Genomic DNA, 72,089 nt, shown 5'->3' with positions numbered 1-72,089 from the left:
TTCGAAGACAACATTGATTGTCCATTTCAAGTGCCTTCAGATGTCATCGGTATGCTGTCCAAGTTTCTGATGCATACAGGAGCGTTGGGATTACCACTGCTTTGTACACTAACATGTTGGTGTCTGTTCGGATGTCACGATCGTGAAAGACTCTTGTTCGGAGACGTCCAGAAGCTGTTCCAGCGCACTTAAGCCGATGATGATTCTCGTCATTGAGGTCGACATTGGAGGAGAGGTGACTTCAAAGATACGGAAGGTGGTCCACGTTTTCCAGGGTGGTTTCGCCAAATTGAATGGATGGTTCTATCAGATTTATCTCAATTGGTGACGGTTGATAGATGGTCTGAGTCTTCAAGAATTGATGGTAAATCCAAGTTTCGTGTATGCACGTTTGAAGGTAGTCAGAATCTGTTGTAGGTAGTTTTCCGAAAGAGCTGCAACACTGTTGTCATGTGCGTATTGGAACTCGATGAGGAAACCCATGAATGCCTTCGTTTTGGACTTGAGAGGGGCAAGATTGAAAAGTCTGCCATCTGTTCTGTAGACAATTTCGATTACTGGGGGTAGGTCTTCCTTGATAATGAGGATGATTGTCGTAATGAAGATGGTGAACAAAGTTGAAACAATCACGCATCCCTGTTTTACTCCTGATTTAACTTGAAAAGTCTCACAGTTACTGTTGCTGACCATGACTGTGGTAGGCATGCTATCGTGGAGGAGTCTCTGGATTCGAATGTACTTTTCAGGGCACTGATAGATGGATAGGACATCCCATAGGAGGTCCCTTGATAAAGAGTCAAATGCTTTCGTGAGGTCGATGAATGCCATGTACAAAGGTTGAAATTGTTCACGACATTTTTCTTGTAGTTATCGCACTGTGAAGATCATGGCGATTGCTCCACGTGATGGTCTAAAACCGGCTTGTGTCTCCGGAACGATCTTCTCAGCTAGAAGTTTGAGCCGATTAGAAACCATAGAAACTACAGCACAGAAACAGCCCTTTTGGCCCTTTTTGGCTGTGCCGAACCATTCTCTGCCTCGTCCCACTGACCTGCACACGGACAATATCCCTCCGTACACCTCCGATCCATATATCTGTCCAATTTATTCTTAAATGTTAAAAAAAGAACCCGCATTTACCACCTCGTCTGGCAGCTCATTCCATATTCCCACCACTCTCTGTGTGAAAAAGCCGCCCCTAATGTTCCCTTTAAACTTCCCCCCCTCACCCTAAACCCATGTCCTCTGTTTTTTTTTTTTTCTCCCCTTGCCTCAGTGGAAAAAGGCTGCTTGCATTCACTCTATCTATACCCACCATAATTTTATATACCTCTATAATCTCCCCTCATTCTTCTACGCTCCAGGGAATAAAGACCCAACCTATTCAACCTTTCTCTGTAACTGAGTTTCTCAAGTCCCGGCAACATCTTGTAAACCTTCTCTGCACTCTTTCAACCTTATTTATATCCTTCCTGTAATTTGGTGACTAAAACTGAACACAATACTCCAGATTCGGCCTCACCAATGCCTTATACAACCTCATCATAACATTCCAGCTCTTATACTCAATACTTTGATTAATAAAGGCAAATGCACCAAAAGCCCTCTTTACGACCCTATCGACCTGTGACTCCACTTTTAGGGAATTTTGTATCTGTATTTCCAGATCTCTCTGTTCCACTGCACTCTTCAGTGCCTTACCATTAACCCTGTATGTTCTACGTTGGTTTGTCCTTCCAACGTGCAATACCTCACACTTGTCAGTATTAAACTCCATCTGCCATTTTTTACCCCATTTTTCCAGCTCGTCCAAGTCCCTCTGCAGGCTCTGAAAACCTTCTTCACTGTCTACTACACCTCCAATCTTTGCATCATCAGCAAACTTGCTGATCCAATTTACCACATTATCATCCAGATCATTGATATAGATGACAAATAACAACGGACCCAACACTGATCCCTGTGGCACACCACTAGTCACAGGCTTCCACTCAGAGAATCAATTCTCTATCATCACTCTCTGGCTTCTTCCATCGAGCCAATGTCTAATCCAATTTACCACCTCTCCATGTATACCTAGCGACTGAGTTTTCCTAACTAACCTCCCATGCGGGACCTTGTCAAAGGCCTTACTGAAGTCCACGTAGACAATATCCACTGTCTTCGCTTCATCCACTTTCCTGGTAACCTCCTCGAAAAACTCTAATACATTGGTCAAACATGACCTACCATGCACAAAGCCATGTTGACTATCCCTAATAAGTCCCGGACTATCGAAATGCTTGCAGATTCTGCCTCTTTGTACTCCCTCCAATAACTTACCTACTACCGACATTAAACTTACTGCCCTACAATTTCCCGGATTACTTTTCGATCCTATTTTAAACAACGAAACAACATGAGCTACTCTGCAATCCTCCGGCACCTCACCTGTAGACAGCGACATTTTAAATATTTCAGCCAGGGCCCCTGCAATTTCAACACTAGTCTCCTTCAAGGTCCGAGGGAACACCCTGTCAGGTCCCGGGGATTTATCCACTTTAATTTTCCTCAAGACAGCAACGACCTCCTCCTTTTCAATCTGTACAGTTTCCATGATCTCACTACTTGTTTCCCTTAATTCCATAGACTTCATGCCAGTTTCCTTAGTAAAAACAGATGCAAAAAAAAAACTATTTAAGATCTCCCCCATTTCCTTTGGTTCCGCACATAGCCGACCACTCTGATCTTCAAGAGGACCAATTTTATCACTTACAATCCTTTTGCTCTTAATATAACTATAAAAGCTCTGTGGATTATCCTTCGTTTTGACTGCCAAGGCAACCTCGTGTCTTCTTATAGCCCTCCTGATTTCTTTCTTAAGTATTTTCTTGCACTTCTTATACTCCTCAAGCACCTTATTTACTCCCTGCTTCCTATACACGTCATACAACTCCCTCTTCTTCTTTATCAGAGTTGCAATATCCCTTGAAAAATAAGGTTCCTTATTCCCATTGGCCTTGCCTTTAATCCTGACAGGAACATACAAATTCTGCACTCTCAAAATTTCTGCTTTGAAGGCTTCCCACCTACCGATCACATCCATGCCAGAGAACAATCTGTCCCCATCCACGCTTTTTCGATCCTTTCTCATTTCTTCAAATTTGGCCTTCTTCCAGTTAAGAACCTCAACCCTAGGACCAGACCGGTGTTCATGATACGGGTGAGGATATTTCCTGCTGTGACTAACGGGGAAATTCCACAATAGTTTCTGTATTCGGATCGATCGTCTTTCCTTTTGTAGATGGTAACGATTGCTGAGTCTCTAAAGTCTGCTGGTACTTCTTCATTTATCCATATCTTGATGAGAAGTTGATGGAGTTGATAATGATGCGGGTTACCTCCAATTTTAGCAGACCTCGGCTGGTATTCCATCGAGTCCAGTTGCCTTGATGTTTTTCGAGGTTTTGATGGCTTTATTGACTTCTTCAAATGTTGGTACTTTGCTTCGGGATTTGTCAACGGGCTGTCTTGGAATGGTGTTAATCACATTCCTGCTAAATGAGACTGTTTGATTTAGAAGATCTTCAAAGTGATCCCTCCATCTCGAATTAATGTCAGCATGGCTCTTCAGGATGATTGAACCATCTTTGCTTTTGAGAGGGGCTTTACCACGAGCGGAATGGCCAAAAATAGCTGTAGTTGCGTTGAAAAAGCCTTGAGTGTGTTTGGATTCCGTTGGTTGTTGGATTACCAGAGATTTATTCCTCCACCATTGTTTTTTTTTTTCAGGTTCGGCTGCTCTTCTGGACTGCAGCCTTACATTCCTGATAGTGTTTCCTTTTGGTAGCTGATTGTTGGTCATTTTGCAAGGTATTGAAACTTCTTCTCTTATCGTCGATGAGTTGTTGGAGTAATTGTCGTTATAATCGAACCAATCATGTTGTTTTTTCGTCTTGAACCCAACTGTTTATTTGCAGGAGCTGATGATTGTATTCTTCAAATGATTCCAGTCTTCTTCTACATATGGTGGGGTTTGTTGAGGTAGTTGTTCTTGACGATTGTTCTGAAACTTCTATACATGGCTGATGCCTTGAATGAAGTCAGCATTAAATATCTTAATAGTGTTCTGATTTGGCGGTTTCCTTTAGGGCCGAATTTTCATTCTCATGGTGGACGAGATGAGTCGATGGTCTGTCAGCTCAACTCGTCAGCTCAACTAACAGCTCTCGCTATCAGTACATCTTGTTGGCCCCGAGATCATACGATGATGTAGTTGATGGAGTGCCAGTAATTGGAGTGTGGATGCTGCCAAGCGACTTTGTGCCTGTTTTTTCTGGCGAAATAGGGTCTTTGTAATCACCAGTTTGTGTTCAGCACATTTAGTGAGGAGGAGTGTTCCATTGGCGTAATCTTGCAAACTCCTTCCTTGCTAATTAAGCCGGAGAGAGGCTATGAATTTTCCGGACTCTGGCAATGAAGTCTCCCAAAAGAATCATCTTGTCGTTGTTGGGAACGGAAGAAAGGACCTGGTAAAGTTGATCTTCACTTCACCTTCAGCATCCAGAGTTGGAGCATAGGTGCTGATGATGCTGGCGTGTAGGTTCTTGAAAAGCTGGATTCGCAGAACCATGAGACGCTCGTTGATTCCCAGTGGTTGCTCTGTCAGCTTCTGAAGTAGGCTCTTTCGGATGGCAAAACCTACTCTATGGATCTTTGATTGTTCAGGATCAAGTCCTTCCAGAAAAAAAAAAGGTTGCGTTGACCTTGCTCTTCCTTTAGTTGCCCTTCTCCAGCTCTGCGGGTCTGACTCAGAGCAACTATGTCAAAGTTGATTTTTTTTTTTGGTGTTCCCGGGCAACAAAGGTAGTTCTCCTCTCTGGTCGGTCTGAGTTCGGGTTATCCATCAGAGTTCGTATATTCCAGGTTCCAAATTTCATAGTTTCACTTCTCGATGATTATTGACCGCATGAAGGTGATCCCTCTGGACACGGCTTTCCATACAGGATGAGGTGAAACAGAATATTTTAGGGCATCTTTTATAGCCCCTTCATAGCTCAGGGTGAGCAGAGTGGATCCAAATAAAGGGCTGCTCAAATGTGAAAACGGCTGCCGAACAACTTTCCTGCTTTTGTCCAAAAGCTGAGCTATTGAAACAAGTATTCACCGCTTCCGTGCTGGTTCTTGACGAGGAGCTTCCGGACATCATATTGCCTGCTCCCGTCGCCGTTCCCCGATCGTTGAAAGACTTGAAGTGGATCACAGAGCGAAGACGCCTGTGTGTTTGTTTCTTTAGCGTGTACTTGATGTTGCACTTCAAGAAACACACGTTTCTTCACAAATCAACCAATTGATTCTAATGGTATGAAACCACCACGATTGGAGCTGATAGATTTGTTGCAGCCTTCATTCGCTTTCTCAGTTGTTGAGTTTGAGGTAACATCGTCCGCCTGTTCCACCGTTGAGGTCTTGGTTGGAATGTTCTTTGTCAGGGACCTCACCCTCGAACATACCACCATGGGTGACCCTACCAGTTGCGTAGCTCTAGACGGCATCGTTCTCGGGATCTCAGGACATCACAAGCCTCTCCACCGCGACAAGGTGACAATCCACGGAGAAGGGCAAAAGTGATATAGAGTTCGAAAAAGCGGAGGATCATGGGACAGGCGGCCTATGAGAAGGAAGGGGCAGGAGAGCCCAGAGGAAAATGGAAAGCAATCACGGAGTGATTGTGAGAGGGACGAAAGCAGGCAAGGAGTAATTGTGAGTGGCCTCCTCTAGACTCAAGATTAAATCCACCCCTCTTTCTGATTTCCGCAGGAATCGCGTCGTCTGCGACTCCCTTGTCCATTCGTTATCCCCATCCTGTCCAACCGATCTCTCTCCCGGCACTTATACTTGTAAGCAGAACAGGTGATACACCTATCCTTACATTTCCTCCTTAGCTACCATTCAGGGCCCTAGACAGTCCATCCAGGTGAGCCCACACTTCACCTATGAGCCGGCTGGTGTGATACCCTGCGTCCGGTCCTCCCGCTGTTGCCTCCTATGTATTGGTGAGACACTACGCAGACTGGGAGACGGTTTCGCTGAACACCTACGTTCTGTCCTCCAGAGAAAGCAAAATTTCCCACTGGCCACCCATTTTAATTGCAAGTCCCATTCCCATTTTGCTCTGTCAAGGAGAAGCCACAAACAGGTTGGAGAAAAAAAACACCTTATATTCCATCTGGGTAGATTCCAAACTGGTGATATGAACATTGATTTCTCGAACTTCCCTTTATGTCCTTCCTCCCCTTCTTACCCAATCCCTTATTTATTTATATCACCCTCTTCTTTTTCTTCTCTTGCTGTACCTCTCACATTCACTCCTTGCCTGCTCTCCATCTTCCTCTTGGCTCGCCTTCCCCTTCCTGTCTCCCTAAGCCTCCTGTCCCATTATCCTCCCCCTTTTCCAACTCTCTATCCGTTTTGCCAATCAACTTTCCAGCTCTTAGCCTCTGTCCTCCCCTCTCCTGTCCTCTCGTATCATTTCGGATCGCCCGCTCCCCCTTCTACTTTCAAATTTCGCACTATCTCTTCTTTCAGTTAGTCCTGACATGGGTCTCGGCCCGAAGCGTCGACTATACTGTTTTCCTCTAGATGCTATCTAGCCTGCTGCGTTCCAGCAGCATTGTATGTGTGTTGCAGTTTAACTCAATCCGTTTACTTACACAGTGACAGACGAGCGGCCAGCGTCATTCAACAAAATCTTGTTTTGAAATACGTACGCATAAAAAAAAACATACCTTGCTGTAAACACAAGCGTGAACCAGTATTAGAGAGTTAGAGTCCTGAACGTGATATAACAATCGATCGATTATAATAGACATCTAGATATAATACTGAATGTCGAAATGGTTGTATGAACAGTGTTGCTGCCATGAGTGCTTGCGCAGGAAAGCAACATCCATCATCAAGCGACCCCATTATTCAGGGCACGCTTCTTGACGCTCCAGCGATCAGGAAGGAGGCACAAGAGACTTCAAACTCACGTTAAGTAGCAGTGTTTACTCACGACTATAAGACCCTTGTTTCAAATGGGATGATTACAATGAACTTCATTAAACCCAAACCTAAATTGGATCAAATATCAAGGATTCCCCTTCTCTTTGTCTCAATGTGCATTGAATATTTTCACTGTGTAAATTCTGATTGTGTCTTTCTGTTTGTAATTACCATGTATGCCCGCAAGGAATGTTTCTTAGTATTGTAAATGGTGAAATATGCACATTTTGATTATAGAATGTACGTTAACTTTGTTCTTTGTGTACATTTGCATCATAGCGCACCATGAAATTGAAGAAGGCAGTAAAGTTAAAGAGAACTCACCATGCTCATATCACGGAATAACAGATTATATTCTATAGTTGATCACATGAATACTGTTGCTGTTCTATCAGACACTGTCTCTTTTTCACATTGTACTCAGCTAAATATAAGTGAACCTTCACTGGTTTTGCATTAGAAATGACAATTTCATACAGTCGCATGACAGCAGCATCAGTGATTCCGTAGCTGGAGATGTTGCCCCACACCTGCTATCGCCTTACAATTCTCCAAACATTTGAGCTGTTAAGGACCGCAAAGGAAGTCATTAGTATTACTTTAATTATTTTACGACGGCATGAATGTCACTATAAAGCCAATTACATTTGGTTGAAGAGGCTGCGAATGGTACAGATGACAGCATGATCGTAGAAATATTCCGGATGTATTTCCAGAAGACATTCCTGAAAATTCTACCTGAAAATATAGTCTGGAAAATTAGATTGGATGTGGCTCATATGGAGTTGGTTAACTGTAAAGTCTACAGACTGATGGCAGAAAAAAAGGAGATGATAAATAATTGGGCACTTTCAGTCTAGTGCCGTGAAACTAAAAGTATGCCCCGAATATTGGTCTATTTACTTGCGGTTTGTAGGCTCAAGATTGGAGACTTTGCAGACAATATTAAAATGTGATATCGTGATTAGAGATGTTGCAAAAGGCGTACTGTCCAGATCGATAATTTGCATTTAGTGCATTTAAATCATGTGGGTCTTCTACAGTGAGCATTGGGGTCTATTTGAATGGTTAACTGAATACATTGATTGCAAGTACTCCGTTCGCTGAAAAAGTGTCATAGGTTGACAGTTTGAACAAGAATGCTCCTGGCACCCTGAGCATTATAACTCAGAGGACTGATTACAAGAGTTAGCACAATTTGTTGTAGTTGCTCTAGACGCTATGGGGTGCATTCTTTCAACGCTTAGTTAGCCTGTTATCAAAAAGACGTCGATCTCAAAATGGTGCCAAGAAGGATCTCTATCGCGTAATTGTCCGAAGGCTCGTCGGCCGAAGAGGTAGAAACGTGTTCGAGATAGAGAAGCATATTGTTGGAGCCTATGAAATAGAGTGTCCACATAAACAGGTGTATAAAACAGTAAGTGATTTAGATAGATTAATGAGCACTTAAACTCTTTCAGGTCAAGAGAATGAAAAAAAACAACAACAAAATAAGTACACCGGTTAAATAAGAGGGGTTAGTCTAGAAATTGAGTGGAAGGGGGAAATATTTCAACGGTAATATGGTTTGCATATGGCATGTAATGCAACAGGATGTGGGCGATGCAAACGCAGCAACAAACATTTGACAGGCACATAGATAGAAAATAAGCTGAAGACAGATCGCTAAAGATAAGCAAATGTGACAAATTGATGGGGCATTTCAGTGGACAAAGAGGCGTTTGACGGAAACGTCTGCATTCATATTGCATTATCGTAGAACTCTGATTTCGCAATGAGATTACTCTTATCACTGCTCGACGCAGTTTGTGTTATTGTCAAAATGTGTACTAAAATATCCTGTTCTATTAATCACCATCCTCTTCGTTATTATTATGTAAATCTACTTGAATGCACTTAATTGCAAACACGCGTTAAGAACATTCACGGTAGGCCCTTTTTTTTTATTTTGTCGACTTTGTTTTCATTTAATGGATCATACAATTTTGAAATGACAGACTAACGACACAGCAAGAGCAACTTCATGGTTTAGCTCTTATTTCAACAGAGAGCCTAAACACACTTTCTTCCTCGATAACTAGCTAACTTTCCTGTACCAACTGCATTATAAAGTTTGTAACGCTACTAGGCATTTTATCACTGTTAATTCGGAAGTGATTTGGGTGCTCTGTTCAGTAAATACATCTCTGTTGTTGTTCAATGTTTTCTATTGTTATAAATGTGGACGGTCCAATTGTGCCTAAACATGGTTAATTCCTTGCATACTGTCACCACTACATTTTCACCTGTTCCTGTACGTGGAAATACCTGTCTAATCAAATTTCAACAATATGTTACGCTCGCCAACGATCTCTCTCTCTCTCTCTCTCTCTCTCTCTCTCACACAACACATATAAAGAGGCAGTCTGACACACATGCACACTCGCTGTCGCTCCACGCATACACACAAACACGCACACACATACAAACGCACGAGCGCATACATTCAGAATTGAAAAATAGTCAATCATAGCCATGTGGTGTAAAGATAGAGAACAAGCTTGATAAATCGTCTGCTGATGAAGAACGCCAGACTATTACAAAACCAATTGCCCAGGTACTACACTTTGTATTGTTTTATTTTTCGTGCAGGATGTGGAAAAGCTGTGTGTGCACGTCGATATGTATTATTCCACGACATCTTTGTTAAGTAAACAAGTAAATACCAGTCAATGCAGCAGAAATTGTACTATTACAAAATCCCCTGATTATATGTATAAACAACAAGATAGAGTAGTGTGGCTTCCGGAGTAATTCCAGAGTATTATAGAAATGATAGAAGAGGTTTCGCAATTCATGCACGTTTGGAATTATTACATTGCAGCGATTATTGTTTAGTGAGACATGATTGCAGGAGGGACTGGGCTGGTAGCTCAATATTCCGAGCTTTTTAAGGCTCTACAGATGAATGGTCGAGAGCATTAGAGCTAGCTATATCATCCTGGTAAGGGGGCAGGGGCTACTGCACAAGATAGAAGTTATATGCAGAGTGTTGTAATCCTGATCAACACAATCACCAGAACAATCCTTCGTCGTATCCACGGCATTTTCAAAGAGTGACAGCTTTAAAAGGCGGCGTTCACCATTATGGACCCCGTCACCCAGCTCATGCCTTGCCCTCATTGCTACCATCGGGAACGAGGTACAGATAAGTGAAGGCGCACATTTCCCAATGAACCAGGTGAATATTCTGACGCTGTCCCGCTGAATATGTGAACTCTCCAAATGCATCACACGTTATCGGATGCCTATGACGACAGCAGAATTCTCGGCGATTTTATGCAAGATGATGTTTCACCGGGTTTCTGGATTGTATACGTGTTACGGTGTCTTGCGCAAACTCCTGTATGCAAAGTAATTCTGTTCGTGGTAACGCGACAATCAACTTTTTTGTCTGTTTGGTTTACGATTGTTTTCACGTTTCGGCCATTTGTGGCGATTTCCAGTCAAAAATCTGACATTCAAATGCTGCACCGAGACACCAGCAATGGCAGTTCAGGTGACACTGAGCGCGATCTCCTGCTTTACGAACTTTGCTTAGTCTTTTTTGTAAGGTGCACACTTTTTCGCTATTAAAATATATTCAGTGACTTTTCGTATGCTGATTACATCGTATTATTATTCCACATGGATTGTACTTTATCAGATAAAGCAACTGTTGTCTCCAGCATTTCAACTCTTTGATTGTGCTGCTGAATGCCCCTACAACAGGCAGGTTTAGGCGGCTTTTCGGTTTGACAGAGACTTGCGGGACTATAGGAGAGTGGACCTCGAGATAGTGAACAGTAGGACGACTATTATTTTACTACTCGCATAATCCAGCTAGTTTTGATTTCTGTCGATGTAAGAAATTAATTTGTCCCAGAGGTTTAACGAACCAGTTTGTAGCATTGGAACAATCTGAGTATAGTGTTTCAGGTGCTGAACTGCTGATAAATACGATAATTTGGACGGCGACATAGAGAAAGGTCAAAATTGAGTGAATCCACTAGCTTCAATGTGCCTTCACTGTTATCAGGTTATTAATGAAAAAAAAGTATTTTCAGTTTTTAAAATTACAATTTATATATATATATTTTTTTTCAAACGTGTATAGACTTACACAACTTATTAAGCTACCGCTGCAATACTCAATACGCATCATAACACCTTCAGTTTAAGGTTTAAACAGTGTGATTTGTTTCCAGTATCTGTCCATATTCTTTCAGGATTTTTTGGTGTCCCACTTCCTGTGATGTTCTTCATAATGTCCTTCCTTATCTCCTCCATTATTCATGAATGTGACCATAAAACCAGTGTATTTGCTAATTGAATAATTTGAAGCATGTCGAACAATCCATGGCACATTATACAGAAGTGGTGTATTAATTCAGTATCAGCTGTGCTAGATAAATTAACAAATATTGTCCTGAAACGTAGCATTATTTGTCTTAAATGCCTGAAGCTTTGTTGCTTTAAAGCAAGATAACTGTGCAATCAGGTAAATTGCTCTGCATTATAAATTAAATATAAATTGTCAGAATAGTATAACGTTTAAGTGTCCATGGTTTTAGGGTCCGTTCAGAAAGCTGATAGAGAGGATACTGTACCTATTCCTAAATCGCTCAGTTCGGTATGCTGGTTACCACACCCCTTCTCGATGCAGGAATGGTACGAGTACATGCCGGATATTAATTGTCTTTTTGCGTTGAATGCCGCCTACTGAAGAATCCGAACAGCTGTAGATGCCCTCAATGACGGACAGTTTTGACCTCGTGCGCAACAAAGCTGAACTTACAATAATCTTGTCACAAAGGGGGCGTTGATGGCGGACCCAAATTCAAGACACAGACACTGAAGTACAAGGAACAGGAATTGACTAGAGTAGGGACGTGACAGCATACAGGCATGCAGCAGGGACCAGAACGCAGACTTGTACTAGGGAAAGCGGGACCAAGACTAGATACCAAGGATTATGAAACAAGGCTTCGACTCTGAGCCCGACACTGGACAAGGACTCAGAACCTGGGTCTTGCGTCGGGCTCGGACCCCAGAACCAGGCAAAGACATGGCATGGCTTCTGGACAGGACGTGGCTGGGGTCTAGAGTCCAGAGCTTGGAGACAGGCAGGGGTTTTGGTTCTTGAGCTTGGCTGCAGACTGGGGTCTTGGGCCTTGCGATTGGCTGCAGGCTGCGGCCTTGGATCTTGAGCTTGGCTGCAGTTTGGGATCTTGGTTCTTGATCTTGTCTGCAGGCTGAGGTCTTATGTCTTGAGCTTCGCTGCAGGCTGGGGCCTTGGGTCTTGGAATGCAGAGGCTGATAAATCGGAGGCTGGAGCACGGAGACAGACTGGGAACTATGCATCAACATAGAGCCGGGACTTATCCGACGAAAAGCCGGGACTCATCTTTAACACAACACCAAAATGAGACAGGACAGTCTATAGATATGGAGCCGGGACTTATACAAGCCGGGACTCAATTTCTTCTCCACACCAAGGTGGAACAGGACAATCCGTCTTGTAACGGCAGAACGGCCGGACATACCGAACAGAGGTAAAGACAAGACAATACAGATGCTCCCGCAGGGCAACGGAAAAGCGACCTGACTTACCCCATGGAGGCGAGGAAAAAGGAATGCAAACACCAAAGAACGACAGGCAGTTCCATCTCTGTTCCGGGTAGCTCCGAGTCTCAGTTCGGAAACCTCAGCTGTCTACAGAAACAGCCGGATCCCTACCTAGATAGGAGTGGCTGGCAGTCACTCAGCTGGCCCTGGAAACAGCCGAATCCATACAGCAAAGACAGCTCCGACAACTGACAGCAAGGCTCCATGAGGGGATAGTTCACCAACGCGGCCTAGAAATGGCAAATGACCTCTCTAGCCTTCCATCAGCAGGTTGCACCCAGGGGATCTTGACAAGACAAACCAGCAGCCTACAATCAACTCCAAGGCTACTTATATTCCCATCTCCAAGATATGAATCAGGTGCCTATGAGTAACTCAACCATAGCAAGGGACAGCTGGAAGACCCGGAGTCCTTAGTCCATGGACCGGATCGTGAACCGGAATGCGGCTTCAAGGACCGGACCATGGCAGATCTGTACCGTCTGGCGATCCGTGACATTGGATCTTCCATACCTAACCGCGATGCGACCTGCCACGATGCTCGGTTTAACTTTTACAAATATATTTCTCTAAAAATACAGTCTGTCTAAGTTTGGGATTTCGTATTTCCATTGATGATCAATGCCTTTGTTGAAATTCCTTTCTCTGGACACATAAATCTGTCAGTCCCTCAGCACTAATACTTTCGATCCAATTTTCTAAATTTACAACATAGATTCAGCCTGCTTGCAGCACCATATCTGCCACTGAGTGTATTGAACCACATACCAAATCAATACTCAGAATTTAAAATCATGAAACAAAACTATACTAGTTCGTCATCCTGAAATGAATTTCGTGAAGATGCATATGCCATCGTAAAGGAGTTAGTGTATACAGGGTGCAGTCGTCCCTCCTATTAGTAGCCCATATTGGTTTTCATTCTTAATGTTCCACTTTGAAATTTCAGCAAAGAAAAAAAAAAACTGCACAACTCAGGAAACCTATCTTAATTGGTCTTCACTTCAATGAAACCACCAGCGCTAATGTCACAGTTTGTTTACTTACTCCATTTGTTTCAGCAAAGTGGATCTCTAAATATTCATGACAAGATTCTCCAAATTGCGCATTTTGCGTATTTAGTATGAATTTTGTAAAGAAAATTCACGGGAGGATCCAACGCCTTTGGGAGTCCACCGAATAGCAGTTTAACTTTCAGAAATATTTTTATCTAAAATACAGACTATCTCAGTTTTGGACTTTGTATTTTCGTTGATGATCAATAACTTTGTTGAAATTCCCATTTCTGGACACGTAAATCTGTCAGTCCCTCATCACTAATACGTTCGACCCAATTTCCTAAATTTACAACATGGATTCTGCCTGTTTGCATCACCTTATCTGCCACAGAGTGTCTTTAAGCACATACAAATTCTAGTTTGAGTCGGTAGTGAAGAAGGTGAATGCAATGTTGGATTTTATTTCTAGAGGAATAGAGTATAGAAGTAGGGATGAGATGCTTAGACTCTATAAGGTACTGGTAAGACTTCACTTGGAATACTGTGGGCAGTTATGCGCTCCTTACTTAAAAAAAAATATATATATGTATGCTGACGTTAGAGAGGGTTCAGAGAAGATTCACTAGAATAATTCCTGGAATGAGAGGTTTAACATATGAGGAACGTTTGTCCGCTCTTGGACTGTATTCCTTGGCGTTTAGAAGAATGAGGGGAGACCTCATAGAAACATTTCGAATGTTGAAAGGCATGGACAGAATGGACATGACAACATAATTTCCCATGGTGGGGGAGTCTAGTAGGAGAGGGCATGACTTAAGGATTGAAGGGCGCCCTTTCAGAACAGAGATCCGAAGATTTTTTTTTTTTTTTTTTTATAGCCAGAGGGTGGTGAATCTATGGAATTTGTTGCCACGGGCGGCAGTGGAGTCCAAATTATTGGGTGCATTTAAGGCAGAGATTGTAGGTATCTAAGAAGCCAGGGCTTCAAAGGTTATGGTGAGAAGGCGGGAGAGTGGCACTAAATGGGAGAATGGAGAAGCTCAGGATACAATTGCGGAGCAGACTCGGCGGGCCGAATGGCCGATTTCTGCGCCTTTCTCTTAGGGTCTTGTCTTATGGATTTATAAAGATTTGGAAGTTAAATTTGGAGACTGCTCAGTTATTGCGCTTTATACACACTCGTGATCCCGTTGGAACTACATGCACAGTGATTTTCAGTTTGCCTTGGTATGACCATGTCCTTTATCGTTCAGCTGCACTGCGAAAACAAATGCCTCTCCTTAACACGCCTCAGATATCTGCTGCATATATTTATCATGTAGCTGACCCATACATTCCTGAGAATTGTTTGAGGGAAACTTCAAAACAATTGACACCGATTAGTGTTTATGTCTAGAAATATTCATTTTCGGACTTGTTCCTCTCAACGAAGTAAACACCGTGTTTTTAAAGCATGGTGAGCATTTACAATGCAGCCATTTCTCAATGAAATTTCGTTGCAAGTATGATTTTTAAGTCATAGACGATTATAGCAGAGAAACTGGCCCAAAGGTCCATCGATTCATTGCTGAGAATTTTAACCTGCTTTGTTCCACCGATCTATATTCAGACAATAGCATCCACAATCCTGCCATCCATGGACCTATCCAAAGTTCTCTTTAACGTTAAAATTGGAGCCCTCTCGAACACTTACACTTGCCGTTCCCGCTATACTTCCAGCAGTCTCTTAAGTGACGAAGTTTTAACTATCCATCGGTTTCCCTATCGATATATCTAAGATCAAAAGGATGACAGGAGTGAAGGTAGGACCGATTAGAGATAAAGGTTGGACAATCTGCAAAGAGGCTATGGACGTGAGCGAGGTCCTCAATGAATACTTCTCTTCGGTATTCACCAATGAGAGGAAACTTCATGATGGTGAGGACAATATGAGTGAGGTTGATATTCAGGGGCATGTTGATATTAAGTGAAATGAGGTGTTGGAGTTGTTAAAGTACATTAGGATGGATAAATCCCCGGGACCTGACGGAATGTTCCCCAGGCTGCTCCATGAGGTGATGGAAGAGATTGCTGAGCCTCTGACTAGGATCATTACATCCTCGTTGTTCATTGGAATGGTACCGGATGATTGAAGGGAGGCGAATGTTGTCCCCTTGTTCAAAAAATGTAGTAGGCATAGTCCGGGTAATTATAGACCAGTGAGCCTTACGTCTGTGTTGGAAAGGCTATTGGAAAATATTCTTAGAGATAGGATCTATGGACATGTAGAGAATCATGATCTGATAAGGGACAGTCAGCATGGCTTTGTGAAGGGCAGATCGTGTCTAAGAAGCTTGATAGAGCTCTTTGAGGAGGTGACCAGGCATAGAGATGAGGGTAGTGCAGTGGATGTGATCTAAATGGATTTTACTAAGGCATTTGACAAGATTCCACGCGGTAGGCTTATTCAGAAAGTCAGAAGACAAGGATCCAGAGCTGTTTAGCCAGGTGTATTCAGATTTGAATTGCCTTTCGAAGGCAGAGGGTCGTGGTGGAGGGGCTACATTCGGATTGGGGGATTGCGACTAATGGTGTCCCATAAGCATCTGTTCTGGGACCTCTACTTTTCGTGATTTTCATTAACTACCTGGATGTGGGGGTAGAAGGGTGGGTTGGCAAATTTGCAGAAGACACAAATGTTGGTGGTGTTTTAGATAGTGTTGATGACTGTCGAAGATTGAAAAGAGACATTGATAGGATGCAGAAGTGGGCTGAGAAGTGGCAGATGGAGTTCAACCAGGAGAAGTATGAGGTTGTACTCTTTGGAAGGACAAACTCCAAGGCAGAGTACAAATTACATGGCTGGATACTTGGTAATGTGAAGAAGCAGAGGAATCTGGAGGTACATGTCCACATCCCACAAATTTCCAGCAAAAAAGAAGCAATGACACAACTCAGCTAACCTATATTAATTCGCCCTTGCTCCAATGAAACTACCACTGATAAATTCATATTTCAAGTACCTACTCCAATTGTTTCAGCAACATGGATAGATAAATATTCATGACAAGATTATTTAAAAATCGTGTGAACGAATATAGCCATTCCTGCGTATTTTGCATGAGTTTTGGAAATGGAATACACCTGAGGATGGAATAACTATAAGAGTCCACCGATTACAGAGGGTAAGAAGATACATTTCCAGAGTACTCATTCATCTTCCTTTATGCTTGCTCTTGAGACCGTTAGAAATGCATGTTCTGTGATTTTAGTTCGTCTTTGAAAGCCGGTGTGCCTAATCTTTCTTCTGCTCTGAGAAACCGTGTGCCTGACACTAATACGCTTCAAATTTCATCCGCTTATCTTTATCAATCAGCTGCTGCACTCATTCTCGAGGATTGTTTGACAGACAATTCAGAACAAAACATATTTCTCATCTAATAGAGTTTATTCTCATCAAATATTCACTTTCAGATTGGTTCATGTGAACGAAGTAAACCGCGTATTTTTAAAGAATGGCGAGTGTTAACAAAGGAAGTAACTCAGGTTGTATTTGAGATTTCCTTGCATATGTGACTTTTGAGTTACAGACCACTACCGCAGAGAATTAGGCCCAGTGGCCTATCTAATATCTGTCGAAAATTTTGAACTACCAGTCCCACCGATCTGCATTCGGACAATAGCATCTATACTCCTATCGACCATCTATGTATCGGAAGTTCGTTTAACCTTTACTTACTGTTCATATTCTATACCTTCACAGTATGGTCCGGATCAATTTTGACCCGGCCCCAGAATTCCCTCATAACATGTGTCTATACGGAATTTTGCACCACAGATCTATTCAGAATGTATAAATAGCCTATCTGACATTAATAAATGGGTGATTAATCCGCAATTAAAGTTTCAGAGATCTAAAATCTATTTCAGTAGATACGGGTCAAATTTGACATGAGCAGGATATAAGGGTTAAATTTTGAAATTGAAATCCAATCTACAATTAAACTGCAATCTCGTCCCCACACTCTTACAAGCCTTTGAGGGACGAAGTTCTACACACATTTACTTTTGTATCTGTCTATCTTTCTATAAATAGATCTTGCTATTCATCCATCTTACAAACGACTATATATATATATATATATGTGTGTGTGTTTATTTATTGATTGAGTTATTGAGTTGCAGTACGTAAAATCGTTCTTCGGCCTTTCGAGAGGTACCGCAAAGCAAACTGCATGTTAACATAAACTGAACACTGGACTATTTCCTTTGACCAATTAACTTCCTAAGCGTTATCCTTCCACAGTAGGAGGGTAATTTATAATGGCAGGAATTGTAACACGCTCGTTGTACTGATAACCACTACTCCACCGTGCTACTGCTTGTTTCCCCTCTTGTACCTCTTAAGACTTCTATCTTTCACCATTAACCAAAGACCTTCAGCTGAAGTTTTATCCAAACCCACTGAAAACTATCTGCTTGCATTTACTCCATCTGTAGCCCTAATAAATGTGCATATGTTTCCGAAATCTCAACCAAGTACTCTGTGCTCGGTAATACATACCTATTCAAAAAACGCTCCTAAGTTTTGAGGTCTTCTAGTCCAGCCAACATGTCTTTAACTTTCTCTATTGTCTTTCAATTCTATCTGCGTCTTTCCCCTTGGTAAGTGAAGAACAAAGCGCACTACACTCTAAATTAGGCCTCACCAACATCTTATACCATTTCAGAGTAACATCAAAACACCTCCACTAAAGACTTTGATCTATGAAGACAGATGTGTAAAAGCAATTCTTTACGATCCAAGCTACCCGTGACACCACTTTCACTAGATTATCGATCTGTATTCCAATATCCCATTGCTTTACCGCACTCAGCAATGCCATGCCGTTTGCTGTGTACGATCTCCCCGATTCAATCTCCTAAAGTGTAGAACCTGGCACCTGTCAGCATGAAGTTCTAGCTGGTTGAGATTGCGCTAGAAGCTTTAGGTTACTTCCTCGCTGGCCACCACACACCAATATTGGTGTTAACCAGAGTTGTCATCCCTGTTGTTCTTATAGATGACGAACGTCAACGGTCTCAGTATTGACCGATATGATACTGCATTAATTACTGGTTACAATCATAGAGACAACCAACTGGTCTAAGAAAATTCGCCTCAAAGGAATTAATAATTTTTAGGTACAGGAAAAAAAGCGCTTGAGGGATCTTAGACACGTGTTTCTTATCGGAAGTGAAAGTAGAGCGTGATGGGGTGGGTACCAAAGTGTTCCTAGCTAAGAGACAGATAGATACATTATGGAGCCTATCGTACCAACCCGTGATAATAACCTTTTGCGAATGCTGCCTGCATACCCTTTGCATAATTTAACTTATTAACATCGAGCACGGAGTTGCTTCTTTCAGCCACTCAAGCCGTGCCGCCCAGCAATCGTGCCGCTTAATCCTAGACTAATCATGGGACAATTTACATTTGCCAATAAACCGACCAACGGATACGTCTTTGGCATATGGGAGGAATCTGTGTCACGCAGTGGAAACCCACGCGTCCGCGGGCAGAGTGCAAAAATCTCCTTTCCAAAAGCAGCGGAAATTGAACCGCGTCGCTGGTAGCTAATCGCTACGGTACCGTGTCGCCTCACAGCATCACCGTGGGTTCGTGTAAGCGCTGCAGTTAAACCTCTGTACCCAATCTTTTGAATGGAATGTAAAATTCCGAGCAGATTGGAGCACATTAGAAGGTTGTGGGGGGCGCAGTAAAGTTCCACACCGGTAGGTTCTTTCACAGAATTGTACCATAAATGTAGTATCATTCTGGACTCGTTAAAGAGGCAGATTTTCCAACATAAGTTGTAGTGTCGTTGTAAATAGCGTTGTATGTTGGTCTCAGCAAAGGCAAAGTAATTCTACAATTAAAAAGTTTAAGTATGAAGAAGTGTGTATATGTACCCAAAGACGAACAATGAGTAAGCAATAGGGAAGGGGGTTGCGGGGAGAAGGACCCCACATGCCCCGTAAAGAAATTGTTATAGTTTTGTTCAAAGCCTGGGACCTGGGGGAGCATGTAAACCGAGGATCCTTTACCGAACGTGAATGCAATGTGAAGAATGTATTGTCCGTGGAATGAAGGGACGGAGACTTCTGAGGTGAAAAAAATATCCTTCAATCCTCTGCAAAGAAGAGCTCCTTTTTTACTCTGCTAGATTCCTCACATTGCATTCATGATTGATTTTACAACCCTCTATAAAAATTTAAAATGGCGGCGTCTGACCGTCGCCATCAGTGGCAATCAAGGGGCAGTTAGAACCTTATTGTTTTATCAAAGATATCATCCGCCCTGCATTCCCGCCCTCCCCCCCCCCCCGGTTAAATAAAGTGCCAAGATTTTCAATGCACTGAAACGTGATGTGTCGCCGCAGGCTTCAGTCTTTGTGTGTGTGTGCTTCTGTGTGTGTCTGTGTGCAACTCTGTTACTGTGTTGTGCCCCGGCCAGTTACTTTTTTCATTCCCTGTTGTTTTGATAAGTGTGATGTTTCTCTGTAGGAAGATAGCTGGATGTTGTAATTTTTAAGAAGGAGTACAGCCTCGGCTTTGTTTTTGTGTTTAATCTGTCCGTTGTTTCACTGTTTCCTTTGTCTGTTACATTGCTGTTTGTTTTTGTAATTGTCTCTTTTTTCTGTTATCCTGTCTGTGCATATTGTGTCTTAATATGTTATGTTTCTGTTCCTCGTTTCCCAGTGTGATTGTATTTTTTTTTGTTGTTGTCGTTCTTGCTGTTGCTGTTCTATTTTCTCTCTATTTTGAGCGGGACTCGCTTTGTATGCTGGTGAAATGAAAATTTAGATTGTAGAGTAGAAATGTGGGCAACAACATTATGGATATGAGAAGCCCACATTTAATTTGAGACTGAAAACCTCGGGAGCAATTCTACTGGATCTGTTGCCATTTTGAATCTTCTAATTAGGAGATAATGCATTTTGCTCCCCTTGCAATACAAAACGACAAATTGTTGGGTGCTGATTTGTGCTGGGAGATGCAACAATACATCCTCGGGGATGATATTTGAATCTACACACTGGAACAACGTGTTAGATTGCTTAATTTGTATAAAGATTGGTTCTTACATCGCGGAGGAAATGCCACTGATATTGATAGCTTTGACAAGGAAAAATAATTTCATGGTAAATATACAACTTCTCGTAAAATTAAAGGGTCGTAAATTTGGTGGATACCATACTGCGTACAAGCCTACAAAGTGCTCAGGACATCGTCAAAGAAAGGTGCCTCAGAAAAGCAGTGTTCATAATTATGTACCTCAGCACATAAGGCATGCCCTTTTTTCATTGCTGCCATCAGAGAGGAGGTACGGAACTCTGAAGGCACACACTCAGTGGGACGCAGATATAGGTTATTCCCCCTCTGCAGACAGTTTCGTAAATGGACATTGAACCCATGGTCACTACTTCATTTTTCAAAGATATATACATACACACACACATACACACACACACACACACACACACACGCACACACACACACACACACACACACACACACACACACACACACACACACACAAACACTGGGATCTACTTATGTATTTATTTATTTATTTGTTTATTTACTGATTGCTCTATTTATATATTCTTCTATATTAGGTATTACATTGAATTGTTACTGCGAATTTAGCAAGTTTCAATCGTCATGTCAGTAATAAATCTGATTCTGAATCTTATTGAAGTTTTAGGTTCTTTTTGGGGGGAGTGGGGAATGGGAAATCTTTTCCGGCCAACCTCATCCCAGAGGATCGACACACGCTTAAGTAAACTCACATAATGTCGCTGTTGGAGTATATGTATTTTAGGGCTAACGATTGTCTGCGTTCCATTTGTTGAATTGGAATGTTCTGGCTCTTAGTTTTCCCGCCAGGCAGAGTGTTGGTCAACGTGGTAGGTTGAATGCAGGTGCAAGGTACAAGGTGGATCGTACTTGTGGGCTGCAACAGTTACCTGCAACTCCCGAGACTGTGCTAAATCGTGGTGTGAAGGCGGGTCATTGTTAAACGCCAAATTTCACTTGCTAGTTATACAGCTCCTAAGCACCCCCGTGTTTTTCACACCGCTGTGCTGTTGATATGTGGTTCCGTACTCACACGACCGGGCTCTGGATCAGCACATTCCACATGCTGGCCGGTAAGCTCGATACTGCAAGGAAAGAAAGCGTTGAATACTATCCTTTGATGAATCGCAGGGTTAGAATCACACGATTACCGATTTCAAATGCTTTAGATTGCCAGCTCATCAAATAATTTGCGACTTGTACAGGTCGAGAAACGTCGCCTAACAGGTTGATCATTGGATTCAGTATATAAGATCAAGTGGAGGGCTCATATAATTTGCTATTATACTCCTGTATGGTGCTGGTGGCTTTTTGGGTATTGGGTGAGGCATTGGTAGACTACGGTAGTGTACTGGGATGTGACTATTGGGTGTACTGTCGTGGCCAATGTGTTCTTGTGTTTTAAAACTAACTCAAGGAGCTTGTGAGAACCACTAGTCTGAGTTTTGAATCATAACATTCGCATATCTGGAGTGGTGGTGTGTCTCTTTGGGAGTGTTCCTCAGTGTCCTTTTAGAAATTCCATCATTATAGTTCAGTATAGAAACTGCCGCATTTCCCATTGGTTTTGCAGCGCTGTGTCCAGTTTCACATATCCTGGTTATATAGAGAGCTCGTTCGTATGTACGTGTGTGTGTGGGGGGGGGGGGGGGGGGGGGAGGGAAGTGGGAGGTTAGAGACGTGGGACAACGTTCTCATTCTATTTCCTTCTCTAAGGCAAGCAGTGGGCATAGTCATTGGGAAGGTGTCCTCTATGCGAGCTGTCAACTCAGTATGTTGATTGATTGCATGCAATAGAAGATTCAACAATGTGCTGTCATGAGACTATAAGACAAAGGAGCAGAGTTAGACCATCTGGCCCACTGAGTCTGCTCCGCCATTCAATAATGGCAGATCCTTTTTTCTATCTATGTCCTCCGCATCCCCAGTTCCCAGACTCCTCCTCGTAACATTTGATGTAATGTGCAATCAAGAACCTATCAATCTTGGCCTTAAATGCGACCTACGACCTGGCCTCTACAGCTGCATGTGGCAATAAATTCCACAAATTGGCCAGCCTTTGGTTAAAGAAATTTCTTGACATCTCTGTTTTTAAAGGGCGCCCTCTATCCTGAGGCTATGCCCTCTTGTCGTAGATTCTCCCACCATGGGAATCATCCTTTCCGGATTATCTCTGTCTAGGCCTTTCAACATTCGAAAAAAATCAATAAGATCATCCCTCATTCTCTGAATTCCAGCGACTACAGACCCAGAGCCGTCAAACGTTCCTTGTATGATAACACTTTCATTCCTAGAATCATCCTTGTAAACCTCCTCTGAACCCTCTGCCAGGACACCATTTCTAGGATGAGTGGCTCAGAGCCGTTCACAGTACCCGAGGTGAGGCCTCACCAGCGCCTTATAAAACCTCAGCACCACATCCCTGCTCTTATGTTCTGGACCTCTTGAAAAGTATACTAACATGGCATTTGTCTTCCTCATCACCGACTCAACCTGCAAGTTAGCATTCAGGCTGTTAGGCACAAGGACGCCCAAATCAATCGGCATCTCATATTCCTGGATTTAACTTTGGCAAAGTGAATGTTTGGTCGACGTTTTACTGATTGTAAATAAATGATTGAATTACTTATTAACAATCAGTGTTTTCTCTTTCACTTTCTAGACCTGCGAACTAATGTTCTTTGCCACTTTCTGTGGATAGAAAAGGCTGCCAATAGGCAGTTAGGCCAGCGGTGATAATATTGAGCAAACTCTTGGAATGAGGGAGACATTCAACTTCTCGACTAGTTCACATGGGTACGTGGAAACCCCAAAACAGGAAATCTAGCGTCTGCACTGTGTTAAAAACGTAGTTATCTACGTGGACGCGCAGTGCTGTGGACACTGTCCTTTTGTTCTACATACATCCTTAATTCAGCCCGTACTCAGTTAACTGGCAGCCTCCAATCCAAGGGCAGACCACGTGAATCCTACCCTAGAGACACACCCCAGGTACAGCTCGATCAAAAAAGGCTATGGTGATGAATATGCTGCCGTTTGCTGCGTTGGCTTGATTCGCTCGTAAGGTATCAATACAGATTGTAGAGCAAGGTGAGCGAACGAAATCCGTCAGTGTGATAGTTTGCAAATTATACGGTAACATCCAGCGGAGGGAGCTGCAGGAAAACTCATTTCAGAATGTATTGTGTGTGTGTGTGTGTGTGTGTGTGTGTGTGTGTGTGTTTGTTTGTGTGTTTTCAAGCTGATTTTCTTCTGAGAGATCTGCAGTGCTAAGCAGACAGGAAAATCCAACACGGCATCGAAATATCGTACTATAGGTCTTATGCCGAGTGCTTCAATGGGAACGCACTTTGTTGCCGTGGGATGCTAACGGAATGTCCCATTACCATCGGTCTGCTACAAATCCAGTTATTCTCTGAACGAAGCGCTGCGGTATATATTATCTTTCTCCTGTCGAATATGTCCCTGGCGCGGCTTGAGGCACTGAAGAAGGAAGTCGTTCTCTTAAGCTTTATCATTGCCATATTCTCCAGTAATAAAAGACTGGACTTCTATTACCCCGTCGAGTGGAAGCAGGTCACAAGCCGACTTCTCCATATGTGACAGGGGTCGCAGACCACGGCCGAGTTGTGAGAGTCTGTTACTTCAGAGAGGATGGAATGGAGAAGCCCTCGTTCCAATCACCTTAAGAAGGCCGAATGCAAAGCTGCTCTTGAAAAGTCGGCGCTTGTACAGTTTCAGGACTTCGAATGTCTGATTGACTTAGAGATCGTACTTGTTAACCGGATGTCTCAGAGCCAGAGGGGGTGTCATGCTGATATCCCCTGTTATACTTCCTTCTGTTCCCGTTATTAACCCATATTTATACTTGTCCAAGTACTCACCGAAATAGTCCACATCCACAATCGCATAGGCTTGCAAATGGGCAGGACCGGTCTAAACTCTGCCTGGCTCTACAGGAAGATGAGAGAGATGGAGAAACGGGGGTATTACTGAGCAAGAATAAAGATACTTTCAAATAACTTTTCCAGAGAATGCGGGAAACTCAAAGTGCCGTCCGTTTGAGGGAAGACTATGACGCTCACTCCAGCCCTGCGTCGACAAGTTGACGAGTCAAATAACTAAGTCTGGGCCCAAATATGCTTGCTAATGCTGCGACATCTGGGGAACGTGCGCGCTCAGTATTGGTTTCAGACGACCAAGCTAATTGTAGACGTCAGCGCTGCAAACTCTCCTCTTTTAGATCAGAGAGTCAGAGCATTGTTTGACAACCATTACTTGGTAGAACACTGGAGCACTGTGTCATGTTTCAGATCCGTTTCGCATCCAGTTAGGAGATCAGTCTAAACTGCTTAGATTCACTTCTTCTATGTCCCTGGGATCTCTCAATCTTGGCGTATCTGTCTTTGTCGCAGGATGGTCGCGTTATAGTCTAGTATGATGGCAGTACCCTGGGCCTATCTTTTAAATGTCACCAGGGCTGTCTGCCAGAAGATACTTCTGTTTCAGAGTCTGCCACCCGTGCTTCAGAATCTTTATTTGGCATCCCCTAGTTTGGGATTGATGAGGATCAAAAAAAAAAAAAATCCTACCGTTGATTTCGATTTCCTTGAATGTTTTAATAAACAGATGGCACCTACACTATAGCCCCAACACAGAGATGATTGTGACATTGAGTTATTGCAAAGAATCTATACACCACGAGGGAGTTCTCTTTCCCTATCTGGACCCGAATATCTGGACTTAGACAAGTAGATTCCAGACCCACACGCCTCCAGGTTCATCAGACTGTTCACATCTTGTATGACATCAGTGTTCTTTATTGTAACCATAAAAAGCTGGGAGACTGATACGTTGTATAGAATACAACGCAAAACACACACACATACACACACACACACACACACACACACACACACACACACACATGCATACATATATACATAAATATCCGATCACAATTGCCTCATATTCAGAAAATCAATACAACGTTTGAATGGTTGCAAACGACAGGTACTTTCCAAAATACCGGACTTATTAGATGCTTATAATGTAATCAGTATTCGTGATGGGATGAGCGGAAGATAGTCTTTAATATTCCAACAGTCAATGATGAATTTCTGTCGTGTCCTTTGGGTTGGTCAACGTTAAGTCTGTGTTCTATCATTTATTAATGCCACCCTAACGAAAGTACCTAACACATCTGTGTTTCTCTACCTCGATGTTTTCTTGATTTTTTTCCAAGTCCTATAAGATGCATGTAACAGATCTGAAACAATTTTATCGTGTCTATCTATTTGTTTGCTTTTCTTTTTTTTATAAAAAAGGAGACGATGACGCCGATCTGATATACTGTTACTGGACGGGATATGGAAATCATCCAGGTGAGTGAAATTGTGAAATTGCCTGTATTGCTTTTAGGCTGGTATTGCACCGATTTGTAAAGGCAAGGGGCAGCTGATTATGCCGAATTGGTTTTCTTATTCTGGGGATTGACTAGCCACAATAATAGCTCTCTTGGAGTGCGTTATAGCCACAAGGCTTGATTTGCAACAAATCAAGTTCGAACCGTGGTGAATTTCCATCTGATTTGAAAGGAAAGAAAGAGAAATTGTCACAATCCAGACACAGGCTATGCAGGATGTAGCACAGTCGATGTGTGTGTGTTTTTTTTTTGTTTGTTTTTGTTTTTTTTTGTTTTTTTTAATCTTCGATCTCTGCCCATGAGAGCTTCATCTTGTATTTTTTTTTTTTTCTTTTTCTGTGTTGGCTGGTCTTCGTTTGTTTTCAGCGGGTTCCATTTGTGTGTGTGTGTGTGTGTGTGTGTGTGTGTGTGTATGTGTGTGTGTGAAGGAGACTAGTGTTGAAATTGCAGCGGCCCTGGCTGAAATATGTAAAATGTCGCTGTCTACAGGTGAGGTGCCGGAGGATTGGAGAGTGGCTCATGTTGTTCCGTTGTTTAAAAAAGGATCGAAAAGTAATCCGGGAAATTATAGGCCAGTAAGTTTAACGTCGGTAGTAGGTAAGTTATTGGAGAGAGTACTAAGAGACAGAATCTACAAGCATTTGGATAGACTGGGACTTATTCGGGAGAGTCAACATGGCTTTGTGCGTGGTAGGTCATGTTTGACCAATGTATTAGAGTTTTTCGAGGAGGTTACCAGGAAAGTGGATGAAGGGAAGGCAGTGGATATTGTCTACATAGACTTCAGTAAGGCCTTTTACAAGGTCCCGCATGGGAGGTTAGTTAGGAATATCCAGTCGCTAGGTATACATAGAGAGGTGGTAAATTGGATTAGACATTGGCTCTATGGAAGAAGCCAGAGAGTGGTGGTAGAGGATTGCTTCTCTGAGTGGAGGCCTGTGACTAGTGGTGTGCCACAGGGATCAGTGCTGGGTCCATTGTTATTTGTCATCACATTAGGGTTAGGGTTAGGCTCAATGATCTGGATGATAATGTGGTAAATTGGATCAACAAGTTTGCTGATGATACAAAGATTGGAGGTGTAGTAGACAGCGAGGAAGGTTTTCAGAGCCTGCAGAGGGACTTGGACCAGCTGGAAGAATGGGCTAAAAAATGGCTGATGGAGTTTAATACTGACAAGTGTGAAGTATTGCACGTTGAAAGGACAAACCAACGTAGAACATACAGCGTTAATGGTAAGGCATGAGGAGTGCAGTGGAACAAAGGGATCTGGGAATACAGACACAAAATTCCCTAAAAGTGGCGTCACAGGTCGATAGGGTCGTAAAGAGAGCTTTTGGTACATTGGTCTTTATTAATCAAAGAATTGAGTATACGAGCTGGAATGTTATGCTGAGGTTGCATAAGGCATTGGTGAGGCCGAATCTGGAGTATTGATTTCAGATTTGGTCACCAAATTGCAGGAAGGATATAAATAAGGTTGAAAGAGTGCAGAGAAGGTTTACAAGGATGTTGCCGGGACTTGAGAAACTCAGTTACAGAGAAAGGTTGAGTAGGTTGGGAGTTTATTTCCTGGAGCGTAGAAGAATGAGGGGAGATTTGATAGAGGTGTATAAAATTATGATGGGTATAGATAGAATGAATGGAAGCAGGCTTTTTCCACTGAGGCAAGGGGAGAGAAAAGAAAAAACAGAGGACATGGGTTTAGGGTGGTGGGGGAGCTTAAACGGAACATTAGGGGGGTCTTCTTCACACAGAGAGTGGTGGGAGTATGGAATGAGCTGCCAGACGAGGTGGTAAATGCGGGTTCTTTTTTTAATATTTAACAATAAATTAGATAGATACATGGATGGGAGGTGTATGGAGGGATATGGTCCGTGTGCAGGTCAGTGGGACTAGGCAGAAAATGGTTCGGCACAGCCAAGAAGGGCCAAAAGGCCTGTTTCTTTGCTGTAGTTTCTATGGTTTCTATGGTTTCGTTACTGCTGATGTCAAACTTCAAGGTAGTATAACGAATGCACACTTTGATAATATATTTACTTACAAATTGATTTTTTTGAACTTTGTACCCATTCACTACTGAATGGAATCCAGTCAGACAACAATAAAATCATTATGCTTAGCTTGCCGTCGCACGAAACACATTTGTAAATGTCAGTCATGGATCTTTAAAATTAACACAGCGAGCACATTGGTGCATAACGCATTTGAGTCGGTACTCAACACTGACGAACGGGTCTCTGCCTTACAGCGCTGGAGTGTTGTTGTTTAATTGTTCTTTCTTGTGTTGCTACTATAATACTAAAGAAAAGATGGAACTCACCTTCCAAAGAGTAGGACCAGTTCGTTATGAACCTCAGCCCGGTTACGCTAAAGACCCTTTGATGGTATAGTCCAGTTCTTAGAAAGAGAGTATTAATTTCCATGCCCGCTTTGCACCTGTCTTGCACTCAATGCATTTGCGTGCATAGTCTTACTGTTACCGGAGCAGGGTAAATCCTCATTCAATAACTGCCAGTTATTTGGGTCGCAGCTGTTGCCTTTTCCGGGCTTAATCTAACAATAGGTCTTGCAGTGATATGGCAACGCAAATACGAGGGGTGATTGATAAGTTCTTCCCTAAGGTAGAAGGGGGCAACTTAAGAAAATCCAGCATATTTATTTTCCATCACAGTCACCTCGTACATTTACACACTTTGTCCAGCGGTCGTGGAGCATACTGACCCCTTTTTTGTAGAAGTCGACTTCTTGGACCTCCAGAACTTGGTCCACAGCAGGGTTGATTGATAAGTTCGTAGCATAAGGTAGAAGGAAGTGAATTATTAACGTCAATCTTTCTGCATAATCACTCAATGAGTCTAACTGCACGTGCATCTAAGGAAAGCTGCATAGCTCATCTCCTTCTACATTAGGCCACGAAATTATCAGTCACCCCAGCTATGGACCATTTTTTTCTGGAGGCCCAAGATGCTGACTTCTACAAAAAAAAAAAAGGATCCGTTTGCTCCAGGACCGCTGGAATAAGTGTGCAAATGGAAGAGGGTACTATGTTGGATAATAAATGTGCTCGGTTTTCTAAAATTGACTCCGTCTACCGTAGGCCACGAACTTATCAATCACCCCTCGTAATATAAATAATAATATACAAGTAAACCAGTTACAGTATCCGTATATTGAATAGATTTTAAAACACTTGCACAAACAGAAGTACTCTATACTAAAAACAAAAATAATGTCCAAAGATTCAATATCCATTTAGGAATCTGATGGCAGTGAAGAAGAAGCTGTTGCTGAATCGCTGAGTGTGTGTCTTCAAGATTCTGTACGTCCTGCCTGATGGTAACAGTGAGAAAAGGGCATGACCTGGCTGCTGGAGGCCAATTATAATGTACGATGTCTTCCTGAGATACCGTTCCCTGAAGATGTCCTACGTACCTTGTAGGCTGGTACCCAAGATGGAACTGACTGGATTTTAAACCTTCTGCATATTATTTCGGTTCTGTGCAGTAGTCTCTCCATGCCAGACAGTGATGCAGCCTGTCAGAATGTTATCCACGATACAACTGGAGTAGAGTTTGAGTGTATTTTTTTGATATGCGAAATTTCTTCAAAGTCCGAATAAAGGATACATATTCTAATGATATTAAGCAAGTTTGCTCCTACTCTCGCAGGGATTTTAGCAACATATCTGTACCACATATTCATGACTATTTTTAAATTTAAGAGCAGCGACTGCGGTATCTTTAATTATGACAACAATAGCATGAAACTAGTGTAGCATTGTGAAGTGTGTCTACTTTTTATGAACTCATCGAGCAGACTCAAGGGAAATGTAATATGCACAGAAACATGGCTGCTGTGCCGAGGGTAAGCTTTACTATAGACCACGTTATACAGGCTAAACAGGGACAATGCTGGAATTCGTAAATAGGATAGAAATGCCCAAATTACCCACATGTCATGCAGTTTCTATACAGTGTAAAATATGGGTCATTATTCGGGTCATTGGCCCTTTGATAAGGCAGCGATTTGAAGTTACAGAACAGGTAAGAGTGGAATATGCTCACTGACTAAACACTCTGAGAAAAAGGTAATAGGAAATGTTTGTGTCACTGTTACTGAATATCATAAAAGATTGACCGTGATGATTAATGCGAAATTATCAGTTTTGATCTTGATTATTTTCCAGTTATTATTTTGTAATAATACGTTTGTCAATTAAAACAACATAATATACATTGAATAGGCAATAGCATGAAAATGCAAATGAAAACGTCTGGCGCTCTCCGATATCTGAGAAATACACTCAGTGCTTTATATTCATTTTAAACGTTCCATGTTAATCAAACCGATTTACCGTTTTTTTTTTATTTTATCAATTCATAGCACACCTCATTCTCTGACATGAAACCAGACCATAGCAAGCAGCCAGGAACAGAAAAATATATCACCTTTCATTTCTTCAGGAAGTGACGTTGCACTAGCCAGTCTGCGCTTTCCTCTCATATTGATCCGTGGCAAGCATGTCCCTGAGATGCCGACGAGTCTGGCTCTTGGGAGCGGAAAGAAAAATGCTGCACAATTTACTAGCTGTGCTGTGCGTCGTATTTTTCATTGGTAAGGAGGCAATTTGATTTACACGGTTACTAATTTTCTGGGATACAGCGGATAGACCATGTTACTGTTTTTGAGTCACAGATTAAATTTTGGTAAGGCATCTTTGAACTAAATGTGTGATATTTTAACTGTTATCATGGCTACATGGAGTTAAATATTTTAAATAAGAGGATCGATTGTAGAGATCCTTCCAGGTTTTTTTACTTCGAAAGACTACATCAGCATCGTTATCGTTGACATCATATGAGTGTGAACATCAGATTAATGGTCCTTGACGAATTCGATGGCAAATGCATATTCGGTATTCTCTGAAATCCTGGGGAAGAGTTACAGGCAGTTTCGGGAAACAAAAGATAGAACAAAACCCGGACTACTATGATTATAAGAGGTAATGAATTGTGAAAATTTGCACGAGCACAGAGATATAATACAATTCTATGATCTAAGGTGTGTATTTTTTTTATGAAAACCACATGCAATCAAGTGGTCTTCAATGTTAAAGTTGCAAATATTATTTTACTTTTTTGCCTGTTTTCCAGAACAAAATGACGCTGATTACGTGACTCAGAAGGATTCTGCAGTCATGGGAACTGAGGGCCAAGGTATTACTCTAACGTGCACCTACAGCAGTGATGCTTTTTATTTATATTGGTATCGCCAAAACCCAGGTGGAACGGTCGAGATTGTGGCCCGTCGAAACATATTTAATCGTGACGACCTGAAGGCTGATTTTGCTAAAGGCCGGTATGCTGATGTAGTCGAGTTGTCTCTGATGGAGTATCGTTTGACTATCGAGGCGCTGCGGCACTATGATAGAGCAACCTATTACTGTGCGGTACATCACAGTGATAGGAACTGATTGTACCCCCGAACAATAACTGCCGAAAGTTCCTGAGGCACGTCTGCTATTTGTTTCGGGCTCTTTGCCACAAACTCTCAAGCATTGATGCAGAAGTGCAGTGGCTGCTTGTCATTGGAACTATGCCTTGGAAGCAAGGCGTGTGTTTACTGACTGGTGCTTAATGTGAAACATTAATTTGCCAATAGCATATTAACTTACAGTGTAAAATATAAATATCTATGCGTGATGTAGTTTATAGAGAACTGAAAATGTAGAAGTACATGCACAGTATAGCTTCTTTGGCGGCCAATGATGCTGCGCTGACCAGTAAAAACTCCTTGAGTTTATTCAAACCATTCTCCCTTATGTAGCCCCGGTTCTTCACTCATCACTGTCTGTGTCCCTGTGATCTGTCGTAGCAACGCCTTCCACATACATGCCACTCAATATATAAAAATGTACCCCCTCTACTTTCCAAGGAACACAATAAAAGCATACGCCCTTGTATTGGTCGTTTCCATGACTGAAAAAAAAAAACATAGTTCACAATTCTGAGTCTCTCATGGTCTTGCTCGTCTCTATCAGGTCACAACACATCCTCGTATGCTACCGAGAGGAAAGGTTTTGCATGTTCAGTCTATCCACGTGAAACATGCTACATATTTACGGCAACATGTTGCTAAGGCTGCTATGTCTCCTCTCTAAAGCTTCCATATCCTTCATAACATTATACCGCTACAACATAAATTAAATAAGTTGAGCATAGATTAAGTTAACTCTGTTTTTTTTTTTCTCTTTTTAGAGATGGAGGATGAGAAGTGACCTGATAGAGGTGTATAAAATCATGAGATGCATTGATCGTGTGGGTAGCCAGAGATGTTTTTTTTTTCCAAGGGCTGAAATAGCTAATGCGAGTGGGCACAGTTATTTGGTGCTTGGAAGCAAGTACAGAGGCGATGTTAGGAGTAAGTTCTTTACGCGGGGAGTGCTGAGTGCGTGGAATGGGCTGCCGGCGAACGTGCTAGAGGTTGTTTCAGGAAACTCCTGGATAGGTACATGGAGCTTAGAAAAACAGAAGGTTATGGGTAACCCTAGGTAATTTCTAAAGTATGTACATGTTTGGTACAGCATTGTGACCGAAGGGCCTTTAGTTTGCTATAGGTTTTCTCTGTTTCTATGTCTCTAGAACTAACTCCAAGTGTCTGCCTATCCAGGGTTTGACAGATCTAAGATTACCTTAGGTCTCCTGAAAATAATGTATTGAGTAATAAATACCTGCAAGCATTGCGCCCCATTACCTATTCTGTCAAATTATGCTATTACGTTAAGGGACCTCCAGATGCGGGCAAGAGGATCCATCTATTCCTTCAGAGTGTTAAGTGAGCTAGCATTTACTTTGCATTCACCTTCAAGCTTGAAACTTTCAAAGACAATCTAAAGGTAGCTTTTTGCAACATTTTCCCTCAGTTGAAGAGCGATCACACGACACTGGTAGTGCTTAAAAAGAGCTTCATTTCAGTCAGGTTCGCGTTCAAATTTTTTTGCAGAACTTCCGCGCTGGTTTCCTATGAGTTACACAATCTACGACGGGTAGGGGCGCGCAGGACTGGTGTTCGTCCGCTAGAGTGCTACCTTTCAAGGTAGATTTTAAAGGTAGAGTATCGCAGCGATTTACGGAAAATAACTTTGGTCAGGGACACATCAGCGTTTGGGATTGATCAGCAAGAGAAATTTAAAGTAGGGCACTGGCACGCGCAGCAGCTGGTGCCTGTGTGGACAGAGGAAGAATGGTCATCTTGAGGATTCAGAGAAAAGAGGCTGCAGTCAGAAAATGCAAATGAAGAGTTCGTTTATGTTTATGTCTCTTCCGCCCTCCTTTTTTATAGCTGCTCAGATAGGAGAGTAGGGATATCAGGCAGGATATTTAAATGCTTCTCATGTGGGGTGTGAAATGGCAGGGAAACCTTCACTCTCCCTGACGACTTAAACTGCGAGGTGGACAAGTTGTAAATTTTAACATTCCGCGTTGAGATGTTGGAGCTGGAACTGAATGATTTCTGAAACATTCGGGAATCTCAGGGGATCATAGAGAGGACACAAAGAGAAGTCGTCGCACGCAAGTTGCAGGATGCAGGAAAGCGGATTGCAGACAGGAAGAGTAAATCGAATACGGGACAGGTGCAGAATAGCCATCTGGCCATCGTTCTCAATAACAGATTGCACAATTTCGAAGTTGGAGCTTGACCTATCATAGGAAAGTCGCCGTTGTCACTGATATCACGTTAGCGAATGACTTAAAAAATGAACTTCAACATACGTTGGAGACTCACCATAGTCGGTGCAAACGCCCATTGTATAACGGTATATTTCGTGAAAACCTCCACACTTAGCCCCTCCATTTTTTGAACATTGCAGTCAATCATTTTATGCAAATTTTCACTCGCGGCATGTTTTGGTCTTTATTCTGTTCAGATTTATTTATATCTTTCAGCTAACCTCCCACTGCTGTAGAGTGACATATATCGCCAAAATAAAGCATTACATTTACATTCTCGGATCAATTTTACAAAAATATGGAAAACAGAATTTTGACTGACTTTTACATGACGTAACTAAACTGCAAAACCATTCACTGTTTACTCCAGACAAATGCCTCAGTTGAAACATTTTTTTTTGCTTGTTTGTTTTCATCCCGGGAGGAAAATAACACACAAATACGTTGAGACCTGTTTTCTTGGATTATGCAGTTTCTTTCTCAAGAAAATGTTGTCAATCGGAGTTATCAACTAACAGTTCAACTATTTAGAGACATTGATATCATTCGAATGAAAACGTATGCCTCTGTACACTTCCCTTTATTAGAGGGGGGAAGAGGCTATGGTATGTCGAACTGGTCAGGTGAAGGATTCGTTCTCTTTTTCCTGTAAAGGGCTTTGCAGTTGTTTGATCGGTGGGTGCCCATGTTCTTTGCTAAAGTAAGTTTGCTGACTGGATGGGTTGTTACTTTACTGCTGTTAGTCATGGGAAGTACGGGTACGGAGATTTAGGTTAGCAAGTTTATACTGCTATTAAATCATCGGGGTGCTTTTCTTTTTTTTTGTGGATGTCTGCGAAGAACAAGAAATTCTGGTTGCTTACTCTATGCATTCTGTGATATAAAATGGTACTATTGAACTACTGAACTCTTGAATAATAAACGACCCAAGGTCACTCCGGTGTGAAAGCACTCGTATTTTCGATGTCATTGTTTGCATAAACACTGCAGATTTCAGAAGCCATGAGACAAAATTGGACCACATAATTTCAATTCATCTCTCGGATAAGGAATTTATTGATTTTAATTATCTGGCGAAATCGGCAGATAAACAAAAGGCAAGACGAAATAATGTTCAGCGCAATATTTGTGAGACACCAGACTACATTCAGATCACACCCATGGCTGCTTCCCCACTCATTTTATTTGGTGGCAAGTTATATTAACTTGCCTTTGTTAACTAGGAGAAGAGAATGATGAAAATAATATTATTTTTGCACGATAACTAAGGCAATATGCGAATCGTACGACATAGTACAAAAAATTAAAAAAAAGAAAACGCTTATAACTTCAATGAATTTGAAAATAATTTTTTAGGACATCAATTAATGAGGGAGCGGGAAAGAGTTGCTATCGCGGAATATACAGAAAGTAAAATTACCGTTATGGGTTTTGTACAAATATGGGAACTTTGAAGTGCCACATAACCGGGTAGAGCCTGGGCGGTTTGGTGATAAACATCGTAAGTCGTTCCACAAAAAGTAGCCCAAATCAGTTACTAATATTATTTGGCCTTTCAATACGTCCAGAGCTACCTGTTTCTTTTTATTCAGGTGTTCAGCATTTTCTTTCCGGAAAAAAATTCTAAATACAAAATATATTGGTCCAACTATCGACACATCACACAAGCAAAGATCAAGTGTGAAGATGTATGGAAAAATATATATATATATATCTATAATAAAAAAGCAGAAACTCATATCATAGACATGTACACAAAGGATCCACGGGCAAAAAAAAAAAAAAGTTGTTTTTTTTTTGTAGTTTTTCTGTCCATGTGTAATTGCAGTGAATTCTCCCTATTACGGCAGAGATGATCACTCGAAATATTCTATGTTCCTCTGGCAAAGTTCAGGAGGTCGAGCAGCTGGCCTTGCATTTCGTGGCATGCCATGAGCAGCGCCACTCCAAGTATAGAATTGTCGTGCATTTCCCTACCAGACTACTCATGCAGATTGTGCCGGACCATTCGTGGGTACAAAATTTCTTGTTCGTTATCGATGCAGCCACATTATGGCCAGAAGTATTCCTAGCAGCCTGCAATACAGCCTCGCACACTACTGGAGAATTGAGAAATCGCTTCTCGAGGACTGGTGTTCGGGTACATTTAGTCAGCCACAATGGACCACCGTTTGTTACGGATCAGTGGCAGACATTCCTGAAAATCACCAAACTCAGATATATTACATCTGCGTCGTGCCAGACATCTACAAATGTCTACGAGGAAATGATTGTCTAGAGGTTAAATAAAACACTGAATAGATGTCAGCCTAACGTGCTACATCGAAACTGAATCAGGAGCTCGCCAAAAAATCTCAAAGAAACCGGCAACTGACCACTGTGCGAATCCAGGGCCGATCTTTGCGTTGAAGCATGGAGCTCCTTAGAGCCAATATCAGAAGGAATATTCAGGATAAAGAGCCGAAACAAGATATGAGCTCTTCAAACAAGAAGGTTCTATGTTTCATTCGGCTACACAGTCCTGTCGAGGTTCTACATAGGTGAGCAAAAATGGCTATTTGAAAATATTAAGAACAAAACAGGCCACTCTTCCACACAGTGGAGATTCCGTTTGATGTTATCTGGAGACCAAACTTCGATCAGATGAGGAAAACAGAGTTAAGTGTTACCTACAAGAGGTACCTAGAACTATCAGAACAACTTTCTGCAGTGCCAGAGTCAACTCCAAGAGCCACAAAGGAGAGGTCTCAGAAAATGGGAATATTTTGCAGCACGTCTTGTCTGCCAAGCAGAGTGAAGCCCCATTTTTTCAGGAATGAGGTTATCCTACAAATGTAAGAAAAAAATCCTACACAGTGATGAATGTTTAAGGCCTGGGTGGGAAAGTTTAAAATTGGCGATGCACTGGACGCATACATATGCATGTAAACTCAGATGCATTGCGGGTTAATTTGAGGGTTACAACTAAGTAGGGAGGAGTGTTGTGCATTTGACATTTCAGTAATATGTGTGTAATAATGCAATTTTTGTTCGTTTAAATAATTTATTGTGAGTTATATGCAAAGGTTCATAAATACCATAGGTCATCACTCCACTAGTCACACTAAATTTCCGCATCCGTGCTTCCTTTCAATTAAATGTGTGTTCTGAAATAATAAAAACATTACAAAAATGATGCAAAATATACACCAGAATTGCCGTTGATGATTCAACGTCTTTTCAGCAAGATTTTTTGGTCGCTTTTCCCCTCTGGTCTGTTTGTGCTTCACCGATATCACCAACATCTTGGAACCAGGAATTCACCTTGAGAAGTGGGAGTACCGATAATGAAGTAAATGCTGAAATGAACAGGTAGTAAAACAAACTTCTGTGCAACATTTTTTCCAAATATATTCACCTCTGATTATGTTCACACCTTTCTCGCTCTGCTCATCGTTTAAATCGATTTCTATTCTTTCAGACGTTACGCATTTAATAAGGGAATAATAACAGAAGATTGAATACTGTTTACATAACATCAAGCAGCTGTAAATGATTTCAGGGTTCATTGCAGCTAAATGTTCATGTAAAGCACAAGCCTTTTCTTTCCGCAGAGAGAAACAGAGACAAAAGACTGATATTTTCTTCCACATACTGTTATATGGCCTGAACTGAAATTACTGAACAGTTTTACGTGTCTCTGTGAATTAGGATACAGACACATGATTTGCTGTTTGATATCTGCATTAAAGAACAGATATACATGCCCACGTATTGTTTCTAAGTATATAAGTGATATTTGAAGACCGTGAAGCAGGTCGCGAGGTGCACTACTGAACATTTATCTCAAACAATATCTGCTTAACTTTTAGAACCATAGAACCAGAGAACATTACAGCACAGAAACAGGCCTGTTGGCCCTTCCTGGCTGTGCCAAACCATTTTTCTGCCTAGTTCCACTGACCTGCAACTGGACCATATCCCTCCACACACTTCTCATACATCTACCTATTCAATGTTGCTAAATGTTAAAAGTGAGCCCGCATTTACCACTTCATCTGGCAACTCATTCCACACTCCCACCACTCTTCGTGTGAAGCAGATCCGCCCCACCCCCGTCATGTTCCTTTTAAACTTTCCCCCCTTCCTCCTTAACCCAGGTCCTCAGTTTATTTTTTCCTATCCCCTGGCATCAGTGGAAAATGCTTGCTTGCGTTCACTCTATCTATACCCATCATAATTGTAAGTACCTCTATCAAATCTCCCCTCATTCCTCTACGCTCCAGGGAATAAAGTCCTAACTTATTCAACGTTTCTATTTAACTCAGGTTCTCAAATCCCGGCAACATCCTTGTAAACCTTCTCTGCACTCTTTCAACCATATTAATATCCTTCCTGTAATTTGGTGACCAAAACTGTACACAATACTCCAAATTAGGCCTCACCAATGCCTTATACATTTCCACCATAACATTCCAACACTTTTATTCAATATGTTGGATTGAAAAAGGCCAATATACCAAAAGTTCTCTTTACGACCTTGCCTACCTGTGTCCTACTTTCAGGGAATTTTGTATCTGTGTTCTCAGAGCCCTCTGTTCTACTGCACTCATCAGCTCCCTACCATTTACCTTGTATGTTCTACCTTGGCTTGTGCTTCCAAAGTGCAATACCTCACAGTTGTCTGTATTAAATTCCATCTGTCATTTTTCAGCCCATTTTCAGCCCATTTCTGTCCAGCTGTTCTAATTCCCTCTGCAAGCTTTGAAAACATTCCTCGCTGTCCACCACACCGCCAATCTTTGTATCATCAGCAAATTTTCTGCTCTAATTTACCACATTATTATCCCGATCATTTATGTAGATAACAAATTACAATGGACCCAGTGCTAGTCCCTGTGGCACACCACTAGTCACAACCTCCACTCAGAGAAGCAATCACCCACTACCACTCTCTGGCTTCTTCCATTGAGTCAATGTCTAATCTAGTTTACTACCTCACCATGTACACCTAGCGACTGAATCTTCCTAACTAACCTCCCATGCAGGACCTTGTCACAGGCCTTACTGAATTCCATGTAGGCAACATACGCTGCCTCCCTTTCCTCCACCTTCCTGGTTACTACCTCGAAAAACTCTAATAGATTGGTTAAACATGACCTGAAACGCACAAAGCCGTGTGACTCTCCCTAATAAGTCTCTGTCAATGCAAATACTTGGAGATCCTATTTCTCAGTACTTCTTCCAATAATTTACCAATTACTGACGTCAAATTTACCAGCCTATAATTTCCCAGATTACTTTTAGAGCATGTTTTATTTATCTATTTATTTTTTTTTTTTAAATAACGGAACAACATGAGCTACCCTCCAATCCTCCGGCACCTCACCGGCAGACACCAACATTTTAAATATATCTTCCCGGGCCCCTGCATTTTCAACACCTGTCGCCCTCAAGGTCGGAATGACTACCCTGTCAGATCCTGGGGATTTATCTACTCTGATTTTCCTCAAGATAGCAAGCACCTCCTCTTCCTGAATCTGTATAGGTTCCATGACCTGGCTACTTCCTTGCCTTATTTCCATTGACTCCATGCCAGTGTCCTTAGTAAATACAGACGCAAATAAATAAATAAATAAATAAACGAACATATAAGATCTCACCCACTTCTTTTGGTTCCATTCATAGCCGACCACTCTGATCTTCAAGAAGACCAATTTTATCCTTTTTGCTCTTAATATACCTGTAGAAGTTCTTTGCATTGTCCTTAACCTTGACTGCCAAAGCAAACTCATGCCTTATTTTATCCTTCCTGATTTCCTTCTTAAGCATTTCTTTGCAGTTTTTATACTCTTCAAGCACCTTATTTGCTCCCTGTTTCTTATACATGCCATAAATCTCTCTTTTCTTCTTTATCAGAGTCTCAATATCCCTCGAGAACCAAGTTTCCTTATTCTTATTCACTTTGCCTATAATCCTGACAGGAACATACAAACTCGGCACTCTCAAAATGACTCCTTTGAAGCCCTTCCACTTTACCAATCACATCCTTGCCAGAGAACATCCGGTCCCAATCCACGCTTTTTATATCCTTTCTCATTTCTTCATGCTTGGCATTTTTTCCAGGTTAAAACCCAAATCCGAGGACCAGATCTATCTTTATCCATGATCAAGTTGAAACTAATGGTGTTATGATCACTGGAACCAAAGTGTTCCCCTACAAGAAGTAGCATAACTACTAACTTCTTTCTTGCTGTTCGACATGCCGACGTGTACCGTAGTCTGTTGAAAGGCAGATAGATAAGCATTAACGTTCCAAAATTCCAAACTTTTCCATTCTGACATAAATATTTCCATTGCAATATCTTGTCGGGCAGATGAAGACATTAGAAGCAAGAACAAATCTGCAGAAGTTGGAAATCAAAACAACACATGCCGACAGTTATGGTCCGGGTATTCGGAAGAAACTCATATCAGTACGATTGGAATATTGATGATTTGCAAGGTAGCATTCATGGCCGTTAGGACGATCTTTGTCGCAAAGCTCAGCAACACCAGACCAATATTTTTCCAAACATTCGAACTTCAGTGCATTGTTGCTATTTGCATTCTTGTTTACTTTCTGTCCTTCTTTCGTGTGCTTTCAGCTGGTGACAATTATTAACAACAGGATTGTGCCTGTGGCGATTTACACGGAAAAAATAGGAATATACCCAGTTAACCAATTATGCCATTGTTTTGACTAAATAACGTCGTTTATTAATTTCGGCCTGCAAGCCATTTCCAAATGTCTGCACAACGAAATTGCCTGATCCCCTACAACTTCACTGAAAGCCTTTTTGTATTTTTGCTTTCTGTCGGTCAATTGATAAATGACCAGACAATGCATTCCATACATAATATGTTCAGAACGGCCACTCATTTTCGAATCTCGAATATCAGAATAACAACAGCTTAGCTGCATGTTTACGAATTTATAGTGCAATTATTTAGCAAAAAAAAAAACAGCTTCCTGTTATTCGATGATTGCCTGCATATTACATAGATACGCACTTTGCAATTTAAACAAAAATAAATACAACAGAGTGTTTAGGGACCAATGTTACAAACCTGGAAATTTCGCAATTCAATCATCAACAGAGAGTGGAATTATACATTGATGTCAAGTAACAATACAAATACTGGTAATGCTACACAACAATATCGATTATAGATTGTATATTCAAGCAGAGATCTCTGCTCCTTATTTACTCTGGTCAGATTATGGTTCGCTAGGAGAAAAAAAACAAAAGCCAAAACTCTGGAGAAAGGAATTCACATTGGCACAGAGATTGAGAAACAAGTCCTAAATTTGACAGGAGGACTGCTATTGTTTTGAACAGAATGTGTTCCAAGTTTAAAAAACGCAAACAACAGGAATTCTGCAGATGTTGGAAATTCAAGCAACACACATCAAAGTTGCTGGTGAACGCAGCAGGCCAGGCAGCATCTCTAGGAAGAGGTACAGTCGACGTTTCAGGCCGAGACCCTTCGTCAGGACTAACTGAAGGAAGAGCTAGTAAGAGATATCAAATGCTGCCTGGCCTGCTGCGTTCACCAGCAACATTGATATGTGTTGCTTGCTCCAAGTTTAATCCCTTCGGCTCTTGTCCATCCACTCCAACATTGGTGCACGCCATAGCAGCATTTAAATCGATCACTAATCTTTTCTTTTCTGCATTATGCATTTGTGAAGCAGTTAATATCGGTTAATTATACTAGTTTACTGATCAATTGATTTCCAGCAGAAAAAAATGGATATATACCTCAAAGAAAGAAGACCCTGCTGCTACTGGAAGTCAAAAAGCCACGAGAACAATTTCCAACTCTTGCCCTCTTCTGAGCCTTCAGTTCCGTTTTGGTTCTGCAGTCAGAGGCGGATTCATCTATATACCCGACCAGAGAGCAGCTGTGCCCCAGATAGTTATTGTATTAGTTTCTATAAAGTTCCCACACTGTGAGTCTCACTGCACAGTAATACACCGCTGTATCAGACATTCGCAGCCTTGAGATGGTCAATTGATAGCTCAGCACCGATTGAAGCATGACGTCGGAAAACCGGTCGACAGCGAATTTCGATTTATAATCAGAAGTGCCATCAGTGTATCTCCGAACGACAAACTCAGGATGTCTACTTGTGAACTGGCGATACCAGAATAAGTAATAACCTTTATTGCTGTAGGAACAGGTTAAAGTGATAGTTTCCCCTTCTGTTGTTTTAATCGAGCTTTCCTCCTGTGTTACGGAGACAGCATAACACATACCTGGTAAAGATTCCAAAAATAAAAAATGTAATTTTAAGGTCCATATTGATTAGAAATACCATAGCAGTATTGTAGTGAATGCTGTACAGAATTAACTTCATACCAAAGAGAAACAGGACTTTAGCAGCAAATACCCATTGGCTGTCAGCAGATTTCAGCCAAGCTTTCACATTTGACTAAATCCCCCAGTTTTTTTTTCCCTGTACATCGGTCCATTTTTTTTCTTTTAATTCTGTTTATAGTTTTAAACCGTCTGTTCCATCAGTGAGCGTTGTATATCGAGAAAATAATAAAAACAACTTTCTTATATATTCACGGATGGAGTTTATAAGCGAATAAATGCTATTTTTTGAAATCATTCTGCATGGTGCAATGAGGTAGTAATGCTTTCAGTGATCATTACATACTAACATTTATGTAAGGCACTAACATTTCTATTCCCCGGATGGATTAAAACATAATCTAACAAGTTTCGTAGAATACGCACCGCTCATAAAATTATATAAAAATAACATTTTAATCTTCAAGGTAACATGATATATATGAGTTATTACGTTTGTTCCAAAAATAACAACAGTAGTTCAAATAACGTTGAAAATTCCATCTGATTATATTTTCAACTATGTAGAGGACTTAATACTCTTACGAATAATGAATGTTGCCAACGTCGCTCCGGGCAAAAACACTCGCATTTTCGATGTCACTCTTGCAAGAAAACTGAATGTTTCAGAAACCTGCTGAGCGTCTGTCAGGCAGAAGTGAAGCACATGATGTCGTTATCCGACGTCATCAGCGACGGGAAAACATGTCCATGCCTCTCCAGTAAAGGAATGTATTGTATTCAAAAAGTCAGTTATCGCGTGATGTCTTTCAAGAAACGGAAGTCAAGCAGAAATAAATGTTTTAGTGCAAAATCTGTGAGACGCTAGAATCGATTCAGCTCACGCGAAGACTGCACGTTTATTGTGGCAGGACAAACTAAGTGGACTGCAAATACAGTTCCCCCTATAGATACTAAAGACCTGCTATAAGTAGAAATTAAGCCGATATGCTGCCTGATGCCTAAGTGTTCCTCCAGGAACCACGATGAATAGTACATCTGAGAAAGTTTGTTTGTTTTTTTTTTGTTTGTTTTTTGCTATATCCACTGACACTATATATAAAATCAATAATAATAAAAAAAAACAACAGTGAAGAACCGGCATTCACAGACCATTCAGTGAGCTTGTTTGACGCTGAATGAAGATAGGAAAGGGTACTCAGTGAGAGTTCTTTTTTCTCCCCCCCCCCCAGGAAAAATTAACAGTCTATCAGTTCGCATACTTCTGTCAAATAACTCTGCGGAGTTATATCCTGTTATGTATCATTCTGGGTAATCATGGCATTGAAATTTTTGGAAATGCTTCCCTCTCCTGCAGATCAAATTGCAAATGCAGAATTTGTCGAGGGTAAGGCCACTAGTGTTGGATTCAAACCGACATAGAAAATAAGGAGACACGCAAAAATGGGCATAGAATCGAGGCGTGGCTATTCACATCATGAAGCATTCCACTGACAGGAAACCAAATTCATTAAAAGCTTATTGGCGTTCTATTTCGTTTGGCTTGCTCTGTTTTATTTAATAGAGGGCACACTTGTCTGTTACGGATATCCAAGTCAGAACATTTCCATAGCTTAACCACGAACAATAAATTATTACATTCAAAAAATATATTGGCACATTCAAGCAAGAGAAAATATGCACATCTTGGAAATCCAACCAAAGCACTCATTGCTGTAGGAACTCAGCAGGCAAAGCAGCATTTATGGAAAAGAGGACAATTGATGGTTCGACACCCTTCATCAACTTGACAGAAAAATATGAAGAGCGAGCGTAAGCATGTGAGGGAATGAGGATGAGGACGAAACACAAAGTGCAGACTCTCCCTGACTCTGACAGCTATGCGGATTATACAGTCTTCCATTCTGTCATTTGCAAAAAAAAAAACAACTTCCACGTCTTTCAGTTCTCCCGTGTCCACCGCAAATACGCAAAGGAATAGTCTTTTCCATAAGACTACATTACGCTAAGAGCAGAATTGCGACATTTGGCCCATCGAGTCTCCTCTACCATTCAGTCATGGCTGATCCACACAATCCCCAGCCCCATTCCCCTGCCTTCCCCTGTAACATTTGATGCTGCATCCAATCAAGAATCTTTCACGCTCTGCGTTAAAGCTACTCAACGAACTGGCCACCGCAACTACCTGCAGTAATAAATTCCAGAAATTCACCACACTCGGGCGAAAGTAAATTTTGCGCAGCTCTGTTTTAAATGGGAGCCTCTCTGTCCTGAGGATGTGCCCTTCTGTCGTGGACTCCTTCCCAATGAAAGCGTCCTTTCTTCATCGACGCTCTGTGCGCCTTTAGACAACCTAAAGACTTCATTAAGATCCCCCCGTCCCCGTAACCTTCTAATTTCCAGCAAGTATAGAACCAGAGATATCAAACGTTTCTTATATGATAACGTTTTTATCACCCGAACCATGCTTCTGGACTTCCCCTGTAGCCTGGCAAATGCCAGCACACCTTTTTCTTAGATGAGGACCCCAGAATGACTTAACAATGCTCGACGTGAATTCTCGTCATTGCCTTTCAAAGCCATAGCATTCCACTCCTGTATCTTTTTTGTGTAACATGCTGTAAGGTTTCACGGCTAATGCAATGGTTTCTCTGTAGCAACAATGATTGGATAGATAGATTTTACTGATCCCGAGGGAAATTGGGTTTCGTTACAGCCGCACCACCCAAGAATAGAGCATAAATATAGCAATACAAAAAAACACAAACAATCATACAACAAATGCAAACTATGTCAGATGGGAAAATGTCCAGGACCAGTCTATTCGCTAAAAATTGACGAGAGATAACGGGGTTTGGAATGTTCCGGCTCTCCAGCGCTCTTTCTCGTGAGTCTGGAAGGTAGATTTTCGCGGTTCTGTGCCTGGGAGAGACGAGGAGAGAAGACGTCAATGGAGAGAGCTTGTAGACCACCGGACGGAATGAACATGGAGCAAGGGTCCGAAGGTCAGCGATGATCAGAGGAGGTCGATGTCGGACGACCGGCTTATCAGTGAGCTCCAACATTGTGCAATAAACTGTCTCATGAGAATGGGCCATTTTTCTTTTTTTTTTTTTTTTTTTTTTTGCTATATTCTGTACTAACCATATGGTCACAGTTACAATTATAAAGTTCAAGCATTTAATCGCATATTGTGTATGTTTGTTACTTCACGGTGGTGATTTGTACCAGGGAACACATCGCGCAGCATCCACCCAAATGGGATTTCTTAAGTTTGGCCGGGCCCGGGGCTATCACCCATTATATTAAGCCATTAGCCGAAACGAGAGTTACAATTGTGGGGGCTGGTTCCGGCGTGATTCCGTTGTATACTGTGTGATTACCCAGAGCAATGAACCAGTGGGATAGATAACTGTACTCCAGATGAATTGTCAATTCGCCTGTTTAGTTCTGTTAACGTTGTGATTGTGGGCAGAGGTTTGTTAAAATGGCTGCCACAGCTCTCGTTCTAATGCACAGCAACGCTGAGGTAGCTATAGCTGGGGACGGAGATACCAAAGGCAGTGCTAGCTTGTTTCTGTGGAGTCCGAGGAAAGATTGGTCGGATTTGGAATCTGTCCACGTCCCCCAGTGAAGGGTGAGAATTCTGAGTTAGTATCGGCTCTTACTTCTCTGGCGATTAAATGTAAAAATCAGATTCAAACCCCAGCTATGGCAGGCTCCGCCTATTCTCTGGAATAACGCCCAGCCCTAACAGAAAGCAGGAGTATGAGTGTTATCCGGAGCCGACCTCTCAGTTGTTAGATAAGTGGTATTGTTCTGATGATGTAAAGCGACAGAGATTGGTGGAACGTTTGAAGGGTGGGCCGCTGACATTGTGAGAGCAGTCAGGCTGCAGTTTCCCGCAGCAACAGCTGTCAATTATGTGCAAGCAGTGAACAGCGCCTTTGGTCCGATGGGATGCCCAATGGAGTAAATAGTGGGGCTTCAGAACATGCGTCAAAAGGGGGAGAAGGTTTCTGCTTTTAGTTTCGGCAAGAGAGGCAGCAAGATTGCTTGCAGAGCAGATGAGTCATTCAGACAGATGAGGTGAATCAGTTAAGAATGGAGCAGGTAGCCAGGGGCGCCCAGTGCAATGACCTGATTGCTTCGGGTCCTCGACAGCCTCGTAAGACGTGCACACTCCATCTTTTTGCTGAGCTGATCAGAGAAGTACGGGAAGAGCAGAACGTGGCGGTGGCGCAGGATGGCTGCGTCGGCAGGGTATCATCCTCGGTAGTAGTCCCATGCGGTGAAATAACAACAGATAACCTACCCTGGGAGCAGTAGAGGAGATTGTGGCAGCGTTGAGAACTGAGATGTTTCGGCTGTTATCAGTGGGTGTGAGCCCCTTCCCTCCCATATGATGGAGATGATGGGGGCTGCGTATTCCCCAGGGGGACGAACAATGTAGTGGTCTGCCGGCAGCAGGTGTCACGTGAGAAGGAGAGTGAGCCCCCGGGTACCTAAGCAGAGAGAGTCGTTGGGAAAACTTAGAGGAAACACAGTGAGGGAACGGCTAGTTGTCTGTGTGGGAACACGTTCCCAGCGATGTACCAAGGAACACTGGAAAGTGAAATACCCAATTCCTGAAGGCTTAATCGGTCTATGTTCCAGTATTTCGCTACGAGTAGAGGGTATTTATGTTAAACCCATACTCGACACTGGGTCGCAGGACGCGTTGTCGTACCGATCTTTGTACAACCGGTATCTGAAGAATTTACCATTGACACCATTTAGTGCACTAGAGATCTGGGATCTTTGTGCCAGCGGTTATCCATACGACGGTGATTTGTCTGAGAAGTTGGCGTTCTCCGATGCCGATGTGGGAGTATCTGACGTCCATGTACATTGGTGCTTATTTGTTTGGACCCTTTTGATATGAACAGCGTTTCAATTCTGGTGGGGACCAACAAACCTCTTGTGAAGAGGCTCCAGGGGGACCTGCAAGGAAAAGGCTGGCGGGAGCTTTCTGGGAACATTGACCGTGTACCCGGTGCTTTGAGATGCTTTTTGCGGAGGTACAATGCTGAATCAGGCCGGAAAACGAATTTTGACAAGGGAATGTGTGCTTTACCCAGTCGAAACCATCGTAGCAAGGCCCGGGGAAGTTGCGTGCGCGTTGCCGAAACCCAAATTTCCCAGAGTGCCTAAGGGCGAAACATTCGTAGTGGACGATCCAGAAGACAACGAAAGGGAGTCGAGATTTTCTGTTGGGGTACAGTAGAGGCCCGAATTGCAGAATCCTTTAGTTGTACAGGCAAGCCAGATGTCAGTGATTGTCAGAAGCACTACGAAGAGGGAGTGCACCTTCAAAAGGGGTATGCCCCTGGCATATTTCTATCCGGTGACGGCAATGTCTAGTGTCCCGGTAAGACACGCCAGAAGAATCTATTGGAAAAAGGGGAAAAGTTGACCGCTGAGCCAATCAACTTCGGGGACTCCCCAGTTCCTGCAGGTTGGAGAGGAGGTTCGTACCATTACAGAACCGACTGGTATAATTCCCTGCTCAACGATCCGCCTAAATGGATGAATCAGGAGTGCCAAATAATTACACCCAGCCGCAGTTACCCAAAGGATGGTATAGCTGACGTTTGCTACGTGCAGCATATTGGTAAATTTTGAAGATACCTGATGAAGCAATATAAAACAAAAAGTAGAGATGGATTCCTTGACTGCCCCGAACTCACCTCGGCGATTGTGGACAAAGAAAGTTGTAGGCTTACACTGCTAACAAGCAAAGAAGTGCCACGACAAAAGCAAAATCCGACAGTTATAGTTAAAGGTATTCCGAGGGCAAGATAATATTTCGCACAGAGACCGCTGTGTGTGCTGTAGAACGCATAATAATAATAATAATAATAATAATAATAATAATAATAATAATAATAATAATAATAATCAGCACAAATATTGAATTGGTAGCATAAAGAAATATCCTGCAAATCCAGTACCTCCTGGATGACATGGGCAGGGATTGTTCTAACTCAAATGTGTTTGAATCAATTAAATTTCACTTTGCAGCACTGACTAAACAAACTATAATTTGAGAAGAAGACAGCCTTCTGCACAATCGTATAGACGCAGAAATTATCGAATGAGTTATTCTCCTATTTCTTATTGAATATTATAGCACAGAACGATTGTGTGGTCTTTGTTGAATAAACACAGATAGAACCAATGTGTTGCAGATGTTCTGCCGCCAATGAGAGGGAACTTGATGATGGTGCAGACAATATGAATGAGTTTGATGTTCTGGAGAATGTTGATATTAATGGAGAGGAGGTGTTGCAGTTGTTAAAATACATTAGGACAGATAAATCCCCGGGGCCTGACGGAATATTCCCCAGACTGTTCCATGAGGCGAGAGAAGAGATTGCTGAGACTCTGGCTAGGATCTTTATGTCCTCGTTGTCCACGGGAATGTTACCGGAGGATTGGAGGGAGGTGAATGTTGTTCCCTTGTTCAAAAAAGGTAGTAGGGATAGTCCGGGTAATTATAGGCCAGTGAGCCTTACGTCTGTGGTGGGAAAGCTGCTGGAAAAGATTCTTAGAGATAGGATCTATAGGCATTAAGAGAATCATGGTCTGATCAGGGACTGCCAGCATGGTTTTGTAAAGGGCAGATCGTGTCTAACAAGCCTGATAGAGTTCTTTGAGGAGGTGACCAGGCATATAGATGAGGGTAGTGCAGTCGATGTGGTCTATATGGATTTTATTAAGGCATTTGATAAGGTTCCACACGGTAGGCTTATTCAGAAAGTTAGAAGGCATGGGATCCAGGGAAGTTGGCCAGGTGGATTCAGAATTGGCTTGCCTGCAGAAGGCAGAGGGTGGTGGTGGAGGGAGTACATTCAGATTGTAGGATTGTGACTAGTGGTGTCCCACAAGTATCTGTTCTGGGACCTCTACTTTTCGTGATTTTTATGAACGACCTGGATGTCGGGGTAGAAGGGTGGGTTGGGAAGTTTGCAGACGACACAAAGGTTGGTGTTGTTCTAGACAGTGTAGAGGATTGTCAAAGATTGCAGAGAAACATTGATAGCATGCAGAAGTGGGCTGAGAAGTGGCAGATGGAGTTCAACCCAGAGAACTGTGAGGTGGTACACTTTGGAAGGACAAACTCCAAGGCAGAATACAAAGTAAATGGCAGGATACTTGGTAGTATGGAGGAGCAGAGGGATCTCGGGGTACATGTCCACAGATCCCTGAAAGTTGCCTCACAGGTGGATAGGGTAGTTAAGAAAGCTGATGGGGTGTTAGCTTTCATAAGTCGAGGAATAGAGTTTAAGAGTCGCGATGTAATGATGCAGCTCTATAGAACTCTGGTTCGACCACACTTGGAGTACTGTGCCCAGTTCTGGTCACCTCACTATAGGAAGGATGTGGAAGTATTGGAAAGGGTACAGAGGAGATTTACCAGGATGCTGCCTGGTTTAGAAAGTATGCATTATGATCTGAGATTAAGGGAGCTGGGGCTTTACTCTTTGGAGAGAAGGAGGATGAGAGGAGAAATGATAGAGGTGTACAAGATAATAAGAGGAATAGACAGAGTGGATAGCCAGCGCCTCTTCCCCAGGGCACCACTGCTCAATACAAGAGGGCATGGCTTTAAGGTAAGGGATGGGAAGTTCACGGGGGATGTTAGAGGAAGGTTTTTTTTTACTCAGAGAGTGGTTGGTGCGTGGAATGCACTGCCTGAGTCAGTGGTGGAGACAGATGCACTAGTGAAGTTTAAGAGACTACTAGACAGGTAGATGGAGGAATCTAAGGTGGGGTCTTATATGGAAGGCAGGGTTTGCGGGTCGGCACAACATTGTGGGCCGAACGGCCTGTACTGTGCTGTACTATTCTATGTTCTAACATTCTTGCGATAGTGGTGAATCTCTACGAAAGGGATCTCAGCGAACGGATTCAATCAGCCTGGATAACTCGGCGGTCGATCCATTTGAGCACCGATGCATACTGATTGGTTTTCAATATTGCTTTGCCTGTAAATTTTCTGTTTTCGCATATCGCAAAAAAATGAAAGATTCGTTGGAATTGCTTACTGCCACAAAATCGGCTAGTCTCTTTTTTGTTCATCCTATGTTTCGTTAGGGTATCTGGAAGTTCATACGGTTACTACCCGATTAACCATATTAAACCTTTTCAATCAGCCATTCCTGTAGGGAACTGTTGCTGAAGAATCTGGTTAATTTACTGAAGTTATTGGGATTCCGATAACTTTCCGCGAAACAACACTTATTCTACGCTTCACTGAGTGACAGCACGCCTGTTAGATTATAGCTAGTAACTGTACAACCGGATGCACTTTCACTGCCACGCGGAACGCATCAGAAATCCAGACAGTTGATGGAATCGATCCCAGAAACCTGGGAAAACAGAACGATGCTTTGAAGCTCTGCACCACCTTCCCGTCTCAGTCTGGATAAGATGTTTGCCATGTTATTCTATGACGGCAATGGCAAATTAGACTGCAATAAAATAACTCTTCAGGTATTGGAGAGCTCTTACATGTTTGCCGCTTCACTGGCTGGACATAAATTCCGGCTCGTAGATAATGCATACACAATATTATTCTGTTAAACTGAATGCCAAATGTTATTCCATTTTCTAATTCAAGCTGCATATGGGATATGTTTTGGTTCTGGATTTTTGCATTAGATTGACCAGTGGGGATGGTCTGTTGCTTGTTAGCATGGAGATGAGCCAAGTCCTATGTTCGTTTTCTATCTCTTCACTTCTGTTGCTGTGACTTTCTAGATACAGAGTGACTAGTTATGTCCGTTGATAATCGCCGAGGGACAGTGCTATTATCTGGTTTGTAACATAAGACGACAAGACATATCAGTAAAATTAAGCTATTTGGTTTATGCTTTGCTCTGGCAATGCCTCGTCAGCTGGTTCATCATGTCTCATCCATTTTCGTTACTCTGCCCCAATCTGCTGCCTTCGCCCCATGTACATTGATGCCCTGACATAACACAAATTTATCAGCCATTGCCCCTGTACTCGCTGGAATTTAGAAAGATGAGTGGGATCTCATTGAAACCTTTCGAAGGTTGAAAAGCCAGGGCAAAGTAGATGTGGAAAGTACGATTCCCATTTTGGGAGCGTCTAAGACAAGAGGTTATAACATCAGGATAGGAGTCCATTCACAACATAGATGCAGAGATGTGAAAAAAAATCTTGTCCAGAAGGTGCTGAATTTGTGTAATTTGTTGCCACATGCAGCTGTGTGTGCAGGCCAGGTCGTTGCGTATCCTTAAGGGAGAGATTGATCCTTCTTGATAGCAAAATGCATGAAAGGTTACGCGGAGAAGGTCGGAAAAATGGGGTTGGGGAGGAATAAAAGTCTCATCCATGATTGAATGGCGGCGCAGACTCGATGGGCCAAATACCTTAATTTCTCTCCTAAGTCTTATTCTCTTAACCGAATTAAGTGTCATGTATTTTATGTCCTGTTTACTCTACATTTGCCTCTGAAGCGCTTAAAAGTAATAGCCACATCTGGTAACTACTGCCGTTGGGCACCTTGTAGAGGTGATAAGCTGGAAAGAAACACTGTATAACGAGCTCATGAAATTACCTTTACGTGTCTATATTAAAAAAAGGAAGATATCATATAAGCATTACATTACATAACAGAAAAATATGCCCGACGATGCCATAACGCAACGGTTTTTGTCTGATGGTGTGCTCTTGTGAGTGCTAGTGAAAGTGATAGTATTATTCTGAGCGTGGGATAACGATCTTAGAGAAAAAAAGTCAAACAGTTTTTTTTTTCTCTTCATTTTGGTACTATGCTGTATGACTTCTTTGAATATATCTTGAAATAAATTATATAAATTATCAAATTCATCCGTGCACTCAATTAGCGCGCCAAGGTTTAAAAGCAGACCACCATATACAGCGGCCATCGTCGGAGTGGACTGAGTCAGAGTGGGACGGCTTTGGCTCGAACAGGCTTCAGCGAGAACAGGCAGAGGCCAAGGTAGGTTTCGGTAAGTTTTTTGTTCAGATTGTTTAGTGCAGTGAGAATGCCAGGCAGGATGTTGGAATGCTCCTCTTGCAGGATGTAGGAAGTCAGGGAGCCCTCCGTTGTTTCTCTGACAACAACACCTGCAAGCAGTGCATCCAGCTGCAGCTCCTGACAAACCGTGTTAGGGAACTGGAGCAGGAGCTGGATGACCTGCGGATCATTCGGGAGAATGAGGAGATTATAGATCGCAGCTACAGGGAGGTAGTTACGCCAAAGGAGTAGAGGACAGGAAATTGGGTCACTGTCAGGCAAGGGAAGAGGAAAGGGCAGGCAGAGCAGGGTTCCCCTGTTGCCATTCCCCTCAACAACAAGTATACCGCATTGGATACTGTTGGGGGGGATGACTTACCTGGGACTAGCTGCAGTAGCCGGATCTCTGGCACTGAGTCTGGCTCTGCAGTGCAGAAGGGAGGGGGGGGGTGAGAGGAGAGTGGTACTGATAGGGGACTCGATAGTTAGAGGTGCAGATAGAAGGTTCTGTGGTCGTGACAGAGAATCCAGGATGGTTTGTTGCCTCCCAGGTGCCAGGGTCGAGGATGTCTCTGATCGATTGCATGACATTGTGAAGTGGGAGGGTGACCAGTCAGATGTCGTGGTGCACATCGGTACCAATGACATAGCAAGGAAGAGTGAAGAGGTCCTGAAGAGTGAGTATAGAGAGCTTGGTAGGAAGTTGAAAAGCAGGACATCAAGGGTGGTAATCTCAGGATTGCTACCTGTGCTAGGTGCCAGTGAGGGTAGGAATATGATGCTCTGGAGGAGGATCAAGTGGCTGAGGAACTGGTGTAGGGGGCAGGGTTGCAGATTTCAGGATCATTTGGGACCTCTTCTGGGGCAGGTGGGACCTGTACAAGTGAGACGGGTTAAACTTGAACCACAGGGGGACAAATATCCTTTCAGGGAGGTTTGTTAGTGTTATTGGGGAAGCTTTAAACTAGATTTTTTTAAGCAAATACGCTGATAGAAAGGTTGTGAGTGATGGTAAAAATCTTCTGAGGTGTACAGTTTTCAATGCTAGGAGTATTGCGGGGAAGGCGGATGAGTTGAGGGCGTGGATTAACACGTGGAATTATGATGTTGTAGCAATTAGTGAAACGTGGCTACAGGAGGGGCAGGACCGGCAGTTTAATATTCCAGGGTTCCAATGTTTCAGATGTGATCGAGGCAGAGGAATGAAAGGTGGGGCAGTAGCATTACTTGTTAGGGAAAATATTACAGCAGTGCTCAGGCAGGACAGATTAGAGGGCTTGTCTACTGAGCCCTTATGGGTGGAGTTGAGAAACAGGAAAGGTATGGCCACATTCGTGGGAGTGTATTACAGACCACCCTATTGTCAACGAGACTTGGAAGAGCAAATCTGCAGAGAGATAGCAGGCAACTGCAGAAAACATAAAGTTCTGGTGGTAGGGGCTTTTAATTTTCCAAACATTGATTGGGACTCCCATACTGTTAGGTGTCTAGATGGTTTAGAGTTTGTAAAATGTGTTCAGGAAAGTTTTCTAAACCAATATATAGAGGGACCAAATAGAGGGGATGCAATATTTGATCTCCTGTTAGGAAACGAATTACGGCAAGCGACAGAAGTCTGTGTAGGGGAGCACTTTGGTTCCAGTGATCATAACACCATTATTTTCAATTTGATCATGGACAAGGATTTGGTCCTAGGGTTGGGGTTCTGAACTGGAAGAAGGCCAAATTTGAAGAAGTGAGAAATGATCTAAAAAGCGTGGATTGGGACAGGTTGTTCTCTGGCAAAGATGTGATTGGTAGGTGGGAAGCCTTCAAAGGGGAAATTTTGAGAGTGCAGAGTTTGTATGTTCCTGTCAGGATTAAAGGCAAATTGAATAGGAATATGGAACCTTGGTTCGCAAGGGATATTGCAACTCTGATAAAGAAGAAGAGGGAGTTGTATGAAATGTATAGGAAACAGGGGGTAACTCAGGTGCTTGAGGTGTATAAGAAGTGCAAGAAAATACTTAAGAAATAAATCAAGAGGGCTAAAAGAAGACATGAGGTTGCCTTGGCAGTCAAAGGGAAGGATAATCCAAAGAGCTTTTACAAGTATATTAAGAGCAAAAGGATTGTAAGTGATAAAATTGGTCCTCTTGAAGATCAGAGTGGTCGGCTTTGTGCAGAACCAAAGGAAATGAGGGAGATCTTAAATAGGTTTTTTGTGTCTGTATTTACTAAGGAAGCTGGCATGAAATCTATGGAATTGAGGGAATCAAGTAGTGAGACCATGGAAACTGTACAGATTGAAAAGGAAGAGGTGCTTGCTGTCTTGAGGAAAATTAAACTGGATAAATCCTCGGGACCTGACAGTGTTCCTTCGGACCTTGAAGGAGACTAGTGTTGAAATTGCGGGGGCCCTGGCAGAAATATTTAAAATGTCGCTGTCTAAGGGTGAAGTATCGGAGGATTGGAGAGTGGCTGATGTTTTTCCGTTTTTTTTAAAAGGATCGAAAAGTAATCCGCGAAATTATAGGCCGGTGAGTTTAACGTCAGTAGTAGGTAAGTTATTGGAGGGAGCACTAAGAGACAGAATCTACAAGCATTTGGATAGACAGGGGCTTATTAGGGAGAGTCAACATGGCTTTGTGCGTGGTAGGTCATGTTTGGCCAATCTGTTGGAGTTTTTCGAGGAGGTTACCAGGAAAGTGTATGTAGGGAAGGCAGTGGATATTGTCTACATGGTCTTCAGTAAGGCCTTTGACAAGGTCCCACATGGGAGGTTAGTTAGGAAAATTCATTCGCTAGGTATACATGGAGAGGTGGTAAATTGGATTAGACATTGGCTTGATGGATAAAACCAGAGAGTGGTGGTAGAGATTTGCTTCTCCGAGTGGAGGCCTGGGATTAATGGTGTGTTACAGGGGTCAGTGCTGGGTCCATTGTGATTTGTCATCTATATCAATGATCTGGATGATAATGTGGTTAATAGGATCAGCAAGTTTGCTGAGGATACAAAGATTGGAGGTGTTGTAGACAGTGAGGAAGGTTTACAGAGCCTGCAGAGGGACTTGGACCAGCTGAAAAAATGGACTGAAAAATGACAGATGGCGTTTAATACTGACAAGTGTGAGGTACTGCACGTTGGAAGGACAAACCAACGTAGAACATACAGGGTTGATGGTAAGGCACTGAGGAGTGCAGTGGAACAGAGGGATCTGGGAATACAGATACAAAATTCCCTAAAAGTGTCGTCACAGGTAGATAGGTTCGTAAAGAGAGTTTTTGGTACATTGGCCTTTATTAATCGAAGTATTCAGTATAAGAGCTGGAATGTTATGATGAGGTTGTATAACCCATTGGGGAGGCCGAATCTGGAGTATTGTGTTCAGTTTTGGTCACCAAATTACAGGAAGGATATAAATAAGGTTGAAAGAGTGCAGAGAAGGTTTACAAGGATGTTGCCGGGACTTGAGAAACTCAGTTACAGAGAAAGGTTGAATAGGTTAGGACTTTATTCCCTGGAGCGTAGAAGAATGAGGGGAGATTTGATAGAGGTATATAAAATTATGATGGGTATAGATAGAGTGAATGCAAGCAGGCTTTTTCCACTGAGGCAAGGGGAGAGAAAAGAAAAAACAGAGGACATGGGTCAAGGGTGAGGGGAGGAAGTTTAAAGGGAACATTGGCGGCGGGGGCTCCTTCACACAGAGAGTGGTGGGAGTATGGAATGAGCTGCCAGACAAGGTGTTAAATGCGGGTTCTTTTTTTAACATTTGAGAATAAATTGGACAGATACATGGATGGGAGGTGTATGGAGGGACATGGTCCGTGTGCAGGTCAGTGGGACTAGGCAGAAAATGGATCAGCACAGCCAAGAAGGGCCAAAGGGCCTGTTTCTGTGCTGTAGTTTCTATGGTTCTGTGGTAATTGTAATCAGCGCTGTCAAAACACGCTGAATAATTGAAGACTGCGATATACTGTGGTTCACAGTCCATCAGCAATATTTGTAATTAAGGAGGACCGACAATGTACTCGGACTAGTACTGAAGTACATCGGCTAAAATGCTTGTCATAGCAGGCATAGATGAATGAATTTTCTAGCTGCTGACTTTGTTGATAATGTAAGTAATGCTGTTGTGTGTATAGAGAAAGCATTTCTGCGACATTAGCGAAACTGTAATCTGAGCGGATCGCAAATATGATCTCGCAAATTAAAAGCATCACGCTGAACAATACTGAGCAGCTGGTTCTCAAACCAACCCTTTTTTTCCTTTCGGCTCCTTGCATTGTCTCCAAACCCACAGCGTAGCCATAGGAATCCGCATAACACCCCACCCGCCCCTTCCCCTGTCATGCTTATATATTCGTCGCCTACGTAGAACAGTCTATGTCCCAAGTCTACACAGATAACGCCCCAACGGTCCCCAACTCTTTCTGTGAGCCATGGACGACTACACTGGTGTTGTTTCATGTACATTTGCTGATTTCATCAATTTCATCAACTTTGCCTCCAACTTCCATAGGGTCGATCAAATCGCGTGTTCCATTTCTGACTCCTCTCCCTATCTTTTTGACTCTATCCCTGGAAACATCTGGAGACGGTCTGCTGATATGTTTGTAAACCTAGTGACACTCACATTATCTTGAGAAGACTATTTTTCACCCTGGCACTTGCAAATTATGTCATTTCCTCTTTGCAGATCCCTGTCTTTATGTATTCATTCAAAAGACTAGGTGTTACTCCTGTTGCCGTTAAAACAGTTAGGGAGGAGCTTTCACATCAGTTGCCAAGAAATTGAGTGGAAGCAGAACCATAACTATTGCTCATTAACCTGACACTTTCTCGCACGAAAGGTAATTTGGAAACACTGCGGAAGTACAATACATCTAGAACAGCAACCAGCGTAAGTGCCTCTGCCCAGTTCTGAGGAGCAACGTACCGCAGCAGTATTACTCTCCGTAATATAAACCATCTGACACTTGGAGACGAAACGATGCACTTTCTCTTGATCGTCCCGCTGTGCCTCTACTCTTGTAGTGATTACAATTCACAACTTTCCGCAATGTGTAAGTTCAATATAAATCTGACAGGCAGATTCGGAATTTCTTGAAGACATAGTATGGGAAATGTTATACATTTCACATCTAATGCCATTTCGTTTCTCCATATTCTTAATCTCCAGACTTCTTCACACAGTACGTGACCCAGAGCCCGACAGCAGTTACGAAATATGAATGTCAGTCACTCACAATCACCTGCGGGTTCAATGCTAATTGATAGAATTAAATTTGTAACGTGATAATTCTTGAAACAGGCACAACGCTGAAAGTGAAGGGAGCGTATGTACACGTGACAAGGATTTATGAGAAAAGAAAATAAAGCAGAAATGACACTTATGTTCAAAATTATGAAACTTGTAGTTAAGGACAACGACACTTATTTATGTGAAGTTGAATATAAAAATGAATATTCACACAGCATGGAAGGGGATTCCCAGCGTACTCAAATAGTCGCTATACTGTCTACCGTCAATAACTTGAGGAGCAGAGTGAAATCTGCCGGTAATTTCAACAAGGCGCTTCGCCTGCATTCCATGCAGTATAGTTTACAATGGGACTGGCCGTGCGCATACTCTAGTTCTTTTCTCTTCTGACTTTGCATGGTTGAAACCACCTTTCCCAAAAATTGTGCAGTGTACAACAACCGGTAATGATTCCCCCCTTACCAATCGCATCCTTCTGTTGGGACGCTGCTCCACTAGCATGGCAGCTGCGACAGCAGTAGGTAAGCTGTATTGTTCAGACCATTCCTGTTCTGCGATTTGAACCTGATCACTGTGGATTATTGATGCCACACAGTGAAGGATTATCAAAGAAAAACTTTTGGCACCAATAAATTATATATTTTATACTGCGGATATCATATGTCAGATTACTTTCCCGCTCTGATCTGGTGAATTCCATTCTACCTTGTTCCTTTCAGGGATGTTACTTTGACATTTGCTGCAATTTAGAGAACCGACGTCCAGAAAGAATGATGCGGCAATTTTACGGATTTTTCTTTTCCACAAGATTGTTAAAGTCCTGAATACTGGTGCACTCTCCAATAACGGCTGCTGATTAGACTGAGTTGAGGACGATACTTTTACCAGTGAGACCGATGTCGGATTACGATGTTACTACTATATTCACTATAAAGATGGTCACTCACAGTCGGTAAGTAACTGAACGACCAAATTTATAAAGCTGTTTCTTCAAGGTGCTTGCAAGGGCAGTTTTGCTGAAGATAATAATTTCGATTGAGAGTTCGAAAATAGGAGCTATAAGGCTGAGGTTGATCAAGAATAAAGTGGTTAGATTGCCAGGCATGACGTCGTCTGAGGAAACGTACAATTAAAGTAAAAGCAGTGCATTTCTCTGCCCATGCAGAGCGAGGGGAGACGCAAGGGTTCATTCACATATACAGAGCGGCTATTTGTTTTGCTAGCAACACACATCAAAGTTAATGGCAAACGCAGCATCTCTAGGAAGAGGTACAGTCGACATTTCAGGCCGAGACCCTTCGTCAGGACTAACTGACGGAAGAGTTAGTAAGAGATTTGAAAGTGGGAGGGGGAGGGGGAGATCCAAAATGATAGGAAAAGTCAGGAGGGGGCGGGATGGAGCCAAGAGTTGGACAGGTGATTGGCAAAGGGATCATGGGACAGGAGGTCCGGGGAGAAAGACAAGGGGGCGGGGGGAACCCAGAGGATGCGCAATGGGTATAGTCAGAGAGACAGAGGGAGAAAAAGGAGAGTGAGAGAAAGAATGTGTGTATAAAAACAAATAACGGATGGGGTACGGGAGGGAGGGGCATTAGCTTTCCCCAAGTCCTGCACAAGAGTATTAAGAGTTCCTACAGGAAATGAAATGTCCATAACATGACAAAAGGACACAATTCTGATAAAGCTGTTAGAGGTAGGAAAGAATAAAACGATGGATTATCTGCCGTTTGCCATATCATGGAACATAAAACAAAGAAAATCAAACAGGACAATACACTGCGGATACTTTGTCACATGTTGCTCTGTCAACAAATTTAGAGCAACTAAACTATCTCGCCAAACATTCCCTCATACAAAGACAATAAACCTTAATTTGTTGTCGACATTAAAATAGTATATTTTAAAATATCCCCCTGAATGTTCTACCATTTCTCGTATGGAGTTCAAGGCATCCCCAATTCAGTGTGGAAAAAATAACAACAACAACAACAACAACAACAACAACAACAACAGCACTTCTGATAGCTACGCAAAATTTCCGGCCAGTCGCCATAAACGGAAGAATAATTGTGTTTGTTCCTAACGCCCTTGGGGGGAGGGGCGGGGGGATACTGTCTATGCATTTCATAATCTTACGCAATTCTATTAAGTTGACTGTAGACCAGCGCCAGTCTAAATCGAAAAGCTCTAGTTTGCTCAAAAATTCCACTTAAGGCATTGTCTAATTTACGAGGCTTCATGGTAACTATTCTGAGCTCCCTCACTGAACCGAGTGATGAGACGGACGGAAATTAGCATACTTACCAGAGTGTTGCATAACCGGATCTTTGCAGAGCAAAAGGATCTTCTCGCGTCTTTTAAAATCAATATCCCGTCAAATGAAGGACAGCACACCATCTTATTTCTTATACACACTTGCGTTGTAGCAATGATGAATGTACTGATGTGGATGCCGAGATTCCTCTGTACATCTGCACCGCCGAGAATCCTCCTAATAACGTTGCTTTCAGCTATCAAGTGCGATCTGCTGATGCTCGTTATTGCCATTTTTTTCCGTTTTAATAGCAATGTTTCATTTTTCACCCACCCCCTCAAACTGTCTATACTTCTTTACTTTCACATCGAAGACATCACACAAATCGCAAAGTAATTGTTAACGTCATAAACAGTGAGGATCCCGAAACAGTTACTTAAGCGACATGTCTAAATCCTTAAATTCGGGTATAATAACTTCCATCTAATTACGCACCAGGCCTGGTCTCTTCCCAATGTCCCGTGGAGTCCATACCTGGTCACCTTCGCGATAAACGCCACAAGGCTTCCAGCGTGCTTTTGCATTTATGTGCTGCTGATCACCGCTGCTATTAGAGACTGCATCGGACAATGAATGATCAAGCAGCAAAATCATACAGAACGGCATATTAGGGGTTAAGAGCTCTCCAAACTTCCACGCCCGATCTTTCCTGCAATACGTCGAAGCCATTGAACTCAGCCGCAAATAAGTATTAAATTGGAACATCAACAACCCTCCGAAGTTCCGAATTTCTACACAAACCTCACCTGCTCAGACCTCCAGCCCTCAGTATTTATTGAGTATATCTAATTATTAACTATGTGCGTGTGAGGCTGTCCATCGAACTAATAAAGATACTATAGTACGTTAAAGCATGTTTCAGAGTTATATACAGGAGATGACTATAAGACCACAGGAGAAGTATTGAGCTATGTGACCTCTCGACATTGGCTCTACCACTCTGCTCTCTATTTATTAGAAAATCTCAACTATATTCTGCTGGCGGCTCCCTCTAAAGTGTGACATACTTTCGATTTAAGAAGATATTTACTGCTGCTTGGAATGTATTGTAAATGTGCTCCGCAATAGTGTCTGGCAAGGAGTGCAACACATTCACAATCTGCCAATAAGTTTTCTCTTTAATGTACGGAATGTATTTCTTTTCTGAAATTTTCTCTCTCTGAGGCTCCACTTTGCCGCTGCTGGAAGTATTATATGCGTTACATTACGACGAGATTAGCATCAGTGTTCTACTCCAGCAAGCCATAAAAATGCTCCACATACGATAAGTCTTTCATTTCTGGGATCATTCTCATACGACTCTGTTTTTCTCCCTTTAAAGTCTATGAGACTGAACTTTTTACTGTGCTATGGACTGTTCTTCATCAAGTATGGAATTGTTGCACTGTTGTAACTATATGTTATAATTATGTCGTTTTGTTTGTTTTTCTCAGACTTGGTCTGTCCTGTGTTTTGTGATATCACAACGGAGGAAATATCGTATAATTTCTTAATACATGCATTATTAAATGACAATAAAAAGAGGACTGAGTGTCTTCATATTCTAAGAAAAAATCAGCACAAAATATCTTATACATCAAATTTCATCAAATCTAGCTCATTCCACAAAACCAAATCCAGGATTGTCTTTTGAGTCAACCATCCCGACCATATGTACTGCAATTAACATAAGGAAAATCCTTCCAGTTACATTTAATTGACTGCTATACTTCTATCATATTATGATCACTGATTGATATAGGTTAATTTACTACACATTGAAGATCCTTTATCTAATCTGGTATATTTCGAAATCGCAAGCCACGAGAGGGAGTACACGGAGAAAACCCGTTAGCTCGCTTTAAGTGTACCCTAAAAGTCTGCACTGTGTTATTTTCGAGTGCAGACCTAGAACGGTTTAAGTTATGAATCCAATGGCCTGCGGATCTGGCTGTGGTTGCATTCGTAGAACGATAAGTACAATAAATGAACATAATATGATTTTATTTTCACCGACATTTCGCCTCAAATCGTCCGCTCACCACCAATTAAACAAAGAGGCAAAGGATGTGAACAAAAATAATATTGAATCTGCTTCGAAAATGCTGTCCTTTTCATACATCGAGATATCAGATCGCCACTTATAATGCAAATTTATTTCTATTGCGTTTTTTTTTTGTTGTTCTGGTTTGTGTTTCTTAGTGTCCAAAATCTGTAGAAATATCTCTTCTGAAACTCAGGTGAATAGTTATTTGAATATCATCAAGGCAAATTTACAAAATACTCCTGAGGTGCAACGGCTAAATATACGCTAGAACATTGGAAATGCAGATTTGGGAAGACGGTCAGATGACACTAATGCCTACAGGACCGAATTCAAGACACTTAATGCTCTAAACCTTTCCAGCATTCATAATACGCAACTTTGCCTATAACCTTCCGTTTGTAAACATGCAGCTATCTAGAACAAGGGCATATACTCTTTTTTTTTTTATGCCATGGAGCAACAGTAATCATCAAGGGGTCTGTGGAAACCGGGTTGGGAAATCATTATCTGGAAGAGTTCCAATGGCTATGTTTGATCATCCTCATCCACCTTCTCTAACAATGCGTTCAAGGCAGAAGAGGTAATTGGCTTCAACATGGATTTTGGAAGACTGTATCTAAGTTTTATGCTTTGATATGGATTTCAACGCAATGCTCATCCATTGCCACAGTCTCATTTTCATGCTCAGGAGAGCGACAATCAAGTGCGCTATGTACCAGCATCGAACGAAATACAAATGCAACTCGTATGAGATAATCCCTTCTGTGAACCTTTCCAATTTATTCAGGAACTGCAACGTGAAAGGTTAGTTTAATTGCCAGTTTAATGCCTTTTCTACCGTGCCGGTTGTTGATTGGTTTGTCTTTTATATGTTTGCAGCACACATTTCCCCTTTGGTTTCCCTGCTCGTTATGGCTGTAGTGTTCGGTTCCTGTCGACTCGGGGATATAAGAATAGCACGTGCAAGGGACTGGCTTGCTTTACTTCCTCATCATGGGCTCAACTTCAGACTGAGGTCACGAATAGTTGTAAAGCACCACTTGAAAAGGATACTTCGGATATAGGAGGACCCATGCACACAGTGACCTAAGTATCTTTTGAATGCTTAGCTGTTTAGTTGTGCACATCGGGAGACTTTATGAAGCACCTGGTAATTTGAATTATAACGAACTATGTAGTGTCGCAATGTGTTCAAATTAGGGTGATTTAGATGTCTGGTAGAATGCTTTACTCTATGTCTCAGATAAATGTTCAATGCGCTTATTTGAAACCATCTCTTTTGTGTCAGTTAGCAATCCATTGGTCATGCCAGCGGTCATAACAAGGAAGTCTGAACAAGGCCCGTAAAACATCCTCTCAATCACCTTGTGGATTTACAGGTCGTATTCATTTCTTGTATTTCAGGCAGAAGAGATTAAAGTCAAACGCCAATTTATTATCAAATGACCACAAGCGATTATTTATATACTGCGATCTAGAGGAACACACGCAAAGTGCGTGAGGAAGTCAGCAGGTTGAGTAGCATCTATAGGGAGGAATATATAGTTTATATTTTGGGAAGTCGACTTTTACAGGCGGAAGGGAAGAAGGTATAGACCAGAAAATTATAATCTGTGAGGGGAAGGTGTGGAATGTGACGGATTACATGTTAAACGAGACAAAGTTGAAGGTGGGGATGAAGAAAAGAAAACTAAATGAGCAGCTGTCAGGTGATGAGTCAAAAACGAAAAGGTCGGAAGACAAAGTAATCTGAAAGCAGATGCCAGTGAACCATGGGAATAAGAGGACGGCCCGGGTCACAAGACAATGGTGATGACCAAGTTAAAAAAAGCGAAGGCTGGCTTTGGAGTGCTGAATGAAATAAGAAGAGAAGCAGGACAATGAATAAATGATAAATCAATGTTTATGCAATAAGGATAGAGGCAACCATGACACAATATAAAACGTTGCTCCGACAGACTGGGAGTGACCTCATCATGATAACAGAGGAACTGAAGTATGTATACAATGCGAACTGCAAGACTACTGTCTGACAAATTTGCCATTTCTCCATCTCTCTGTTCCGATCACTGGAGAATTGTTCTCTACATCCACCTTTCGTAAACCTACTGGACTTGCAGCTATCTTTTCAATACATTTCCCGCGCTGTCACTTATAAACGTGATCATTCACTTTACTGAGTTTCTCCGAAAGTGTTCTACGGCTGAAGCTTTCCATTACAGTACAACACATATTTACTCCTTATTCAAGTGAAGAATTTCCGTACCTCTACCAACGACTTTGCCTCACTTGCATCTCATCTATTTCCCAAACTTTCACCGTCACAGAACTGGCAGTACCGCTTGTTCTGGCGAGCAGAAGAAAATGTTCTACAAATCCATCTGCTAAACTGCGTCGGAACTCACCAATATACATGAGGACACACCAGTAATATATGAGCACAGCAGACTCATAGGAGGAGTGTCTATCAGTGGACATCCATCTCTCATTCGCATTCCGATATGACCATTTATAGCGTCTTACACTGTAGTGATCAGGCCACACTGAGATTGGAGGAACAACACCTTCTATTACTTTCGGCTAGCCTCCAACTTGATGGCAGGAGCATCAAACTCTCAAATATCCAATAATGGTTCCCAGCGCCGCCCCCCTTCACCATTTGTCATCGTTTTTTTTTTTTCATTTTTCCGCCTCTGACAGTACAAATGGAAAACAGAACACGGTGCATTTTTGACTAATTGCACAAACATCACATATCAAAAATAACCCAGTATATTCCTCGAATTCGCTGCACAGACGTATTTGTCCACATTTCACGAGTGCAGAGACCACTGCATTGAGAGGCAGGACGGAGCCATATATCACAGTCGTGCGAATCGACAGTTCTGTATCAAACCAGTTTTACGAAACATAGCAGAGAGTGGATCATTGATGTTCTTGTCTCTCACTGAGCTCTTTCCAATAACATGACTCAGATACTGTAGAGCACACAACCCTAACAGCCGGACCACTGACTAGGTCCGGACCACGAGAACCAAACCCATTAGCACTTAATGTAAACGAACTTGGCATGACATGTAAATAAAGTGCGCGCTGTTCTAACTTATTTTAACCTCATCCCACACCGTACATTTGAACCACGCCCCCGTACTGCGCGCTGTCTATGGTCCTCGACTAGACAGCGACCACACAGTCGTGGACATGTACGAGGCGATTGAAGCCTTCCGGTCAAAGCTGATCCTTTTGGAGAGAGTTATCCACGAGAAAAATTGCCACTTTCCACGTCTGCGAGACCATTGTGAGAAGAACGAAATGCGGGAGGATCCAGTGATAAAGGATTTCTTGACGAGCCTGGCAAAAAACTTCAGGGAACGATTTGAAAGCTCCCCTAAACTCTCAGGTGACATCCTCCTCTTTCTGAGACAGCCGTTCTCCGTTTCGGCCGCCGGCCAGTGGACTGCAGAGGCCAGAAGGCTGGTGCCTTCCATAGATGAGGAAGCTCTTCAGATGGAGGTCTTGGAATTGAGATCATCTGATTTGCTCACAGCACAACACTGGGACGTTGAGTTGAGTGACTTTGATCAACGTGGTTCCCCAAGCTCAATTCAAAAACACGAGACCTATTGCAATGCTCCTACTCACACTGTTGCCCTCAACGTACATATGTGAGTCATCATTTCCTTCAATGAAGTCTATCAACAACCAGGACAGAAACAGACTCTCCAATGCATATCTTGACCAGTCCCGCAGGATTTCCACAACAGAATACAGGCACGACATCAGAAGGATTGCCTCATCCCGTCGCTGTTATTTATCACACTGATTGGTAGGTGAAGCAATTTATTTTTGTCCATTTGTAAATCTCATTGTGGTATAATAATATTACAACAACAATAATACTGATAATTTCATTTATAGCTACACTTCATGCTTCAAATACTACGTAGCTAAATTAAAATATATTAAAAAAAGATTAAATGAGAGAACAGACTCTGGAAAAGGCAGTACTACTAAAATTTTTCGTGTGGAGGAGAAGTGGTGAAGAAAAGACGACAATGTTCACTCTGTGTGTGTGTGTGTGTGTGTGTGTGTTTGTGTGTGTGTGTGTGTGTGTGTGTGTGTGTGTGTGTGTGTGTGTGTGTGTTTGTGTATTTTAAATCCCAGATGAGTTCTCAATTTGACAACTGGCAGTTGTGATAGTTAGAGTTGCAATTAAATGGTTGGGTTTGGACTTACTTTGTTTCAAAGATGCATTTTTTGTTCTTTTTGTGACCCACAACACAGGCTTTGAGAATCCTAGACCTAATTATTACTAAACTATTTTTAGAACTACTGCTACTACTAGTACTACTACTATTAATAATATTATTATTAGTATTAATAATAATAATAATAATAACAATAATAGCAACGACAACTTCTGCCCATAAAACAACTTACTGGAGCAATGAAAAAACAGCAACAACAACAACAACAAGCCTGGAAGTTTTGGCCCTTGGCTTGGCATGCTTGACATAATTTGGCCCTGGCGAAAAACTAATTGGGGAACCCTGCTGTAGAGTGTAATAGTGGCTCTGTCTCCAGCAAATATCAACAGGGTTTGAAGTGTTGGCTTTCAATGTGGTAGTTAGCGAGATATTATTTTCTACTTCAGAAGATATTTTAGGTTCGGGAGTTCAACTGTATCTTCAAGAGTGACACCTGTTAGAAAACAAGGATATTTTCACGATCGGTATACCTTTCCCAAGGTCCCGAATCCCGACACCTCGCGATCGCACCGGCAGCTATCTAGCTTACAAAATTCATGAAGACTACACTGCTTTATTACAAAGAATTCCTCAGCAGAAATGACATAAAAAGAGCAGTGGGATTATGCTCTTGTCTGCATTATCTGCAACTCAGCAATTCCACGCGATAACCCCTGTGTCAATAACTCTATGGACCCCAACACCCTCAGTCGAACCAGAAGCTCTGGTATCGTGGGTTTGTTATTATTCTGTTGTCTAACCAATACAGTATAGAGACCAGCTACTGCAATTTCCAAAGACAATGGTAGATGGAAAGTGGAAAGCGGCCAGTGCGTGAGTGGGCCAGTGAAGGACTGGAACCTTGAGGCTTTGACTCGAGAGATTCTGGCAGTTTTGGCAGTTGGTCTGTGCAATCAAGTCAATCCAGATTTGAATAGATCAGCAGAAAGGCGTTGATTGGACAATCAAGATATGAATCGCTCAGACTCAGCAGAAAGCTGCTGATTGGGCAGTCGAGGCCAGGTGACCAAACATTTTGAAAAGCTCAAACAGATAAACAGAGGGGTAGCTCAAGCGAAGCGGCCAGTGCGTGAGTGGGCCAGTGAAGCAGTGGAGCTTTGAGGCTTTGACTCGGGAGGCTTCGACGAGAAGAGGCAGAGGACAAACTAGCTCGCAGTTAGTTTTTACAATGTCTTCTGAGACGTTGATTTGTCTCTCATGTGAGATGTGGCGGTCTTGGGGGAAAGCCCCTCTCCCGCAGAGTCACATCTGCCAGAAGTGCATACGGCTAGGTGATCTGGAAGACTGTGTAAGGAATCTGGAGCAGCAGCTGGATGACCTTCGACTCATAAGGGAGAATGAGGCAGTCATAGATGAGAGCTACAGGCAGGTAGTCCACCTGGGCTGTCGGAAGCAGGTCGTTTTGTGACAGTCAGAGACGGGGAAGCGAAGCTGAGCAGACAGGTAGTGCAGAGCACCCCTGTAGCTATTCCCCTGAGTAATAAGTTTACCATCCTGGATACTGTTGGCGGGGACGACCGACCAGATGTGAACCACGGTGGCAGAGCCTTCGGCATTGAGTCTGACACTGTGGTGCAGAAGGGTGGGACGGAGAAGAGGAGAGCTGTCGTCATTGGAGACTATATAGTCAGAGGAGCTGACAGGAGATTTTGTGGACGTGAGGGGACACCCTCATGGTTTGTTGCCTCCCGGGTGCCAGGGTCCGGGATGTCTCTGACCGGGTGCACGATATCCTGGTACGAGAGGGAAAGCAACCAGAAGTCGTGATACATGTTGGGACCAACGACATAGGCAAGAAGAGGGATGAGGTCCTGAAGTGTGAGTTTCGGGAATTAGGCAGAAGGCTGAAGAACAGGACCTCAAGGGTGACGTTCTCAGAATTGCTGCCAGTGCTACCTGACTGAGATGGTAAGAATTGGAGGAGATGGCAGTTGAATGCCTGGCTCAGGAGTTGGTGCAGGGAGCAGGGTTTTAGATTTTTAGATCATTGGGATCTCTTCTGGGGATGGTGGGACCTGTACAGATTGGATGGGTTGCACCTGAGCTCGAGGGGGAGCAATATCCTTGGAGGTAGGTTTGCTAGCATGGTTCGCGAGAGTTTAAGCTAATTTGCGAGGGGAATGGAGCCCAGAGCGATAGAGCAGTGAAAGAAGTGCATGGAGTAAAGCCAGATCTAACATACAGAGAGGCTTTGAGGAAAGAGAAGCAGAATAAACGGTGTAAAGACAGTAAGGTAGAAGGGCTGAAATGTGTGTACCTCAATGCAAGAAGCATCAGGAACAAATTGATGATCTGAGAGCTTGGATACATATATGGAATTATGATGTAGTGGCCATTACAGAGACTTGGCTGGCACCAGCTCAGGAATGGATTCTCAATATTCCAGGATTTAAGTGCTTCAAGGGGGATAGTGAGGACGTAAAAAGGGGAAGAGGGGTGGCAATACTGGTCAGTGATACTATTACAGATACAGAAAAGGTGGGTAATGTAGCAGGACCCTCTTTTGAGTCAATATGGGTGGAAGCAGGAACAGGAAGGGAGCAGTTACTCTACTGGGTGTATTCTATAGGCCCCCTGGTAGCAGCAGAGTTACAGAGGAGCAGATTGGGAGGCAGATTTTAGAAAGGTGCAAAAATAAGAGGGTTGTTATCATGGGTGACTTTAACTTTCCTAATATTGATTGGCACCTGATTAGTTCCAAGGGTCTAGATGGGGCATAGTTTGTTAAGTGTGTCCAGGATGGATTCCTGTCACAGTATGTGGACAGGCCGACCAGGGGGAATGTCATACTAGATCTGGTACTCGGTAATGAACCGGGTCAGGTCACAGATCTCTCAGTGGGTGAGCATCAGGGGGACAGTGACCACCGCTCCCTGGCCTTTATAATTATCATGGAAAAGGATAGAATCAAAGAGGACAGGATTTTTTTTAATTGGGGAAAGGCAAATTATGAGGCTAGATGGATAGAACATGCGGGTGTGAATTGGGATGATGTTTTTGCAGGGAAATGTACTATGGACATGTGGTCGATGTTTAGAGATCTCTTGCGGGATGCAATGGATACATTTGTCCCGGTGAGGTAGATAAAGAATGGTAGGGTGAAGGAACCATGGGTGACAAGTGAGGTGGAAAATCTAGTCAGGTGGAAGAAGGCAGCATACATGAGATTTAGGAAGCATGGATCAGATGGGTCTATTGAGGAATTTAGGGAAGCAAGAAAGGAGCATAAGAAGGGGCTGAGAAGAGCAAGAAGGGGGCAAGAGAAGGCCTTGTCGAGTAGGTTAACGGAAAACCCCAAGGCATTCTTCAACTATGTGAAGAAAAAAGAGAATGACAGGAGTGAAGGTAGGACCGATTAGATATAAAGGTGGGAAGATGTGCCTGTAGGCTGTGGAAGAGAGCGAGGTGTTCAATTAATACTTCTCTTCGGTATTCACAAATAAGAGGGAACGATGATGGTGAGGACAATATGAGTGAGGTTGATGTTCTGGAGCATGTTGATATTAAAGGAGAGAGGTGTTGGAGTTGTTAAAATGCATTAGGACAGATAGGTCCACGGGGCCTGACGGAATATTCCCTAGGCTGCTCCACGTGGCGATATAAGAGATTGCTGAGCCTCTGGCCAGAATCTTTATGTCCTCATTGTCCACAGGAATGGTACCGGAGGATTGGAGGGAGGCGAATGTTGTTCCCTTGTTCAAAAAAGTTAGTAGGGATAGTCCGGGTAATTATAGACCAGTGAGCCTTACGTCTGTGGTGGGAAAGCTGCTGGAAAAGATTCTTTGAGATAGGATCTATAGGCATTTAGAGAATCATGGTCTGATCAGGGACAGTTAACATGGCTTTGTGAAGGGCAAATCGTGTCTAGCAAGCCTGATAGAGTTCTTTGAGGAGGTGATCAGGCATATAGATGAGGGTAGTGCAGTGGATGTGATCTATATGGATTTTAGTAAGGCATTAGACAAGGTTCCACACGGTAGGCTTATTCAGAAAGTTAGAAGGCATGGGATCCAGGGAAGTTTGGCCAGGTGGATTCAGAATTGGCTTGCCTGCAGAAGGCAGAGGGTGGTGGTGGAGGGAGTACATTCAGATTGGAGTATTTTGACTCGTGGTGTCCCACAAGGTCCTATTCTGGGACCTCTACTTTTCGTGATTTTTATTAACGACCTGGGTGTGAGGGTAGAAGGGTGGGTTGGCAAGTTTGCAGACGGCACAAAGGTTGGTGGTGTTGTAGATAGTGTAGAGGATTGTCAAATATTGCAGAGAGACATTGATAGGATGCAGAAGTGGGCTGAGAAGTGGCAGATAGAGTTCAACCCGGAGAAGTGTGAGGTGGTACACTTTGGAAGGACAACTCCAAGGCAGAGTACAAAGTAAATGGCAGGATACTTGGTAGTGTGGAGGAGCAGAGGGATCTCGTGGTACGTGTCCACAGATCCCTGAAATTTGTCTCACAGGTGGATAGGGTAGTTTAGAAAGCTTATGTGGTGTTAGCTTTCATAAGTCCAGGGACAGAGTTTAAGAGTCGCGATGTAATGATGCAGCTCTATAAAACTCTGGTTAGGCCACACTTGGAGTACTGTGTCCAGTTCTGGTCACCTCACTATAGGAAGGATGTGGAAGCATTGGAAAGGGTAGACAGGAGATTTACCAGAAAGCTGCCTGGTTTAGAAAGCATGCATTATGATCAGAGTTTAAGCGAGCTCGGGCTTTACACTTTTGAGAGAAGGAGGATGAGAGGAGACATGATAGAGGTGTACAGGATAATAAGAGGAATAGATAGAGAGGATAGCCAGTGCCTCTTCCCCAGGGCACCACTGCTCAATACAAGAGTACATGGCTTTAGGTTAAGGGTGGGAAGTTCAAGAGGGATATAAGAAGAAGGTATTTTTACTCAGAGAGTGGTTGGTGCGCAGAATGCACTGCCCGAATCAGTGGTGGACGCAGATACACTAGAGAAGTTTAAGAGACTACTAGACAGGTATATGGAGGAATCTAAGGTGGGGGTTTATATAGGAGGCAGGGTTTGAGGGTCTGCACAACATTGTGGGGCGAAGTGCCTGTACTGTGCTGTACTGTTCTATGTTCCTTGTAGATCAGTTTCTGACTGCGCGAACAAAAAAAAAAAATCGGAAGTAGTATGAGACGGCCACATGATGAAGCTGGTTAGAATTTTTTTGAGCATCGCAGGTCAAATTGACGTATAGAGCGGAAATTACACCGGATGGACAAGAAAAAAGAGAAATGTGTGAACACACCATGCTGCGACTGTTTAGTTTACACAGTATAGTCCAGAAGTAATGGAAGGGAATGCCTACAAAATGTCAATATATATCTGTAAAAAATTGTGACATATGACCGAAACATGTTGAATCATTGTGGGTTGAGTTAAGAAACTCCAAGACAATAAATAAATAAATAAATAAATAAATAAACAATCCCATTCCACTTATATACGGTCCTCCAAACAGTGGCTAGGCGGTGGTCCATGTATGAAAATATGATATAAAAACGGCGTTTCAAAAGGGCAGTCATATGATAGCCATGTGAGATTTGACATGCACGTCGATTGGGAAAATTAGCTTGGAAAAGGAATTCAAGAGACCGAGCTTGTTGAATACTTGAAAGATGACCTTTTTGAGTAGTTTGTCCTTGAGCCTTCTGTGTGATCAGCTACACAGGAATGGATGTTATGAAATGAAATTTGGCTATTAGGAAGCTTAACGTAAAATAATCGTTAGGAACCAAGGACCACAATATTATTGGATGCAACTTGAAATTTGATAGAGAGAAATTAAAGTCTGCCGTCGCGTTATTTTAGAGGAGTAAGGGAAGTTACAATTGTCTGAGAGAGGAGTTGGCCAATGTAAATTTGATGGAACTGCTGGCAGGAATGCCAACAAAACAGC

The 72,089-nt window shown here is 42.5% G+C and overlaps 1 gene segment (V, D, J or C); it reads left to right on the top strand.

Annotated features, from left to right (window-relative positions):
- Positions 1 to 21,786: 21,786 nt before the first annotated feature.
- Positions 21,787 to 45,906, top strand: LOC140203549 (T cell receptor alpha variable 19-like). The segment is given in 3 exon segments: positions 21,787 to 21,844; positions 31,353 to 31,648; positions 45,748 to 45,906. Coding segments are annotated over 3 exon segments (513 nt in total).
- The last annotated feature ends 26,183 nt before the right edge of the window (positions 45,907 to 72,089 follow it).

This window comes from Mobula birostris, chromosome 10, assembly GCF_030028105.1.
Source record: "Mobula birostris isolate sMobBir1 chromosome 10, sMobBir1.hap1, whole genome shotgun sequence".
Lineage (NCBI taxonomy): Eukaryota > Metazoa > Chordata > Chondrichthyes > Myliobatiformes > Myliobatidae > Mobula > Mobula birostris.
Note: the sequence above shows the minus strand (reverse complement) of the source record. Positions and strands in the feature narration are given on the sequence as shown.